Source organism: Macaca fascicularis, chromosome 17, assembly GCF_037993035.2.
Source record: "Macaca fascicularis isolate 582-1 chromosome 17, T2T-MFA8v1.1".
Taxonomy (NCBI): Eukaryota; Metazoa; Chordata; class Mammalia; order Primates; family Cercopithecidae; genus Macaca; species Macaca fascicularis.
Genome location: NC_088391.1, coordinates 76187183 through 76259271, shown reverse-complemented (window position 1 = coordinate 76259271; position 72089 = coordinate 76187183). Strand labels below are relative to the sequence as shown.

Sequence of the window (72089 nt, the reverse complement as noted above, 5' to 3'; positions counted from 1 at the left end):
CATGAAGTGGAAATAAATGAAAATAAGAATTTTTTATTTGATTTAAATCATTTTTATTTCTCAAATTGAAAAATAATTTTTTTTATTTTACTGCCCTGGGTCCAAAATCAACTCATTCAAATCTCTTCAATCTTTTTTTTTTTTTCCTTTAATGTTTTATCAAAGTCATTAGTTACCATACTGGCTGCATGGTAGGATTCAATGATGTCATAAAATCAACATGCTTTGTCAAATAGTATACCCCTTACAGTCTCCTCAGCAGCTAACTGATGAATGGCATTCCTTTGGTGGGCAGAGTATCTCTCTGCATACTTACATATTTATTCAAAAGCAGATAATTTGAGAGAACTTACATTAACTTAAAGGAGAAAATGATTTTCTAAAAGCATTATTTTGGGGTAATGTATACTATCTGTACATACAAAAATCTTCACATGCAATTATTTACTTTTTTACTACAACATTGATTTTTACAGTGGTTGTTCTGTGTATTACAATATGCATACTTTAATTATCAAAGTAGTATTATTATTATGCCACTTCCTGAAAAATTAAACTTACAATATTAAAATGTCTTTTACCAACCACCACCCTTTTTTGCAATTGTTATCATATAGTGGAATCTGCATAAGTAATGATTTTGAAAGTTGTTATTAACTATATTTACATTTATGTTTTTCTTTATTTCATTCTGAAGATTTGAGTTTCCATTTGGTGTCAGCTCCTTTTAGCCTAAAGAGGCTTCTTTAGCGATTTCTAATAGTGCAATTCTACTGGTGGCATATTTTCTCAGCATTTGGTTATCACAAAGTCTTTATTATAACCATTTTTAAAGAATATTCTCACTTTATCAGAAATTCTTTGTTTAAAGTTATGATGGTAGTTTCAGGAGTTTTGAAATTTATTTTACTGTCTACTCTGACCTCCATTATTCTTAACCAAGAATCAGTCATCTCTTACATCTTTCTAAGTAATTTATCTTTCCCTTTTTGGGTCTAATATTTTACTTTTTATATATATATATATATATTTTTTTTTTTTTTTTTTTTTGCCAGTTTGCCACTGCAATTTCTAGATATACTGTTACTTACATAAATTCTGAAGTTTTCTGATTTAGATGAATCTATATGTTGATGATCTAACTTTACACTAAATTGCTGAAATCCTAATTATTTATATTTTTTCAGAGACTTCAATTATACAACCAATATACCTATTAGTTTTTATCCAATAGGGCACTGGTCTGCTTATTTATTCTATTTATTTTTAAAACCTGCTTTTTTGTTTGTTCGTTTGTTTTTCACTCTATGTTCTTTAGTGTAAATTACTTACCTTGCTATCTCTTTAATGTCACTGACTACTTTTTGTGCTGTCTTTACTTTGTGTTAATGTTTATCCAGTGAAAATTTTACATTTTTAGTTCTTTAATTTACATTTGGTTTCTATTTCTCTGCCATGATTTTCCAAATGTTCTTTTTAGGTCAAGTTTTTGCTTTAGGATCATGAGTGTATTTACAATAGACATTTTAGTATTTTTATCGGCTGTTTCCAACATCTGGCTCATATTGAGTCTGTTGACACTTAAAAAATAGAGCTATGCATTATGTTATCCTCCTTCAGTGAATATCTAGTATTTTAAAATGCATATTGTATAATAGGGGTGATACATTGCAAGAAGCTAAATTATATTGTCTTCCTTTAGCACGTGATGAGATTTTATATCTCAGATAGTAAAATACTGACAGCTTTTTCAAGCATTGCAGACTAATTTATTTAGAATATAATTTTGATAGAAAGATGATGGTATGGAGTATACTATACCTACAAAGTACTGATTCTTATCAGCTACTCTCTTTTAAAAAATATTTCTTTCATCAAATCATATACTTTCCCAGCTATTTTTTTCATTCAAAATCTGCAGGTAATATTCATCAGATTGATATCAGAGTAAGAGAGAATATTGCTTTATTGCTATTGGTCCTATTGTTGGTTTAGTTTTCCTTTTTAATTATTGCTGCAGTTTTAATTCTATAAATAATGAGAAATTGATGTAAATCATTTTTAGATATGTGTTTATAAAATTATGATAACAAAGAATTTACACTCTAATCATATGCTTTATATGTTTAACAAATCTGAAAAATAAAAAAGAAAATCCTTTACTAAATTATTTTATGTTTTTACCTTGATAATGTGTTTAGAAAGTTGCTTTTTCAGAAGTATAAGATTTATTTTATCCTTTATTTTATTAGAAATAAATAAGAAATAAAAGCACTTATTGACAATGTGAAATTGCTTTTATCCTGTAGTTTTTTCTCTGTAGAACATATATTTAAAAAATGAATTTTATACTGCTGTCAATATTTCAATATCATGTAATAAACAATTATTTAAAATATACTCAATAATATTTTAACATGACTAAACTAAAAATATATTACTTCAAAAATATATTATGATACAAAATAAAATGTGTGTTCTGAATAAATTAAGAAGTCTCAGTAATGAATGTAAAAGCAGACAGGATTATACCCATATGTAAGAGACAGAAAAACGTTAAAGATGGAAATCCTTTTATTCTTCAAGAAGCTTTTGATTATAAAATCATATACTTAAAATAATTTCAGAGGTCTTAAATACCAATTGATTACAAGTAGCTTGATAGCTTATTTAATTTTCTATTTAAGGTCTCCATATTTATAATATGGTGTCTTAACCATTCGACTTAGTTTCCAGTTTGGCCTTGGTGTGTTTTAAGTCTTCCTAGATAAAACATAAGGGAAAACCAGTTTGTTCCTTCACTTAAATTTTCACAGATTATAAAAAATTTTTATAATAATGTATCATTTCTAGAAAAAACCTCATATGTGTAGTAAAATAAAATATATCTTCCAAATAAACTAGCCAAGTGCCTAGTTAAAATGTCCAGCCTAGAAGACTTGCATTCTCAAAGATAATTCTCTCTCTCTGTCAATGGAGTACATGCTATATACAATCTGGGTGCATCTGGGAATGCCATCTGGGCTTACCATGTATGCTGCCCCTATGGTTCTTGGGGAATAAGGGGAACTGATAACAATAGGAGGTGCGTGATATTCGCTGTGATGCGCTGCGATGATGTCCTTTGCTCTACCTCCAGGGTCTCTGTCTTATGCTAGCATCCATGAAACTGGGGCGTATTAACTTGTTAGGCTTCAAGCAACATAAAATCTGAGTCCTGTTTGATTTCTTGACAGTATCTATGAATCACTAGCTATGTAATCTGAAATATGCTATCTACTGTAGAATATTCTTTATGATTATCACAGTGAGTGATATCCACAGTGAAAAAGACCCATTAGCAAAATGTTGTTATTAATGTTGTGAACAAAGCAAGCAAAAATCAGAGACAGAAATAAAAACAATATGTAGGATTGAGAGGAGGCTTGGGATGGAGCTTATAAAGGATTGTCAGAAAATGACTCTAATTAACAGACTTTGAAGGTGAAAGGCCAATTTTAAGAAGAACCTTGTCACCAGAAGAATGGGTCAGAAAGTAACACGAGGAATCAACATGTGCACCGTATCTCAAATGACAACACTGATGTATGTTAGAGAAAGTTACATCTACTAGTATAGCTAGAATATATGGCGCGAGAAGAAGGAAATAGAAAATGGGTGTATGGTGTTAAAGAAAAAAAATATTCTGACGCTTCTTAAAATTGGCAAGAAGAACTTTGAGGGATTGGGCTCAATTCAAATTGAATGTAAAGTAAAGAGCGCTGGGGATCTGAAGCCAGGGAGCAATGTAGTGGGGTCAGTAGATGGAAAATTACTAAGAGGGGACATCAAGGGTAGGACAATTCTTACTAAACTGACCCAACAAAATTCTTGAGATAGGCAGGCCAAGGACATACACCTTAAGGGTGCGGTGAAGAAATTTGAGCAGATATCAAGGATGATCAGGTATCAAAGGTGGAAGGAGGAGTCTTACAAAAGAGACATAGAATGATTCTTGCTAAGACAAGGCTGTTGGTAGAAGACGGTGCTTGTGTCAACAGAAAAAGTGAGGATTATAAAACATTTTATAGGCCATAGAAAGTAGTTTACTTTCTAATTAAAATACGAAAGATAGCCATGAATACATTTTTATCAGAAGAGAAAGAAGATTGACTTTTTTCCCCAGGGGATAACTTCTGCTGCTATGTGAAGAGCCAGGACTTGAAATCAATGATATTTTGACCTAGTTATGAAAGTAGATTATCAAAACTTAATCAATTTTTATGATTTACATAGAAATTCTACTAAAATATCCTTTTCTACATTTTCCAACAGTTAAAATAGAAAGTGAAAAATCTATTACATATCTATGATCGAAGTTTTTCATATTTATACCTTTTCCTTGTGAGACTGAAATTGTTTCTTTTGATTTTATTTTTAAAGCTTTATTTCTTAATTGTATTATTTATGACACAAGTAATACATGCATATTTTTGAAAATCAATCAGTACAGATAAACAAAGGAAAAATTGTTATAAGTCATTTTTTATTACTATCCGAAAGAAAGCACTACCAAGATTTTGATGTATAATGTTCTAGACTTGTGTGTGTGTGTATTCATATATAGATACTTTTTTCCCTATTTTTGGGGGGTAATGGATGGTGTTTGGTTACCTGGTTAAGTACTTTAGTGATTATTTCTGAGATTTTGATGCACCCACTACCAAGCAGTGTACACTGTACCCAATGTGTAGGCTTTTCTCTCTTGCCCCCCTCCCACTCTTCCCACTGAGTCCTCAAAGTCCATTGTGTCATTCTTATGTCTGTGCATCCTCATAGCTTAGCTCCTATGTATAAGTGAGAATATACGATATTTGGTTTTCCATTACTGACTTACTTCAGTATGGTCTCCAGTTACATTCAGGTTGTCGCACATGCCATTACTTCATTCCTTTTTATGGCTGAGTGATATTCCCATGTGTGTTTGTGTGTTTGTGTGTCTGTGTGTGTGTATGTGTGTGCATAGATAGATAGATAGATAGATAGATAGATAGATAGATAGATGGATAGAGAGATAGAGATAGTTTCTATGGCATATATGTGTGTGTATATATATATATTTATTTATTTAGAGAGAGAGAGACAGAAGGAGAGAGATGTCATTTTCTTTATCTACTCGATTGACGGGCATTTGGGCTGACTCCATATTTTTGCAATTGCAAATTGTGCTGCTATAAAGATGCCTGTGAAAGTGTTTTTGTTGTTGTTGTTTGTATGACTCCTTTTCTTCTGGGTAGACAGCCAATAGTGGGAATGCTAATCAAATGGTAGGTCTACTTTTAGTTCTTTAAGGAATCTCCACATTGTTTCCTATACTGGTCGTACTAGTTTACATTCCCACCAGCGGTGTAAACATGTTCTCTTTTCACCATATCCATGCCACCATTTATTATTTTTTGATTTTTTAATTATGGTCATTCTTGCAGGAGTAAGGTGGTATCAAATTGTGGTTTTGATTTGTATATTTCTGATAATTAGTGATGCTGAGCATTTTTTCATGTGTTTGCCGGTCATTTGTGTATCTTTTGTGAATTGTCTATTCATGTCCCTAGCCCCCTTTTTGATGAGATTGTCAGTTTATTTCTTGCTGATTTGTTTGAGTTCCTTACAGACTCTGGATATTTGTTCTTTGTTGGATGCATAATTTGTGAATATTTTCTCCCACTCTGTGGGCTATTTACTTTGCTGATAATTTATTTTGCTGTGCAGAAGCTTTTTAGTTTAATTAAGTCCCATCTATTTATTTTTGTTTTTGCTATATTTGCTTTTGGTTTCTTGGCCATGAAATCTTTGCATAAGCCAGTGTCTAGAGGGGTTTCCCTGATGATACCTTCTAGAATTTTTATAGTTTCAAGTCTTAGATTTAGATATTTGATCCATCTGGAGTTGATTCTTATATATGGTGAGAGATGGGGATCCTGTTTCATTCTTCTGTATGTGGCTTGCCAATTATCCCAGCACCATTTGTTGAATAGGGTGTCTTTTTCCCACTTTATGTTTTTGTTTGTTTTGTCCAAGACCAATTGGCTGTAAGTATTTGGCTTTATTTCTGTGTTCTCTATTCCATTCCATTGGTCTATGTGCCTACATTTACACAAATATCATGCTGTTTTGGTGACCATAGCCTTGTAGTATAGTTTGAAGTCAAGTAATGTGATGCCTCCAGTTTTGTTCTTTTTGCTTAAGCTTGCTTTTCTTTTTTTTCTTCCATATGAATTTTAGGATTTTTTTTCTAGTTCTATGAATATTGATGATGATATTTTGATGGGAATTGCATTGAATTTGTAGATTGCTTTTGACAGTATAGTCATTTTCACAATATTGATTCTACCCATATATGAACATGGGATGTGTTTCCATTTGTTTATGTCATCTATGATTTCTTTCAGCAGTGTTTTCTAGTTTTCCTTGTAGAGGTCTCTCACCTCCTTGATTAAGTATATTCCCAAGTATTTTTTTTTATTATTATTATTGTAACTACTGTAGAGGAGTTGAGTTCTTGATTTGATTCTCGACTTGATCACTGTTGGTGTATAGCAGTGCTACTGATTTATGTACAACCATTTTGGATCCTGAAACTTTACTGAATTAATTTATCAGTTCTAGGAGCTTTTTGGACGAGTCTTTAGCATTTTCTAGGTATATAATCATGTATCATCAGTGAACAGTGACAGTTTGATTTCCTCTTTACGAGTTCAGATGTCCTTTATTTCTTTATCTTGTCTTATTGCTCTGGGTAGGACTTTCAGTACTATGTTGAACACAAGTGGTAAAAGTGAACATTCTTGTCCTGCTCCAGTATCAGGGGAAATGCTTTCAATTTTTCCCCATTCAGTATAATGTTGGCTATGGGATTATCATAGATGGCTTTTATTTCTTTATGATATGTCTCTTCTATGCCAATTTTGCTGAGGGTTTTAGTCATAAACAATGCTGGATTTTGTCAAATGCTTTTTCTGCATCTCTTGAGATGATCGTGTGATTTTTGTTTTAAATTCTGTTTATGTGGTGTATCATATTTATTGACTTGATATGTTAAAATATTCCTACATCCCTGGCATGAAACCCACTAGATTATGGTAAATTATCTTTTGGATATGCTGTTGAATTCAGTTAGCCAATATTTTGTTGAGGATTTTTGCATCTGTGTTCATCAAGGATATTTGTCTGTAGTTTTCTTTTCTGCTATGTCTTTTCCCAGTTTTGGTATTAAGGTGATACTGGCTTCATGGAACGATTAAGGAGGATTCTTTCTCTATTGTCAGAATCAGTGTCAATAGACTAGGTACCAATTCTTCTTTTAATGTCTGATAGAATTCAGTTGTAAATCCATCTGGTCTTGAACTTTCTTTTGTTGGCAATTTTAAAATTATTTCAATCTTCCTGCTTGTTATTGGTCTGTTCAGAGTTTCTATTTCTTCCTGGTTTAATCTAGGATGGTTTTATGTTTCCATTAATTTATTCAACTCCTCTAGGTTTTCTAGTTTGTATGTGCCAAGGTATTCATAGTAGCCTTGAATGATGTTTTGTACTTCAGTGGTATCAGTTGTAATATCTTCCATTTCATTTCTAATTAACTTATTCGTACCTTTCTCTTCTTTTCTTGGTTAATTTCACTAATGGTCTATCAATTTTGTCTATCTTTTCAAAAAAAAAACCCAGATTTTTGTTTATCTTTCATTTTTGTTTATTTGCTTGAATTTCATTTAGTTCTGCTCTGATCTATGTTATTTCTTTTCTTCTGCTGGGTTTAGGTTCGGTTTGTTCTTGTTTCTCTAGTTTCTTGAGGTATGACCTTAGATTGCCTACTTGTGCTCTTTCAGACTTTTTGATGCAGACATTTAATGCTATAAACTTTCCCTTAGCACCATTTTTGGTTTATCCCAGAGGTTTTGGTTTGTTGTGTCACTATCAATGTTCAGTCAAAGAATGTTTTTGAATTTCCATCTTGGTTTCATTAATGACACAACGATCATTTAGGAGCAGATTATTTAATTTGCATGTATTTGCATTGTTTTGGAGTTTATAATTTTATTTCACTGTGGACTGAGAGAGTATTTGATATAATTTCATTTATTTATTTATTTATTTATTTTTAAGACAGAATCTCACTCTGTCACCCAGTCTGGAGTGCAATGGCATGATCTTGGGTCACAGCAACATCCACCTCCCAGCTTCAAGCAAATCTCAGCCTCCTAAGAAGCTGAGATTACAGGTGCCCAGCTAATTTTTTGTATTTTTAGTAGAGATGGGATTTTGCTATGTTGGCCAGGCTGGTCTCAAACTCCTGATCTCAGGTGGTCCACAAGCTCAGCCTCCCAATGTGCTGGGATTACAGTCATGAGCCATTGTGCCCAGCCTCAATTTTATTAAATGAATTGAGATTTGTTTTGTGGCCTATCATCTGATCTATCTTGAAGAACGTTCCATGTGCTGATGAATAGAATGTATATTCTGCAGTTGTTAGGCAGAATATTCTGTAAATATCTGTCAAGTTTATTTGTTCTAGAGTGTAGTTTAAGTCCATTGTTTCTTTGTTGACTTTCTGTCTTGGTGAACTGTCTGGTGCTGTCAGTAGAGTATTGAGGTCCCCCACTATTATTGTGTTGCCATCCATCTCATTTCTTGGGTCTAGTAGTAATTGTTTTATAAATTTGGAAGCTCTAGTGATAGGTACCTATATATTTAGGATTGTGCTATTTTCCTGTTGGATTAGACAGGACAATTTATCATCATATAATGTCCCTCTTTGTCTTTCAACTGTTGTTGCTTTAAAGTCTGTTTTGTCTGGTATAAGAATAGCTACTCTTGCCCATTTTGATGTCCATTTGCATGAAATGCCTTTCTCTACCCCTTTAGTTTAAGTTTATATGATTCCTTATGTGTTAGGTAAGTCCCTTGAAGACAGCAGATTCTTGTTTGGTGAATTTTGTCAATTTTGCCATTCAGTATCTTTTAAGTGGAGCATTTAGGCCATTTACATTCAGCATTAGTATTGAGATGTGAGGTATTATTCTATTCATCATGATAGTTGTTACCTGAATACCTTGAGTTTTTTTTTCTTTTCATTGCGTTATTGTTTTATAGGTCCCATGAGATTTATGCTCTAAGACAGTTCTGTATTAGTATCTTTTGAAGTTTTTGTTTCAATAGTTAGAACTCCTTTTAGCAGTTCTTATAATGCTGGCTTGGTAGGTGCAAATTCTCTCAGCATTTGTCTGAAAAAGATTATATCTTTTCTTCATTTATGAAGCTTGATTTTTCTGAATGTAAATTTCTTGACAGATAATTGTTTTGATTAAGGAAGCTAAAGATAGGACTCTAATCCCTTCTAGCTCACAGGGTTTCTGCTGAGAAATCTGTTGCTAATCGGATAGGTTTTCTTTTATAGGTTACCTGATGCTTTTGCCTTACAGCTCTTAAGAATCTTTCCTTCATTTTGATTTTGGATAACATGATGACTATGTGCATAGGTGATTATCTTTTTGCAGTAGTTTCCTGGTATTTTTTGAATTTCTAATATTTGGATGTCTAGATCTCTAACAAAACTAAGGAAGTTTCCTCAATTACTCCCTCAAATATGTTTTTTAAATGTTTAGATTTCTCTTCTTCATTGGGATCACCAATTATTTTTAGGTCTGGTCATTTAACATAATCCCAGACTTCTTGGAGGCTTTGTTCATTGTTTAAAATTCTTTCTTCTTTGTCTTTATTGCATTGGGCTAATTTGAAAGCCTTGTCTTGAAGCTCTGAAGTTCTTCCTTCTACTTGTTTAATTGTATTGTTGAGACTTTCCAGTGTATTTTGCATTTCTCTAATTGTGTCTTTCATTTCCAGAAGTTGCAATTTTTTAATTTATGCTATTTATTTCTCTGTGTTTCCATCCATATTCTGTGACTTTTTAAAAATTTCTTTAAGTTTTTATTCACCTTTCTCTGCTGCCTCCTTGATGAGCTTACTAATCCGCCTTCTGAATTCTTTTTCTGGCAATTCAGAGATTTCTTCTTGGCTTGGATCCATTGCTGATGAGCTAGTGTGATCTTTTACGGGTGGTAAAGAACCTTGCTTTGTCATATTACCAGCATTGTTTATCTGGTTTCTTCTCATTTATAATAATTTTGACCGAGTGTAAGTTTTCCAGGGCAGAATCTGGGAGTGGGAAGTGAACAGGAAGTGCAGATTGGAGCACAGAAGCTGCAGTGGGGAGGCAGGAAGCCTGAGAGCCCTGCTTGCTTTCTCAGCAGGGAGGCTTGTGGCCTGCAGCAAACCATTTCTTTCAAAGGGTGTGTGCATTCTTCCTGTTTTCTTGTTATGTTCCTGCAGTAGCTCTTAGAGCAAAAGCTCACAATATGAATCTCCACACACAGTTCTGTCCATCTGAGTGGGAGATGCAAGTTAGTGTTGACTCCTATCTGCCATTGGATAGAGTACATCAGAGGAAAGATCTGGGGCTCAGGGGCTGCTGTTTAGACTCTTTTGTTCCACAGGGTACTCCCTTGATGTGGTGCTCTCCCTCTTCCCCTGGGGATGGGGCTTCCTGAGAACTGAACTGCAGTCATTGTTATTTCTCTTCTGGGTCCAGCCAACCCGCGGAGCTCTCAGGCTCCAAGGTGGTACTAGGGAGTGTCTACGAAGAGTCCTGTGATGTGATCTGTCTTCAGGTCTCTCAGCTATGGACACCAGCACATGCTGCCGTGGAGGGGAGCAGACTCTGTGTGGGACCTTAGTCATAATTTTGCTTAGTGTGCTGGTTTTGTCAGTTGCTGGTTGTGCTAGCAGTAAAATTGTTCCATGGACAGACTCAGGACCTCTGTTTAGTCAGGATGTTACAGGCAGTGGAGTTAACTGTTGTTTTCTTCTTTCTTGAGGCAGGGTTGTTCTTTTATTAGTTGCTGTAATGGTTTGTATTGGTTGGCCTCCAGCCAGGAGATGGTGCTGGTGCTTTCAAGAGAGGATCAGCTGCAGTAGTATAGGGAGGATACAAGCTTGCATTAGGGTTGCTTGGATAAGTCCTCAGGCTTTTCAGGCAGTGGGCAGGGCTATAGAGCTCCCAAGAGACTGTCTTTTGTCTTTGGCTACCAGGGCAGGTAGAGAAAGACCATCAGTTGGGGGCAGGGCTAGGTGTGTCTAAGCTCAGACTCTCCTTGGGCAGGGCTTGCTGTGGACACTGTGGAGGATGGGGGTGTGTTTCTCAGGCTGATAGAGTTATGTTCACAGGGGCATTATGGCTGCCTCTGCTGCATCATACAGGTCACCAGGGAAGTGGGGGAAAGCTGGCAGTGACAGGCCTTCCTCAGCTTCCATGCAGCCAGAAAGACCAGTCTCACTCCTGCTGTGCTCCCCCAGTAGCACCCAGTTTATATCCAGGAAGGTGGTGATGAGCTGGGATGGGAATGGGAACTTGCCCCAGGCCACAAGCCTCCCTGCTGAGAAAGCAAGCAGGGCTCTCAGGCTTCCTGCCTCCCCACTGCAGCTTCTGTGCTCCAATCTGCATTTCCTGTTCACTTCCCACTCCCAGATTCTGCCCTGGAAAATTTACACTCAGTCAAAATTATTACAAATTTCCTCTGGAAGTTTCCTTCTCCCTTTGGTCTTTCCCCAGTTTCACTGGCCACCCTCCCCAAGTCAGAAATCGGTTCCCTGGTTTTCCGTGGGGACTGGGAGTGCCTATAGGGCTCGTCCTGCTGTTTCTTCTACTTTTATATTTTGCATGGCTATCTAAATTCATTTCACCTCTAGGTAAGGTTAAATCCTTCTCCTGTGATCTAGATTTTTAGGCTCCCCAGCGAGGATGTGTGTTGGGAGGCAGACTTTCCCCGCCTCACACTTTGTGCACTCACCGTGTTTCGGCTGTTTCTCAGAGTTTGCAGCAGCAAACCATTTCTTTCAAAGGGTCTGTGCATTCTTCCTGTTTTCTTGTTATGTTCCTGCAGTAGCTTTTAGAGCAAAAGCTCACAATATGAATCTCCACATGCAGTTCTGTCCATCTGAGTGGGAGATGCAAGTTAGTGTTGACTCCTATCTGCCATTTTTCAGGATCCATATATCAGTTTCTTTTTATTTTAAACATTACAAAATGTAGCTACTTAGTGATTAATCTTACCATAACATTGAAATCAGGAAACACCAAATGCAACCCACGCAGTCTGTATTATTCAGTGAACTTGTATAGTAAAGTAAGCTCCCAGGTCAACCTATGTTCTGTCATTTTTGATAAGAGCAAAATGAATTAAGGTAATAGAGCTGGCCTGATTATATTACCTGATTAGCAAGATGAGGCAGGTTAAAATTCCTCAGTGACATATCGTGTATATAAATAGTGCTCTTGGCAGAGAGTAATAGAAGTAGCCATAATCCAGGTCAAACCAGGATCATGATCTCTTTTGATGGATAGATTTTAAGAATTTATAACATGATACTTTATAATAGTTCAATAACCACTACATCAATAGTGATATATACACGATATGTCACTGAAGAATTTTAACCTGCCTAATTTTGCTAATCAGGTAATATAGAGGGTTTGGTGACTAAGAAGAATGACAGTAATGTTACAACAGAGTTACAACCTGTGGAATGATAGTTTTAAGAATCAGAATTAGAAATCACAGTGAAATATTCTACTATGGTAAGGACAGATTAAAAACAAGCAAAAAAAAGAAAGGACACATGCTATTCTTTTTTCACATGTTTAAATTATATTTCTATACGGATTAAATATATTTCTTTCTAGATATTCTTTCACTCAGGAGACAAAAAACATTGTATTGGGCATAGTTTTAAAAAAATATTCTCACTATCCACGAACTCTTCCTGTTAGTGCTTATTTGGAATCACTCACCTTGAGACCTTGGAAAAAGATCTTATGGAAAAAACTTGGAAAATTTTGGCTCATGGTAGCAGCAAATGTGATCCCCTCAGAGAACTCTGCTAGAGAAATAGCTTCACCTGCAAATGTATAGAAACAGCAGCATGTATTTCTCAGAGTTCTGAAGGCTATGAAGTCCAAGATCAAGGTACTGGCTGGTTTTGTTTCTAGAGAGGATCCTCTTCCTACTCTACCATCTTGATGTATCTCTACATGGCAGAGAGAAAAGGGAAGCAAGCTCTCTCCTATCTCTTAGAAGGGAAACATCTTTATCATCTTATCACCCTCCAAAGGCTCTATCTTCAAATACTATCACCTTGGGGATGAGGGTTTAAACATATGAATTTTGGGATGACACAGACATTCAGTCTATAGCAGCAAGATTTCCTTTTTTAAGGCCAAAAAATATTCCACTGTATGTATATACAGCATTTTCTTTATCCATGCAGCTGTTGCTGGACATTTAAATTGTTTCTATATCTTGATTCATGTGAATAATGACTGAAACGAGCATAATAATGCAGACATCTCTTTGAGATCCTGTGAGTAGAGAGACAAAGAGAATTGTTATTCAATTGATATAAAATATCACTTATATAGAATCATTAAGTTCTGTAGATCTACTGTACAACATTATGCCTACAGTTAAGAGCACTATATTATATACTTTATAATTTATTGAGGGTAGATGTCATGTTTCCTTACCACAAAAAAAAAAACCTCTCTTAGTTTGCCCTTAAACTTCTCCAGGTCCCATTTAAACCACTAATGTACACAGTCTTACATACCAGCACACAAGACAGGGGTCATACGCATTTAAATTATAACTACATATTACTCATGGGAGAAGGAGACATATCTTGCTAATCCAATATTTCCTCTCTACTTTTTCCTGGTTCCTGATGTTGACATAACAACCCCAATCCTTTCATCATGAGCAATATGTGAATACGAGGAAGAGGTGAAACTGTGTGCCTTCACGGGATTACTAACTTCCTTCAGATTTAGAAAGTGCTGCTGATCACCTGAGAGTTAACCAGGTATATAAAAGCTGCATCAATCTCTGCCACTTTTAAGTTGCCACTTTTAAGAACCTCGCTATTGACAAGGCCACAGTCTTTTCTCAAAGATGTATCTGCCTGATACTTAGCAGCACATTCATCTATGCATTCAATTCATAAAACATTCATAGAGTGAATATTCTGTATTAGGTATCACTTTAAAACTGAGCATAGACTTATGAACCAGACAGTGAGGGTATTGCTCTTGTTAAGCATTCAGTTAAGAGAGAGTGAAGATGAGTGTCACATTGAATAATAAAATGAAACAATGTTGTATACAAAAGGTACATACTTACACTGGGTTACAAGAAGATACTTACTTTCTTTTTTTGTTATTATACTTTAATTTCTGGGATACATGTGCAGAACATGCAGCTTTGTTACATAGGTATACCCATGCCATGGCGGTTTGCTGCACCCATCAACCTGTCATCTACATTAGGTATTTCTCCTAACGCTCTCCCCCCGCAACCTCCCACCCCTCAACAGGCCCCAGGTGTGTGATGCTCCCCTCCCTGTGTCCATGAGTTCTCATTGTTCAGCTCCCACTTATGAGTGAGAACATGCAGTGTTTGGTTTTCTGTTCCTGTGTTAGTTTGCTGAGAATGATGGTTTCCAGCTTCATCCATGTCCCTGCAAAGGAAATGAACTCATCCTTTTTTTATGGCTGGATAGTATCCATGGTGTATATGTGCCACATTTTCTTTATCCAGTCTATCACTGATGGGCATTTGTGTTGGTTCCAAGTCTTTGCTATTGTGAACAGTGCTGCAAAAATCATACATGTGCATGTGCCTTTATGGTAGAATGATTTATAATCCTTTGGGTATAAACTCAGTAATGGGATTGCTGGGTCAAATGGTATTTCTGGTTCTAGATCCTTGAGGAATTGCCACACTGTCTTCCACAGTGGTTGAACTATTTACATTCCCAGCAACAGTGTAAAAGTGTTCCTATTGCTCCACATCCTCTCCAACATCTGTTGTTTCCTGACTTTTTAATTATTGCCATTCTAACTGGTGTGAGATATCTCATTGTGGTTTTGATTTGCATTTCTCTAATGACCAGTAATGATGAGGTTTTTTTTCATGTTTGTTGGCTGCATAAATGTCTTCGTTTGAGAAGTGTCTGTTTGTATCCTTAGCCCACTTTTTGATGGGGTTGTTTGTTTTTTCTTGCAAATTTGTTTAAGTTCCTTGTAGATTCTGGATATTAGCCCTTTGTCAGATGGGTAGATGGCAAAAATTTTCTCCCATTCTGTAGGTTGCCTGTTCACTCTGATGATAGTTTCTTTTGCTGTGCAGAAGCTCTTTAGTTTAATTAGATCCCATTTGTGAAGGACCTCTTCAAGGAGAACTACAAACCACTGTTAAAGGAAATAAGAGAGGACACAAACAAATGGAAAAACATTCCATGCTCATGAATAAGAAGAATCAATATCGTGAAAATGGTCATACTGCCCAAAGTAATTTATAGATTCAATGCTGTCCCCATCAAGCTACCACTGACTTTCTTCACAGAATTAGAAGAAACTACTTTAAATTTTATATGGAACCAAAAAAGAGCCCATATGGCCAAGACAATCCTAAGCAAAAATAACAAAGCTAGAGTCATCATGCTACCTGCTTCAAATTATACTAAAAGGCCACAGTAACCAAAACAGCATGGTACTGGTACCAAAACAGATATATAGACCAATGGAACAGAACAGAGGCCACAGAAATAACCCCACACACCTACAGCCATCTGATCTTTGACAAACCTGACAAAAGCAAGCAAAGGGGAAAGGATTCCCTATTTAATAAATGGTGTTGGGAAAACTGGCTAGCCATATGCAGAAAACTGAAACTGAACCCCTTCCTTACACCTTATACAAAAATTAACTCAAGGTGGATTAAAGACTTAAATGTAAGAACTAAAACCGTAAAAACCCTAGAAGTAAACCTAGGCAATATCATTCAGGACATAGGCATGGACAAATACTTCATGACCAAACACCGAAAGCAATGACAGAAAAAGTCTTTTATTTTATTTTTTTTTGAAATGGAGTCACTCTGTCACCCAGGCTGGAGTGCAGTGGCATGATCTTGGCTCACTGAAGCCTCCACCTCCCGAGTTCAAGCAATTTTCCTGCCTCAGCCTCCCAAGAAGGTGGGATTACAGGTGCCCACCACAACGCCTGGCTAATTTTTGTATCTTTAATAGAGACAAGGTTTCACCACGTCGGCCAGGTTGGACTTGAACTCCTGACCTCAAGTGATCCGCCTGCCTCAGCCTTCCAAAGTGCTGGGATTACAGGCATGAGCCACCACGTCCAGCCAAGAGGATACTTTCTGAAGCTGAAATCTGAGTACTAATAAACATCTATCCATCTAAAATTCAGGGGAAGAATTCAAGCACAAGGAACAGCCATTGCAAAGACCAAAACTTTGGAAGTAGCACACTACCATTATGGAAACTATAGATGTCCAGGATGGCTGGAACATGATAAGCATATGAAACCCCTCTATGCCTTTCTCTCATTTGTCCTCATGGCCCACTTTTAATACAGACATTGCTGTGAGAACCAGTTTTGCACAGGTTAAAACTTGTCTCTGCTCTCTGCCTTACTGCACCACCCTCTTGAGCTTTCTTCTCCAATTGTATAGGGATGACTTGGCATTGGACCCCTGGCAGAAACCTTGACCCACTGGCATGTGGAAGCAGGGGGTTGGGACACAGTGAATGGGGACCAAACATTGTATTAATTTCCTCTGTTTTCTTAAAGTAACAAACAAACACAAGGAACCTCTATACCTTTATCTACTTAGTGTCAACAAGCTTTATCTCATTCCAGGTATGGGGAAAAAAAGACATTTTGTGGTGCAAAACTATGTCTCAGTCCATTTACTTTTTCACTTAATTCTGTGTCCTCCAGATAACTGATTTAGAATCTGATGAATTTTTCCTGAACTTTCAAGTTTGGAGTATTGTACAGAAGAAAAAAGCAACAGGGCTTTAATATTTCAGGTTATCTGTCTGCCTTAGGTGAATAAGGTACATACCTTTCTGTCAGAATAAGGGAGCGATAGAACCCAAATGTCCATCAGTGACAGATTGGATTAAGAAAATGTGGCACATATACACCATGGAATACTATGCAGCCATCAAAAAGGATGAGTTTGCGTCCTTTGTAGGGACATGGATGCAGCTGGAAACCATCATTCTTAGCAAACTATCACAAGAACAGAAAACCAAACACCGCATGTTCTCACTCATAGGTGGGAACTGAACAATAAGATCACTTGGACTCAGGAAGGGGAACATCACACACAGGGGCCTATCATGGGGAGGGGGGAGAGGGGAGGGATTGCATTGGGAGTTATACCTGATGTAAATGATGAGTTGATGGGTGCAGCACACCAACATGGCACAAGTATACATATGTAACAAACCTGCACGTTATGCACATGTACCCTACAACTTAAAGTATAATAATAATAAATTAATTAAAAAAAAAAAAAAGAAAGACTACACCACAGTGAACAGGTAAATACAAATGATCCTGTCGCTGCCTTCTTTCTGTTTCTTTTGCCATCAGGCACTGGCACCACAGCACAGCAGATACTTGAGGAACAGGTGCTGGGGTGGAAGATGTCAGGAAGAGTATAGTTATGAAAGAATCTGGAGAATGGGAAGATCCTGTGAGACGATTAGTGGGAACATTTGGTGAGTAGTCTTTTGAAAATTTAGGAGATTTCTTGTTCTTTCCCTTTCTCTGGGAAACTCAGAATTCTTGGGATTCAACACTGATTTTGAATAATATCTATATATTTCAACCACTGTGTTAGACAGCCTATATACATGTTTTTATATATGTGTATATATACATACACACACATACACACACAAACACATATATATCTGTGTAGGAGATGTAAGATATATACATATTATATATATATTTACATATGTACTTATATATATGCTATATATGCTTTTGTATATATAAAGTAGGATATAGTTAGATAGATCAATAACATTTAAAAACATAGCAAGAGTCAGGCATAGATTTATAAAAAATAAAACTCAAACTCAGCAGGTATATAACAAAGTACTTTATTGCAAATATTTTTAACCTTAGATCACAATATTGGTTGACCAGCCATCTATCAGTAAACTAATATCATATAGGACTTCTTTGTGGTGATTCTGAAGAAAAATATAGAATTATAGTAAATGTGTTTATTAAAGTCATGAGTTTGTGATTATATAGAAAAATACAAAAAAACCCTAGAAATTGAAATTATAATTTTATGGTAGGATATGAGATTACAAAATTAAATTATTCAGTCTAGGTTTAGACAGACTTGTTCTAACATTGTGTCTTAACAGTATCAAATGCATGGTCCGTCACAAACATAAAGCTGGTATCCATTTGCAGGCAGACTCTGTGGGTGGCTCTGTTTTTACTCTTTATATTGGCCAATTTCAATGAGAGATCATTAGTTTTGCTTTTGTGAGCAAAACTATCAGAAAATTCACTTTTCCCAACAGGACTTAACCAAGACATTCTAATCATAATCCTTTATTTCAAGAAATGTCACTAACACGGCAAGCCAGACATCCATTGCTACCCTGGTAGATCTTTATGTGGATAAAACTTGCCTTTAAGCTGCAGACAGCTCTTTAATCTTATAATGGTTCAGAATTGTCCAACTGTATTCTGTTTTTAGACTTTTCACTGGAAGAGAAATCCACCCTGAGTCTCTTATTTTATTAACCTATTTGGCTGGATAGATCAAAGTTTTAAAAATAATAAGACCAGGATTTCTACGACTTTATATAATGATACAATTCTCCTACAGTTCGTGTGACTTTAGTACCTACAGAGATTAGAACATTTTTACTTTATATTTGGCATTGTGTAAATTTAAATCACAGAGTTGTTCCCATTATTGTATTTGAGATGCAAATTCTTAAAAACAAATGAAAATATACCTATAAATCTGACTTTTCTTTTAATACTGCAAGAAAATAACAGCTTCAATAAAATAACAGCTAAAAGGTCACATTTTTATGACAAAATATAAGCTTTTAGTGACTCCTTTTTTCTATATTACTATTTTTTACACCGCAAACATACTAGAATCTCACAATTGTGTCACTTCTCATGGCCCTTTACTTCATTATTTTATCTCCCCTTTTTCTTTTCCTTTTATTAAAGCAGCAGAGGTCTGTTTGGAGCCCCCCTGCTTGGCACTGCTGCAGGGATTTAAACTGCAGCAGGTTCAAAGAAACAAGAATTATAAGGAGAAACCTTGGATTTATATAGATTCTTTTGAAGAGTTCAAAGTATGAGAAACCTTGCGTGGTCAGGGTTAAGGTTACAAAGGGTAGACCATGCAATTGCTGTATTGCTGTCAGCCTCTCATCCTTCTATATGATTCCAAAAACACCTTATTGAAAATAGTAGGTACATTGTCAGTTAGAGTCCCATCAGGAAACACAATTCTACTCATATTTTTCAAGATTCTTTATGAAATATTTACAGAAGTAAGGGCCAGGTTAAGGGAAATAACAAAGGGCGTTGAGACATTCAGAGTCTAACATGTCTTTTCTGGTCTTACACTGGAAAAGATAACAGAAGGAAATCATGCTGCTGAAGCCCAGTGAGAGTTGGAGCCATGGGCGAAGGGCTGGCCAAGGGGTGCCATAGTGATCAGTGGATATGGGCACCATCTTAAAATGCTGCCCACAGCAAGAAGGGTGGATAAGAGTGATTCCTCCTCCTATCCTCTGATCTCTCTGTAGCTCCAGATTAGCTCACCTAACTGGAAGCAAATCTGTATGGAAGCCTGAGTGATGCAGTCTGTAGAGGTCCTTCTATTAGGACACAAAGAACAGAGAACGAATGTGGAACAAGGCAAAAAAAAAAAAAAAAAAAAAAAAAAGGCACAGTCATGACTTTTGCCATTTCATTTTTTTTTTTTCCTTTGCTCAAAGTGAGTAATTTGTATTCAGTAGAGGGAAGACAAGATTTTAATAAATTATAATATTACTGTGGGATGATATCAGTTAAGTCATCCTGCCACTAAAACATAAATTGTAACATTAGCCAGCTCCAGAACTCATCATATGAGGGACAGAAAACTGGGGGGAGAAAGAGTTTGAAATAGCCAAATAATAATAGGTAAAGGAAGTGCATAGTTGCGAAGATGTGAGGAAATATACAACACACAGAACATAAGAACACAGGTAGAAAAAGTATAAATAGGTAGAAATAGTCCTTTTATTTTGCTTAATTGTATTTTGTTCATGGTTCTTATAAAAATTTTCTATATTTAGGTACTTATTTCTTTGAAATTATATATCCCCCACATACCCAAAATAGTATGGTTACAGTGGTTGATCATGCTGCACACAATAGAAACATTTCAATGCATCATTCACCTAATCCTTCAGACTTATTCTTCAGTATTACAGGAATGGCATAGCCCTTCAACTTTATGACCATAGGCTAGTATTGAACACAGATTTCAATCAATTAATCAATCAATTCGTTCGATTCAAGAATTCATGTTAACATGAAATTACAATGCACAATTTGATAGATTCCACCCTGTTTAACTCTGTATTATCCTTATTCCTGTAACCCTTTTGGGATCCTTTTCCGCTAATACTCCCCCAACTCAACTGACACACTTAGAATGATTTCACTGTTCCTTTGGTATATATGTATGTTCTTTGGGAGCCAAATTCATTTTTTTTCCCTCTGGACTATGTTGGAGTTTAACTTTTGTTAAATTATCTGGACCTAGTGATTGTTCTTAAAGAACACAGGGTTCTCCTTGCAAATAAACTGACTGTGATAAAATCATGGCATGACCTTTATTGAAGGAAAGACTTGTTCCTCATGCAAGGAATGATGGGCCTGGAATCCAGGTGTTCAGATTCATGAACATCTGCCAAATCTCAACTCCTTGTACTTCAAGGCCCTTTTGTTTTCCACCTACTATTTGAGACCTAGCATTTAGCTGACCTGCTGGGCAGCCTGCATAATAAGATTTTTGTTTTTTAATGATATATTAGCGAAAAAATGCTTTAGATTTGAAATACTTATCAGAAAAGCCATATATCATAAAAAGTAGCAATGCAATTCTTAAACTAAATCATAAGGTAAAATAAAAGATGCATTTTTTTCTCATTGTGGTTTTGATTTGCATTTCTCTAATAACCAGGGATGATGGGTGTTTTTTCTTATGTTTGTTGACCGCATAAATTTCTTCTTTTGAGAAGTGTCTGTTCATAACGTTTGCCCACTTTTTGATGGTGCTGTTTGTTAATCCTGATAGGTTTATGTTAGGCTAGTAATAAAGCCTAATGGTGATTGAATGAGTTTTAAGAGAAGAAAAAATGCACTGGGCACTGAAGTAATATTATGTTATAATTCTATCGTTGGCATATAACTGTTATGCATATATATGCACATATATCTGATTGCAACAATTTATAATATAATAAAGATACAAACTTAATCTCAAGGATGTGATAATTCAGGAAAAGTTATAATTCAGTAAAAAGTAGAAGCAGCCCTCTTAACCTAGTTTTCTTAATAACAGAGCTGAGGTCAAAACTTAGGTGCTAATATTTTTATTGAGATGTGATAGTCTCAGAAAGACAAGAATAAGACAAAATGAAAAGTGTTTCAGTAAACTTGATCATAGCTCTGTAACACACGTATAGGACTGCTTGGCCATACTGGACATCTCAAAGACCATTTAAAACAAATGGATCTTGGTATGGTCCATATGGGTAAGGAAGGGTAAACAATGTATTTGCTTGCACCTCACATTTTTTGGTCTCTCATTTGTCAAATCTAACCATCCCCCTCCCCCACCAATACTCTCCAGCCTGAGGATGAAATATTCCCAGGACTCTATCTCTATAAAATCTGAGGCTTTAGTCACTGAAATTAGTTGCTAAAATTATGTTTTGTTTGTTTCGTTCTTTTAACACCTGAGAACAGAAATAGGAAGAAACGCCCAAGTGAATCCTCTTAGTTTTAGATATAATTTCCCATTCCTCATAAATATAAAGGCAACCTTTATCTTCTTCATAATCAGAATTATTTCAGCCAGCAGAATAAATGCACTTCATGCCCATTCCAATTTGTCCATCCATATAACTCTTCCTTAGGCTTATTTTATCAGCTCTTCCAGCATTTCTCTTTACTGGCTTCTAATAAAACAGGCCAAGCTATTTGTCAGTGCCCAACAGATAGTATATCTCTCTACTTCCAGATACTCCTCTCCTCATATTAAGTTGATGACAAATTGTACTACTCCTAGCTCTTTCCAGTGGAAAGATTTACCTTTACCACTGTTTTTTAGGACTCTCCATTGGTGGGGCTATAAAATGGCAGAAGCGTATCCTAGCAAATGCCAGCTTAGTGCACTAACCAATCTCTTAAACAAGGCGAAGACCTTTTCTCCTCTCTCAATTTTTCATAGGAAATACTTTAAGAGGCCAAGGACATGAACTAAAAGAGAAGAAAAGAGGAAAGTAACATGAGTTTCTGGCCCACTTATGTATATAAATTGCTAACTTCCGAATCTGTTTAAAGCTGGACTCTAGTGTACATTTTCTGTCACACAATTTGTAACTGGCCATGCACAATTTTACAAACTGATAGATATGCTATAGATAGGCTATGTGGTTCACTTTTCAATCACTTGTCTTCACTGGGGCAAATTAATGAAAACATGAGAAGATGTGTTTCAGAGAGAAAAATTCTTGGCTCTAAAATGTTCTAGAATTATAGAATTCCAAGCTGCGTCTGTCCTATCAGGCCTTTCCAGTGACTCTTTGTAACATCTTTATCCACTATACATACTTAAAGCACCATCAGATATGCCGAGCAATGGACTAAGCAACTTAGTCCACTAAGTGCTTTCTCACACATCTTTGATTGACCACAGAGCTTCTGAGTCTGTCTCAAAGCAAACACCTGCAGAGGTACCCAGTAAATAGGGCTCAGTTACACTCCTAAATGTGATATACAATGTCTCTAAAATCCAAAGACCTTCACCAAACACTGCTCCTCTTTCATTAATATAGGCTATGAAAGGTGCAAAAACTCATCCTTTATCATAGAAAGCATATCCCAGCACATTACAGACTATTTGAATTTTAAAGAAATCAATATTTTGAATAACCATTTAATCTCTGCTAATTGTATCTGCCCACCTCTGGCACACATTTCTTTCTATATCGTTTAGGATATTTGATACTCCATACTCACTGGATCCAATTATCATGATGTAATCAGTACATCGCACCTGTGGAATGTCTAATGAAATGTCAACATTACTAAAGTCCCTGCAGAATAAATTGTAAAGAGAATAAGAAAATTAACATAGCTCTCAGGCAAGACAATTAGTGTGTACTACTGCCTTTGTCAGGTAACATTTAATTGCTTTTGATTCTCTCTACTGATGGAATATCAAGATGTAATGATTCAGCACTCAATACCATGTTGTTCTGTCCCCAGTAAAAGATACCGTATTTGCAGTAGCAGTTGCAATTGGGGCTGGACTTTGGTTAAGTTCAGAGTTGTCCACCATCATCCATCTGGTATCCGCAGAGGGCAGACAGATAATTGAACAGAAGGTATGGAGAGGACAGCTACACCAGCAACCTCCAAGTCTTTATTACCATCACTAATCAGTGTACATCATCATGCAATGTGTTATTGCTTCTAAATTACTATGTTGGCAAAGTAGGGAGAAGTGTCTATGTTTTTATGTGGTCTTTCTGACCCTAATATGCTGTAACCTACAAATTAGTGATGAAAGGTTTGAGAATTTATTAATATATCAATCCCAAGTTATTAAATTTTGACCCAGAAGAAATAACCACGGTTATGTTGGTGGCCCCCTTCTGTTCAACTCTTAAAAAAAAAAAAAAGTAAAATTTTTAGCATGTGGCCTTAGTAACTCCAACTCTATCTGGAAAACCATGATGGCATTTTTTGTTGTGTGGTGTCAGTGTCAGAAAAGACAACTTCTTAAACATTTCTTACAAAGCCTTGACTTTTTTTTTTAAATTTTGCTGGTAAATGCATGCATGTCCTTTGGCATTACAGGGTTATTCCTCAAGGGGACCTGATCTCTACCTGTGGAAATGACCTATGGATTTCCGAATTAGAAATTGAGGGAAGAATCATACTTTTCCCCTTTTTCCATGTTTCCCAGCTTTATTGAAAGGTACAATTGGTATGCAAAAAACTGCATATAATTAATGTATACAATTTGGTGGGTTTGGACATATCTATACACTTGTGTTACCATTACCACAATCCAGATAATCAACATGTCCATTCTCTCCCAAAGTTTTCTTGTGTTTTTTGTGTGTGGGGTCGGGGTGTGTATGGTAAGGATATTTGTCATGAAGTCTATCCTCTTAAAAAATGCATACTCCTCAGTTCTTGAGCTTTTATGGATACAAATCAAGTCATACCATAGTTGGCTATCCATCTCTTTTCTAGGAACACCATGATCTAATTAGTCATTATCACAAAGCCCTGTGGATCAGGTTATCCTGATGGCCTCTCAGGTATTATTGCCCATTGATAGTAATGTTTTTCTCATTGATTCTGAAGGGTAAGTTTTGGCGTCTTGTTTTGGCCATGCCATAGTCCCACCATGTCTATTGATTATTAGGAGGTCCATGGTATTATCCTCCCACTGAAAACTCCACCATGCAGAGAATGATTACCATTGAAATTCTAAGAAATGTTGGAGTCCCCTGTATCAGTGAATTCCTTACTAACTTAGTCCTGTTCTTAGGAAACTCTAAGAACATAATCAGGTAGTAATTTGCCTGGTCTTATATAAATCCATTCTAGCATTTCCGCTTCTTTCTATTTTTGTTCCTTTTTCAACACTCTGGTTCTTTTTCACAGTTCTCAAAAACCTTTACTGAGGTTTTTCAATGAGGAAGTTCATTGAAAACTGGTATAGATACCACATAAGAATTTCCAAGACTAAAAGAAGAAATGAATTTTGTAATACAGTTGGTTCCATGAAAGTATCAGTAGTCTAGTATATTGTGTCCAACATTTTTTTGTGGCAAATTCAGCTTTTAATATCAAAGTGAAAAACTATTTTAAGAGATCTAGTTGAAGGAGTCAGACTTGGAAATGTGTTGAAGTTTTGGGAGTGTACACCAAGTTGGGTGGTATTGATTTGGTTCCAGGAAACAACTCCAGTTGAGACCCAGTAAGCTGTCTGTATGAAAAGGAGGAAGGAAAACATTGGCAAATAAGTTGTCAGAGAAAAAACTGACTAAATAAATTCTGATGTCAAGGCCCTAACCAAGTGAAAAGGGGTTTAAGGCAATTTTCCAAGCTATACAAAGACAGAGAGACAATCAGAAAAGCAAAGCCAAAGTTCATCATAAAAAATGAGGCAAACAAGCAGAGAAACGTGGATTTTTATTAGGAGTATCTCCAGTTGGCAATGGCTTGTAAATCTAATCTAGAGCAAAAATAAGAATAGTGTTTTTAGATTCTGCATATTCTTGATAATGAAAATTGTAAACCTTTTTTATGTCATACACAGAATTGGAAATTCTAAGGCAAGACTAACATATTTTGGCAGGTCTAAGAAGTAAGAAACTAAGAAAATAATTCCTGCTCCTTAGTTCTGCTTGTGCGTGTTTTTTTTTTTTTTTTTGAAACAAAATTAAGTGAAATTATTATAAAATTAGAACATCTTGCCAAAATTATATATATTTTTCTAGTAATTTCTTTGATGTTTAGATTGATATGTTATGCTAATATGTAAAATAACTTCTAAATAAATATCATCTCTACCATTTTCCAGGGCCTATGAAGAAAAAAATGTAATATTAACAATAATTTCCTGTTTTTAATAAATGGTTAGCTAAACATATACCAATCTGAAAATAAAATGTTTTTTACATAATTTAAAGGTTTCTGGAGGTTTTGAAGACATAAGATATCAAACTAATATGACAATATTTATATAATCATTATAAAATTAAAGAAAATGCTAATAAATGATTTCCAGAATTTTGGCTTGAAATATCTTGAGTTTTATGTTCAGATATTTTGAATCTTTCAATAAATAATTAAAATAATGATTTCTATCTTAAAGCAACAGAAAAACTTAAAGAAGCCTAGAATTTTATAATTAGAAACTATTAGTGTTTCAGAAAAGTATGGATCAATATGATCAATTTGGTTTCATCTTCAGGTAGGCAGAATATGTTAATTCTTATTCGGTGTTAGTGAAGATGTTATGAAGGCACATATGCTTCTGAATGTTTTCTCTTCTGTTGCTTACATTATAGCATTAGAGAATGCCAGGCCAAGTGTGTCATCCCCAGCAAAATTGAAAACCACGGTGTCTCAGGTCAGCCAGTATCACATACATAACTAAGGGATTGACAGATTTAACAAATGAGCTGAGACAGAGATGGACACTTTGAGAAAAACATATCATTCCACCTCTTCACTTTCCTGGGTTGCATGCACTCTAGCTTATTTCCTATGACTGCTCTTTTTAATAATTATTCAGCTCTGCCTAATTTCATGTTGAAACAATTCATAGAACTTTTAAATTCCAAAACAATGTTTTCCTTTCTATTAGTTCTCTTGGGCTCTTCTTCAAATATGAGTTTTAAATAGTCTCTGATACTTTGGTTGTTATTGAATGCTTTGTTAATATATTTTATCATTTTATAATCATTATTTAAAGGTCTTATCCAAGAAGAGCTCTATTTTGTAAAACGCTTGAAATGTTATTTCTCCTTTCAGTTGGATCTTCTGTCTTTTATTCATTGAACAACAGATTGTTCAATAAAACAAAGATTGGACAGTACCTGCTGATGGACTTGTGATTAAGTTTGAAGAGAGAATTGGCAGGAGCAAGCCAGGAGTGTTATGAGGTATGAGGGGCTGGGGAGAGAAAGATTTCAGAAACAGCTTCCTTGATCCTAGCCTGACTAAGTTTATAGGAAACAATGCCGTTTACTGAAACAGGGAAGAAGTGGGATTTAGGGCAGATGTAAAGAAAGGAAACAGACATTTCAATTTTTAAATACATTGTGATAGAAATCTAAGCTATTTTGTGTGCAGTTCTGAGTTCATAAGAATGTTTACCTTGAAGCTAGCTGTCGGACTATTTAATGGGTTATTTACTTGTAATCCTACAAATGAACCTCCACTAATTGAAGTAATTCACATATGTTTGCATTTTTTGCCACTAGAAGAAGCTAACTAATAAACTTATCAAATTTAGGAAATGACTATGTTTGGCCGTGGGTATAAAAGAGACAGTATTTTCATTTTTTTTCTTTTTTGGTGCACATTTCAGCAGAAAAAAAAAAAACCAGTCAAACGTAACTTTTAAAATATGTAGAATTCTTAAGAGTTAAGTTAAATTTGTGTTTAATTTGACACATTTTAACAGGCTGAGAGTAAATTTTAAGGATCAGAATTAGGATAACTGATGTAAGTAAAAGTCTATGAAAAACATTTAAAATAAAATTATAAAGATTAATCAGTCGATAGATATCCAGGAATGAAGAAATCTGTCTTCCCAATTATGAAGAAACCTCACTCTACCTAACCTAGATAGAACAGATTATGTTCTCTGCAACTGAATCCTAAAAGACAACACTCAAAGAGGAAATTAATGTGAAATAAAATGCTGAACTTCAAGAAATTGGTTGTGATGGAGGTCTATTCTGTCGTATTTATATAAGACCTATACGAAGTATTTGAAGCCAGAGGAAGTTTGCAAAGGTACATAGTGCCAGAGAAAAATCCCATCTGAATATATAAATTATGTATGAGTAAGTGTAAGAAATATTTTAAAAGTACAGTTTTATATGCCAAGGAAGAATGGTAGAGTGTTGTGAGAGATCATGTCAGCAACATCGTCTTAGATTAGAAAAAAATGCCAAATGGCGTGAGTTCTGGGGATATCAACCATGGTTTTACTATTTGAATGAGGCTCTGTTTTTGTGCAGAAGGACAGTGGGTAGCAGTGCAATTTTAAGCAAAGGGAGGTCTGTTTTTAGTGGAAATGAGTAAGCACCCTGCTATGTCTCCCAACCTTAAAACTTTTGACTTTGTGCCAGTATGTAGTTGAAAAGGTCCTTGAGGTGGAAGCTAGGAACAGCCAGGACAAAAAGTGGTGCATTTTGGGGAACCACGGAGAGAAAGGGAGAAGAGGTGGAGTCACAACTCTGTTAATTCACATTTACCGTTTTACAACATTTAACATTTTACAATATTTAACCATTTTCATTAAACAATATGATAATAAAGCACACACATATGTTCATACACTTTGGGATTACTGTTACAATTACTTATTTGTTAGATAAAAAGAATAATAAAGAACTAGAACTTTTGCATTATATAGATTAAAATATACACTACTATAGTCGACAAATTTTGTTCATGAATAGATTCATATTTGAAAACTTTTGGTTAGGGATAAGTTAGAATATATAACTCAGAAAATATAACATGATTTCTAAGTTTGAGTAAATTGTCAAAGCAATCAAATATATAGAATAGTGGTTAATGATTTATTTCTCAAATGTGCAATAAAATTACTAGGGCCATGAAACTTAACAATAACAGATAAAGACATTTCTTGACAACAAAATAAATGACTAACATACTTGAAAATGAAGCCATGCTCATACAATTTGCTCTAGATTTAGCTGCCGTTATATTCGGCAGGAAGTTGTCACAGAACAATGAACCTGCAGTACACACAGATGGCCCTACTCGTAGGAACAGATACCTGTACCCATCTGTGACAGCAGATCAACTCTTTATTCTTCTTATTTTCTCTAGAATGTCTGAGTTACTACTTTTCCATGTAGAAACAAAATATGCACTTATAATTGTCTAACTTTTGGAATTATATTAATTGAATTAGTTTGAATAATAATTATTCTATTGACAACATGAAATCTTTTCATAGTATTTAATTGATTTGATTCATACTTTAACCTATAAGATGGTTAGAAAAAGTTTTATTATAGCTGTATATGTGCATTAGGAAACTGACCCAGAAAAATCAACATTATTCAACTTCTAAATTCAAACCAAGAATCAATAAAATAAATCATTTGGTTACAGAATGGTGCTGCAGTATTTTGCTACAGGTGTTATTACTTGTAGAGACATGAATTTGTACTTAAAGATGACTAAAATTACCTTACTATTAGTTAAAATAAATCAACTTAGTACTTTTGTTTGCCAGGAATGATGGCTCACACCTGTAATCTCAGCACACCAAGGTGGAAGGATCCCTTGAGCCCAGGAATTTGAGACCAGAGTGGGCAACATAGTGAGACCTCACCTCTACAAAATTTTTAAAGTTAGCTGGGTATGGTAGCGCATGCCTGTGGTCGCAGCTACTTGGGGGGCTGAGGTGAGAGGGTCACTTGAGCTGGGGAAGTTGAGGACGCAGTAAGCTCTTTATCCTGCTACCATACTCCAGCCTGAGTGATAGAGTGAGACCCTGTCTCAAAAAATTAAAAAATAAAAAATTAAAAAATTAAAATTAATTAATTAAAAAACCACTTTCATTCAGTTTTACAGATCCAGTACAATATTTTTGTCTCACCATCACCTTGATGATTTGTGGATTTGCTTTTCTTTTTAAACTTTATATAATAAAAAGTAGAAGAAAAATTAGAGCAGCAAGAAAGCTAGAAGAGAAGAAATAATCACGACTTGCTTGTACCTTGTCCCTAAGACAGTTAAAGACTTCCCTTAGACTTTCCCGAAATTAGTTTGGAAATGTGATTATGTCCCATATGACTAGACACAAAAAAGTTCTAAGACTTCTGTCTAAAATATCTTGTCCTTATCTGACCCTTTTGAATTCCTCAAACCTTATTTCCAATCTCAGTTCATATTCTGAGAAATATTTTCTAATTCACTCCCCAAATTACCAGTGTGATAATCTTTCCGTCTTGATACACTTTTAGCATTCTTTACTTATCTCCTATAATGCACATTGTGGCTATAATTATTATTGCTTTATCATTTATATTCTGTGTCACTGTGTATCAGTGATGCAATTCTGAGTTCCAGGTGATTATGGCTCACCATTCTTCTTCTGTTTGCCAGTTTTGGGATGTGTAGGACAATATCACTTTGGCAGAGAAAAGAGGAAAAATATTATTCATCTTCGAATCATTGCTTCAATCAATCCTAAAGCTCATCTTATTAATATTTCTGTATTTGTCTTAGTTTTAATGGATTTGCGCTTATACTCAGGCTAAAGTGTCATAAAATGTAAACACAAGGTTCTAAAAGCTATTCTTAGAACTTATATGAACAATCTTAATCCATTAACTCACAATTTATGAAGTTGGTAATAATTACCCCCATTATTGGAATCAAGAAACTGAGGCCTAGAAAAGTTAAAAACATACCCAAGTACACCTACTAGTGAGTGGCAGAGCTAGCATTCCAATTCAGGCAGTTTGGTGTGATATCCAATCCTTGTAAACAACATGCCGTATTGCTTCCACTGGCTCACATCTCCCTCTATGTGTCTACCTTGGGCTTTAGTTCTCTGCAGTTAGCTTTTTTATTGGTATTTATTGGTCTATATATCTCCAGAATTCAGCATCATGCTTGCAACATAATCAATCAAATATACCATTATGGGCAATATGGGTTCTGTTCCTTCTGTAATATAAAAATTATTGGGTAGTAATCTACTCATCAATTGCTTCAGCAAAAAAGAAAAAAAAAATTAACTAGAGAAACTAAAAAACTACTGTCATTACTTTCATCTACCCCCTTCCCCAATGGCCTCTGTCCTAAATATTCTTCAATACTTGTTCCTGACATGTTTTGAAGATAGTATTTTAGTTTACAGAATAATAGCATTTGAATAACCTGGTAGTCAACTACTCATCTGACTTTATTATCTACTCTTTAATTCAAAAATTATTAAATACGTGCTAAGCATGTATTGAACCATGCTATGGAGTCAATAAAGTCCCTTTCAGTATTACGTCTTGATATTATGTATGAGGTTATTTTATTTATTTATTTATTTAGAGACAGAGTCTCCCTCTGTCACCCAGGCTGGAGTGCAATGGCATGATCTTGGCTCACTGCAACCTCCTCCTCCTGGGTTCAAGTGATTCTCCTGCCTCAGCCTCCCGAGTAGCTGGGATTACAGGCATGCACCACCATACCGGGGTAATTTTTGTATTTTTAGTAGAGACGGGGTTTCGCCATGTTGGCTAGGCTGATACAGAACTCTCAACTTCAGGTGATCCGCCCGCCTCGGCCTCCCAAAATTCTGAGATTACAGGCATGAGCCATTGTGCCCAGTCAGGAGGTAATTTTAGCAATTCTGTTAAATATCGGCTTGAGGAAATATGCCCATGGTGATCCCTTATTGTCATTTTCCAGTGTCTCAGAGAAGTCAGCTATAGTCAGGGGCTTTTGAGTTATTTTCCTATAAATAATATAAGAAACAACAGTCTTTAGTGGTTGGTTGGTTCAGTGGTTTGATTTTTAGTCTTGAGAAAGAATATGTAAGAGAGAGATGAGAAAAGAAAAATAATTTCAATATTCCAATAGGTATTTTGCTACAGCTACAATTATAGTTCTAAAATTTAGTTACTGTTTTTTATTGAAATTCATCTTTTCGTTGAAAGCAATATTATTTCTTCGAGTAGGATATCACTGTGAATCAAAGACTTAAAACAGTTATTAGCATAAATGTTTTGTTTTCTCCATTAACTCTTACCACACTAAATAGAATTCTTTTAATTGTTCATTACCTAGTAATTACCATGTGGATTTTTAGTGCTAACTTCTGTAATAAAAAGGAAATATATGAACACATTTAATTGAAAATTACAGTAATAAAAAGATGCATTTCACTTGTCTTACCTAGAATAATGATTTTCTTGTTTTCTATGTGAAAGTATGCTACTTTAAAGAAGACTTTTTAAAAATAAAATATGTATCTTATGGAGAAAACTAAATATATATGCTGCCTGCTTTATTTTATTTTTAAAAAAGTATTGAGATTTTTAAAACATTAATAAACTTTATTATTTATAGAAGTATTAGTTTTACAGGATAATGAGTGGTAGTACAGATAATTCCTATTTACCCTCTTATATTCCTGCATTTTCCCCCATTGTTAGGGTTCATTATTGTATTGTACGTTCTGTGAGTTCTGACAAATGTATAATATCATGTATTCACCATTATTGTATTATACAGAATAGTTACACTACACTAATATTCTTTTGTATTCTACCAATTTACCTCTCCCTCCCTCTTACTGAATCTCTGTCAACCACTGGACATTTTACTGTCCCTATAGTTTTACCTTTTCTGGAAAGTCATTTGGTTGGAATCATATAGTATGTAGTATTAAATATTTCCAGATTAGCTTCTTTCACTTTGCAGTATGGATTTATGGTGCTACTTGTCTTTTCATGGCTAGTATCTTATTTCTTTCTATTAGTGCGTAATAACCCATGGTAAAGATGTACCACAGCTTGTTTATTCATTCATCTATTGAAGGACACTGTATTACTCAGTGTTCTCCACAGAAACAATCAATAGGATGTATGTGTTTATCTGCCTGTCTGCCTATCTGCCTGTCTGTTGGTTTCTTTATTTACTAGACAGTCTACCAATTTAAATGTAAATCTCATCCAAAAACACCCTCACAAACACACCCAAATAATGTTTGACTAAATACCTGCAGAATCCATGACCCCATGATCCAGTCAATTTGACACAAAAAAAGTGACTCATCATAAACATCTTGGCTGCCTCCCAGTATGGAAATCAGAAATAAACTTTATGTAAACATTATATAACATTTTTTTGTGTGTGGCTGTAAGTTTCTAAATCATTTGAAAAAATACTAAGGAGTGTAATTGCTGGAACATATAGTGAGAGTATGTTTAGTTTCGTAAGAAAATATTAAACCATCTTCCAAAGTGAACGTACCATCTTGCGTTCCCAACAACAGATGAGAGTTCCTGTACTAGCATGTGCTGCTGTCAAGGTTTTGAATTTTAGCCAGTCTAATAAATGTGTAGTGACATTTCATTATTATATTTAATTTTTAATTCTCTAGTGACATATCATGTGGACCATAATTTGAATGCTTGATTGTCATCTGTATATCTTTTCTGGTGAGGTGTCTATTCAGATCTATTGTTCCCTTTTAAAATGGGCTGTTCATTTTCTTATTGTTGATTTCTAAATGTTCTTTCTATATTTTGGACACAAATCTTTCATATGACTTTCTCCCTGTCTGTTATTTGTAATTTCATTTTTTAAAAAGAGTAATGGTTTTGAATATTAATGAATTTCTATTTATCCAGTTTTTCTTTCATGTGTCCTGTTTTTATTGTACCTAAAAAGTCATTATTAAGCCCAAAGTCACCTGGATTTTCTCATACACTATCTTCTAGGATTTTTATATTTCCATTTTACATTTACATATGAGCTCTATGTCTAGATTATTAATTTTTGCAGGTTCATTAGTTAAAAATATTATCCTTTTTTAATTAAATTGCCTTCAGTTGCTCGTCAAAGATCAGTAGATTATATTTTTCTATTGCTGGGTTCTCTATTTTGTTCTGTTGATTTATTTATCTATTACTTTGTCAGTATCAATGGCACTGATTATTATAGGTGTATAGTAAGCCTTGAACTATAGCAGTGACAGCCCTCAACTGTCTTTGTTCTACTCCTTTAATATCTTTGGTTATTCTGTGTCTTTTGCCTTTCCCCACAAACTTAGAATCAGGTTGTTCATATCCACAAAAAGCATTCCGGGATTTTGATTGGGATTATATTGAATCTGTAGATCAGAAGAATCCTACATCTTGACAATATTGAGACTTCCCACCCACATATGCAGAATATCTCTCTATTTATTTAGATTTCTTTAATCAGTGCTTTTGTAGTTTCCTCATGGAGATCTTATACACATTTTGTTAAATATATAAGTATTTACTTTTTTGGAAATATAAATGGTATTATATATTTAATTTTCAAATTCCACTGTTCATTGATGGTATATAAGAAAGCAATTGGCTATTATATATTAACCTTGTATCTTATTACTTTGCCATAATTGCATATTCCAGATTTTTTTGTTTTTATCATTGTTGTTAATTGTTTGGGATTTTCTACATAAATAATAATGTTATCTGTGAGCAAATACAGTTTCATTTCTTTGTATATCTATCTATCTATGTGTCTATCTATCTATCTATCATTTTATTTTCCTGACTAATGGCATTAGCTGGAACATCATATGATATTGAAAACAAACAAACATTGTTCCTGCTGCAACAACAAAGAGCTATGTGGACTATAGCTGTGACATAGATCTCTTGCTGCTTATTTCTCTCTACAGTTGAAGATCAAATAGCTTGAAAAGTAACTACATTAGAAAATCTTCTAAGTATATTTTAATTTTGGAACAAAATAAAATAAAACTAGACAGTTTGCCTAAATTTGTGAGATAAATACTAGTTTAACAATTAGAGGATGCATGTCATAGGAAAGAATACAATATTAATCTAAGATATTATATACAATGTGTTATATATTTATATGAAAGAAACCCTTTCTTAATACAATTTTCATACTAATTGTGTCATTTCATTCATTACCTAATGTACAATTGGAAAGTTTGAAAAAACTAGTTTATATTCAAAACAAAACAAAAACTTGAGATTGACTTGACCTTAGGAATTCATTATGCATTATCAGTTATATTGGTAAAATTAACTAAAAAAGCTGGGTCCTTCTATTGAAAAATCATCTCACACTTGATAGTCTACTGCATATTCTCTACACTGAGTAAACAACATACTACGTATTAATAAGACTCCACTTAATCTGGGATATTTTGAAAGGCCTTAATGTGTCAGATAAATGGTAGATATAATGAAAAATGTCTTTTAGTGGAATTAATAGTAAAAGATTTATGCCTAGCTAGCCTAAAGAAAAAAAAAAACAGTGCTTTTGTGATATAGCTAATTAATGCTTACTAGGAAAGCATTATAATATTAGGATCAGAAGAAAACATTGGCTTCAAACAGTAAACATACAACTTTATACAGATATAGCTACTTTTCTCCCAGTAAAAATTTTATATAAGTGTTATATCATTCTGTATTTGCATTTACCTCATAAGAAGTTTTATCTACAGTAATTTGACAATTATATACAGTGGGACCCCCGTAACCTTGGGTTCTACATCTGTGGATTCAATCAACCTCAAATACAAAATGTTTGGGAAAAAAATGGATAGTTGTGTCCATACCGAACATATATTCACTTTTTTCTTATCATTATTCCTTAAACAATTAAATACAACAAATATTTATATAACATTTACATCATATTAGGTAGCATAAGTAATCTAGAGATGATTTAAAGTAGCCAGCAGTGTGTATGGGTTATGTGCAAATGCACCATTTTATATAAGGGACTTGAGTGTCTGTGCATTGCAATGTCTGGAAGGGGTCTCACTGCAACCAATCTGCCACAGATACCAAGAGATGACTGTACAGACTTTGCAGAGCAGTTTCTTTTCCAGGTATCGGTGTGACTTCAATTTGCTGTGAAATTTGAAAAAAGAATAATATACACTTTTTTACATGAAGGGTACTAACCTTTTTCGTATCCTACTAACACATCCTCTAATCAAAATAAATAGAAATATGTGAATTGGTTGAAGTCAGACACCCCTGTAAAGTTTCTTATACATATTTTTGCATAATGAACAGCATTGCTATCACATGGTGTTCAATCTATTTGTCTTACGTAATCTCATCAATTCCTTTTGCATATTTTGTTACTAAGCCTGTCGTGAATGTATTACTTATTATTTTTCTTGTTTCTCACCCACATTTTCTCCATAGGCTTTTATAAACAGATGACAGCCACAAACATATTCTAACGTTCTCATTCTATCACTATTTTGTAGTATTGATATACCCATGCCACTACCGCAGTTTATTCTATATGTGAACTAAAACAAACTTTTTTTTTAAGTTCACACATTTTCAGGTGGCTCTGTTAATGTTTGAGAGCTGGTGAATATCCTAAAAATTATATAAGAAATTCTTCCTGATAAAATATTAACACCTACATATTCTCTTGATCACTCAACATAATTAGTCCTCAAAAGGTCAATAATAATAATACATTGTTTATATTATCAACAATTACAACAATATTTACTGAATGCTTAATGGCCTTGTGTATCTAATTATATCATTAAACCAATGGGGCAGACATTACTATTATCCACTTTTAAGAGATGGAGAAATTGAAGTGTGTAGATAAATATCTTGCTCAGGATTTACAAAGCAGGTTGGTGATGCAAAGAATTTTTAATTCAGAGATTCTGATTTTTAAAAAAGTTTAATCATTGCACTGCTCTAGTTTCTTTATTTTTGAACACTTCACAATTATTTCCTTTTTTTTTTTTTGCTGTTTTCATTGAATAGTAGAAATCAAGAAGTAATTTATTTACTTATATTACTATAAACCTTTTAAGTTTACAGAATCTTCAATAGCTATACAACAATTTCAAGCCAAAGAAAAGTGATCTTTCATGAGCAGCAAAATGTATCACATTTATCTGATAGCATGCAACAAAGTCTCGCCACCATAGCTACCACCCTCACCGCCACCGTCACCACCATCCTCACCACACCACTTCTTAGGCTGAAAGCTGCTTAAAAATGGAGCTCATGAAATTTATCATGAGTGTTTAAATTGATCCTTCACAGTGTACTTAGTATACTATACACATTCATTAAGATTTTTGCATACCTATTTTGTTGGAAAGAAAATAGGTTGCCTCAGATAGACAATACAATTTTTATCCTCAAATTTCAAAGGAGAGTTTGATATTTTTCATCATTGTCACTTGACTCTAAGAGACATTTTAGAAATGTATATTCAATTTTTCTTTTCTTTTTTTTTTTTTTTTTGAGATTTGGGAAAAAGAAACCAGACTATGGTGGTCATTTTCCCTATAATAGAAATAATTCTTTATTTTTACAGCTCAACATTATTGGAAATAATCAATATTGGAAAGAAATCTTACCATGACAATTCTATATAGATGGGTAAACCTATATGGCTAATAATAACTTACTACCTCAGAGTTTAAATGCACATCATTGAACAAGTTTTATGTTCATAATTAAAAATTGCAACTTTATTTTACATTCTCACACTTCTTTTAAGTAGTAAATAGAGACAGAAGTGGTAAATAGAAGTAATTACATAAATAGTATGGTCCAGTGATTTCTACTTGGATTGCAGCTCTGTTTGAGTTTTCTGATGCTCTTTCCAGCATCTCAGATGGCTTCAGGTTGTCAGATGGCTTCAGGTTGCTGGTCTTGGAATAGATTTTGCTATTTAGTGCACAGGTGATCAGGTGTGACACAGCTCTGTAGAAAACCTTTCTTCACACTTGATAGATATGTGGCACTTTGTAGAGTATAAATGGTGTCTGGTGAAGAAGTGTTGCTGTGGAAGGTGCCTTGCAACAAATGACATGGCGTAGGTATTAAAGCAGTTACAGTTGTAATGATATGAGTTCTTGTTCAGGCATTCTATAGACTCTAAGAGGTTATTTTGCACACAGTGAAGGCTTCGTTACTAGTCACTGAAATTAATATCAGTAATATCTGGTTGCTCTGGGTAGTATCCTATAATTAACAAAGTAATTAGTTAAGCATAATAATTTGGAAAAAATGTATAAGCAAGGTTCAGAATATGAGATAATAGATGCTCATTAAATATTAGATCCCCATTTTTTTTTCTGGAAATGCATAGCTACGATAACAACAAATACAAATTTACAGAGTATCATATTTTTTCCTGGAAGTTGGTTCATAAAAGCATGAAAGGTATTTAAAGACATAAGGCATAATCATGAATATGAAAGTTTTAAAATTTAATGGGGCATGCAAAATAACTATATCACCAATATTTTATTGTATATAATTAGTACTAGGGAATAGCCTTTACCTACATGTCTTTGGGTGTTTAAATTGTCAGATTATGTGCAGATTCAATGAATAGTCCAAAATTTTCTTTTTAAAAATTAAACCTCATCTCTTATTTTGAGAAATCTTTTGGTGAAACTATTTATATTAAGTTATATTGTAAAGATAATGCCTCATTTCAAAGAATCTTGGGGCCCATCAAGTTTTGCAGGGCATGTGTAAGGAATGCATAGTTTTCCTCATACCCATACTAGAATGTGTAGCATAATCTCCATTTGAGATGAATTAACAAAAACATCTTGATGTTATGATTATGGACATCTGCCTTTGTTTACATTCATCTCAGCTTAATGCAGAAAATGTCAAATAAAGAATGTGGGGGTGAAAATTGTGTATCTTTCGGTTTTACTTTCATTGCTTAGCACAAAGGATGAAAAGGCATTGTGCTTCTTGTGTGGTAAGCGTTTAGCTAATGGATGCAGAAAGCAAACAAAGCTGAAAGGAAATGTTTTATTGCCCCATTCTGGACCATATGGATTTTGCTGCTTTTGTTATTGTTGTTTTTGTTGTTGTTGTTTAAATGATTTGAAATGTCTGGAACTTCACCAAAAACTGGATCTGTACCAACACAGAACTTTGTCTTAAAACATCTTACAATTTTGCTTATTCTCTTGCCAAGCAAAAGAAGGCACACATGTTTGGATAGAATGGAGAAGCCAGAGAACCGAAAATAAAAAGAACAATATTTTCGTTAAAGTAGTTTAATTTTTTGTCCCATTACCATAAAGACAAATGGAAAATAGAAAATGCTTTGATGAAAAACATAACACTTTGATGAAAATACTTCGATGAAAATCACGAAGTAATCTGACTCTATTCAAATGAAACCATAAATGTCCTCAGTTGATATATATTTATATATTATATACATATTTTAATATATTTTTTAATTGAGGATATTTGTAATATTGAAGTATGTCCTTTTATTATCAGTACAAATGGATATCAACACTCACATTTTGTTTTATACATGTATAATTGTCTTTTATTTATATATAATTGTCATATACAATTGTCTTCTTCATATATATGTTTGCAAAATCAGCTTGCATTTCGACCGACTCTTATTTTTCAGATAAATCTGAAATTCAGAACATTTTTGTACTAGTGTACATTATCTTAATTCAATCTAGAAGATGCAAGTAAATTCCACTTTGAAACATGTATGCATACTAACTTGCAATTCTTTCTTTCTCATATATTTTAATGCTGTAAACTTTCATAAATTCTTCTGTTTAATTAATGTCTAATGAAAAAATGAGAGGTAATTTATGAATTCTTACACTGAAACTCAATTATTTGTTCAAGATGACTGTGTTAACATTTCATACAATAATTGGTCTTAATATCAAGAGATATTATTTTCTATTTTAGAAATAATTTACTGATGTTTTCCTGTGCTAAAAAATATAGTAGCATTCTTACCATTCCCCCCACCAAGCATGTCCTTTTCCTCTATCTAGCTTACCAATACTATTTGCTACAGAGTTCAGTTAAGTCAATATTTGGTGTTTACATTTCTGTGTTTATTTATGAACATCTGGTTAACTGCAGAGACATGTTGATTAGTGCTAAAGGCAGGATGGCAGCATCAGCCTCACCTGGCAGCTTTTTAGTTGAAGTAGTAGGTCTGGGAGACACTCCTAGAATTTAAATTGGAATCTACACATTAGCAAGATTTCCCAGGTATGCTTTTGAAGATTCTGATTTACTATGATTTGAGATAAAATCATCTAACTATCTCCAAAAATATCTTAAATGATACCAGTACTCTGGTTCTCCAAATACCCTTTGTAGTAAGAATGCAGGAAACCGTGATTACCTTTTCTCTTTGTATAACATTTTCTAACAACCATATTAAAATTCTCTTTTTTTCTATCTATTTTTTAAATATGTATCTGTCACAACCATATTAAAACTGTCTTTTTTTCTATCTATTTTTTAAATATGTATCTGTCAATAATGAAGGCCTCTATTTTCTGACAGAACTCAATATAGTCAAATGCACCAAGTTATAGATCTTTCTTCTTTTTCCCCCTTCCCTTTGGGAAAAAGACCCTTGCAATTTTACATTGGCCCTTCTATTCTGATTTAGAAAGTTTGAGCTTCACATCAGACTCAGCTGTAGTCCTAGGTCACTATTAACTAGTATCAGACCCTGGACAGCCATGGAATTTGTGGGACTTGGTGAGTATATGAAAACTCTCTTTCAAAAAGCAAGAAAAAAGTGTCAAAAATGGAACTAAAATATAAAACTTCCATTGTTTTTTCTGTAGTTTCCTCTCTCTCTGTCTCTCTTTCTGTCTCTCTCTCGTTGTCATGGTATCTTTTTAAGTGTTTGGTTTTTTTTTTTGTCATTCTAAGTTTAAAAAATGAGATAATTAACATAAATTTTTACTGTTCATCTTTACATTATGCAATGCCTATTTTAAATACATTCATAATAGCTTGTAACTCACATGAAGGATCACCAAAATAAATTTTATTGTATCATTGGTAAACTCACATGAATCTCATTCTTAGGAGAACTGTGAAAGCACTACACAGAACTATCTAATGTATTCTTATTTCACTTGATAAACTCATTCTACCAACGCTCTATACCACTGGTTTACTGATGAGTAAGAAAAGGAGCTGTGAATACCTGACATTTCCTTTTCCTTCTTTGTCATCATTTTTTTATTGCATGTGATTTACTTTTTATTATTATTATTATTATTTTTTTATTATTATACTTTAAGTTGTAGGGTACATGTGCATAACGTGCAGGTTTGTTACATATGTATACTTGTGCCATGTTGGTGTGCTGCAGCACAGCATGTGATTTACTAATACAGGGAAGTAACATGAAAAATAAAGAATATGATAGAGTTCCTCGGTCATTCTTATTTCTTAGAACGTGATTAACTTTTTATACTTTTTTTTCTGGGGGGTTGGGGGGTGTATGGAGATCGTGTCCCCACTGTATTGTCCAGGTTAGTCTCAGACTCCTGGCCTTAAGGAATCCTCTTGCCTCATTGTCCCAAAGTGCTGGTAGGACAGGTGTGAGCCGCCACGCATGGCATTTTGTGTGCTTTCAAAGCAAGTTCTGGTTCAAAAGGGATGTGTTGCTTCTCAGGCTGCCAGTGCCTCAGTTAGTCATATATGCAACACGATTACCTTGAACCAGCTTGGGGTCTTGCTAAACTCCAAGGTATCTTGTGACCTCCAGAATTGTGCATGCCTGAGGCATGTAGAATGCTATATACAAAAGGAATGTTACAGAGTTGCAAACATATATTGCACATATATTTTCTCCTTATGTACATGTGACATTCATTGCCCTATAGGGTGTCACTTACAAAAGGTCAAATATAGAAGTATTAAGAATTTCAAAGGCAGTCAGCAGGGCATTAAACCGAGTCCAGGGTTTCTGGTCCATGCTACTGCCCTGGTGGGACATCCTTCAGCTGGCCCGGACTAGCAAACAGAGCATTGGCTTTTACTCTTATGTAATATCACTTGCTTCCGTGAGCCCAAGTCTTTTTCTTTATTGAAGAATGTCTTTATAGGGCAATTTTCTCTCTTTTACAATAGGATCAAAAAATGATTGCAAGTAGTCTGTGATCTGTGTAGGAAAACATGGCTTATGTAATGTGATTCAGTATGCGGATTTTTACTTATTCCATTTTTGTTAAGACAATTCACGGGCATTCCAATTCCTACCTGGCACTATTGGGTATAGAGCCTCTTTTGTTTTCTGTCTCAAACATGATCTTCCTATATTCTGTTTAGGCAAAGAAAGTAAGCAGCTGACTGTGAAATCTGAGGGAAAGAATTTATCCTTACATACATTACATCAAATGCACATATTTTCAATGTGTCCTATACTCTGGGCTTTGGGTAACTCGTGCCAAAATTGCTGAGCCTTTCTGGATTCTTATCTTTACAACTGGCACATTCTCATTAGTGCCCACCATTAAACACGTAGATATGTTTATGCTTTGGTGTCAGCTCTAATTTAACAAAAGCTTTACATCTTCTACTGTGTTGCTGACATCTCTTATTTGTTTATAATCTTTCCTTCACACTTCTCAAATAGTATTGATTGTTTTAATAAAATTAACTCGTATTTTAAAATTATAATTATTATCTCGACATAGGAGTTTTTGTTGGTTTTGTTTTTATTTTTGCAATATGTTTTCTGAAAATTTTCTGGAAATCAAAATGTGCATACATAGAGGATATTGAAAAACCAAATGGTTTTTAGGTTTATGTTTTGATGTTGCAGATGATCAATGATGCTTTCTCACTGTAGAAATGTATTAGTGGCTTTCCTTTTTGCATTAGAAGACAAAGCAGGCCAGGCATAGTGGCTCACGCCTGTAATCCCAGCACTTTGGGAGGCCGAGGCAGGCGGATCACCTAAGGTCAGGAGTTCGAGACCAGCCTGGCCAACATGGTGAAACCCTGTCTCTACTAAAAGTACAAAAATTAGCCAAGTGTGGTGGTGAGCACCTGTAGTCCCAGCTACTTGGGAGGCTGAGGCAGGAGAATTGCTTGAACCCGGGAGACAGAGGTTGCACTGAGCCAAGATCACACCATTGCACTCTAGCCTGGGTGACAAGAGGGAGACTTCGTCTCAAAAAAAAAAAAAAAGTCGACAAAGCAAACGAAAAATCAAACAACAAAGATTATCAGTTTGAATATCTTAAAGGGGAATTTCCAGAGGCACTCAGACTTGAACATTTTTCTTGGCAGTGACACTATGATATTATCTACTGCAAATTTACATTCTTTAGAATTCCTTGTAGTGAATATTACTTCTTTAAGCTCATCATCTTATAAAGATTTAATAATCGGGATACATAGCAATCTGAATTTAGAAAATGAATTTATATAATATATAAGTAAAAATAATTCTTAATAATCATATAAACATTTTATCATTCATATATAGTCGGGTATGGTTCAAAATATACAAAATATAATGAAAAAAATTATTGTAATTTTTTTTTTTTGGAGGAGTCTTTCTCTGTCCCCAGGCTGGAGTGCAGTGGTGTGATCTCAGTTCACTGCAACCTCTGCCTCCTGGGTTCAAGCGATTCTCCTGCCTCAGCCTCCCAAGTAGCTGGGACTACAGGTGCAAGCCACCATGCCCAGCTAATTTTTGTATTTTTGGTAGAGACGGGGTTTCACCATGTTGGCCAGGATGGTCTCAATCTCTTGACCTCGTGATCTACCTGCCTTGGCCTCCCAAAGTGTTGGGATTACAGGCGTGAGTCACTGCACCGGGTCTGTAATGAAACTTTTAAATGAACAAAGGCAGACATAGTCAACGCTATACTTCTACTTCTAATAGAGCAATATTCTTCCTCTCATTATAGTCATTAATAATGTATGATCATTGTTTTTCCAAATTTATTATAATGTTCAAAAAGTATTCAGTATTTTTCAATAAATCATTTGAAATGATCAATCAACCACTTCATAATCTTGACTACATAGAAGCAATAGGGAAATACTTGAAATATTTAACAACATTTCGCCCAACCAGGACAGGCACTGATTTTAATAAGTTTTAAGATGGAGCCGGTATATACAGGTTCAGCATCATCCGTAGATCCAGCATTTAAGGGGTCAGGCAGAATACTAGTTTAGGAATAATGCAGATTACTTTCAGGAAAAAAGTGTCCTTGGACCAATCAAATATATGCATTAATAAAGAGTCTAAGAGACTAAAGTGACAGACTCTGGTTTGCAGGTTTTTGGAAAATCATATAATTTCACTGTGAATGTGGTCCATATTTCTTCTTTATACCTTAAACATGAGACATTAAATATTAATTTGCTTATGGAAGGTATAATTTTAATACATGTTTATAGAGAAAAGAAAATATTAATCAAATACAACTAAATGACAGAATAAAATGAACACTTTCTTTTTTCTTTAATTTTTTTATTCTGTTAAGAAAATTTGTAACTCTTTGTTTCCTTACTTGTGGAAAAAATAAAAGTTGTAAATCTAACTTACATAACCACAAAAAAACTAAATACATTATTTTGCTCATTTTAGTTATTTACACTGTTTACATAAAGTGAATAACAAATTTCCAAATGGCTAAAAGTTTTTACTCAATTATGCTTTGATCAAACTTAATAAATAAAAAAATCATCTAATTCTATGAACATAATATGTTATTTCTTCAGTCCTGTTTCATTTAACATTATATATTTATCTGCTCCCCAGTTAAAGCAGTTATATAAGACTATCATATCAAATACGTTACTATCATTATTGCAAATGATTCCTCAATTTAACCTTTTTTAAGAGCTTTGTGTAACAAAGAAATACATTTAATTGTGTTTGGGCCAGGAGAGGTGACTCATGCTTGTAATCCCAGCACTTTGGGAAGCTGAGGCAGTTGGATCACCTGAGGTCAGGAGTTCAAGACCAGTCTGACCAACATGGAGAAACCCCATCTCTACTAAAAATACAAAATTAGCCAGGCGTGATGGCACATGCCTGTAATACCAGCTACTTGGGAGGCTGAGGCAGAAGAATCACTTGACCCAGGAGGTGGGAGTTGGAATGAGCTGAGATCACACCATTGCACTCCAGCCTGGGTGACAAAGTGAGAGAAGGGAAGGGAAGGGAAGAGAAGGGAAGGGAAGGGAAGGGGAGGGGAGGGGAGGGAGGAGGGGAGGGGACGGGAGGGGAGGGGAGGGAAGGGGAGGGGAGGGGACGGGAGGGGAGGGGAGGGAAGGGGAGGGGAGGGGAGGGAAGGGGAGGGGAGGGGAGGGGAGGGAAGGGAAGGGAAGGGAAAAGAAAAGAAAGAAAAGGAAAGGAAAAGAAAAGAAGAGAAAAGAAAAGAAAAAAAGAAAAGAAAAGAGAGGGGAGGGAAGGGGAGGGGAGGAGAAGAGAAGATTCAGTGGGTTTTAGTAAAACAAACACCCATCAACATTGTATACCTTCCCTTAGGGATAATAAGCTGTTGCAGTTTGTTGTTTAGTAACTAAGTTACCTGGCATGGCATGAACAAACATATTTGAGACTTCATGTTTTTTCCTGCAATGACTTTTATGAATTACCACTCTCTATTTAAAATTCATGCTAATATTCTATATATAATAGGACTTATGTATCTTAAATGAATTCTTGGCACACAGAAATAAATACGTTTCACTTTATGGCAGCTGCTGAATAGTCCAGTACTTCCTCTACATAGTTTTCACTTGATGCATAACCTCACAAGAGTTTTTCTGACAAAATCTTATCATCAATGGTAATTGTAATTAATAGTATAGATCTGTTATGCCACATGAATGGAATTAAATTGCAAAAAGAAAGCTAATTTTTTGAAATTTTGATAATTTGACAATAGTTTGCAAATAAACACTTGGTGAAAGACAGCTATGGAAATGTTCTACTCTAGGTTTCATTCTGTTTCACAATCATGTCAAATATATTGCAGCAATATGTGGCACAGCTAGTAGCAGAAAGAATCCAATTTAACTTGGAAATACGTTCACAGAACATTGTTAGTATTCACAACACATATGTCCAACCCATAAAGAGGAAATACATAAACAAAATTAAACACTGAACCAAAACCTAGCAGTAAATGATGCAATAGAATTTAACAAGTCCTTAAATTAGTACAAAGCTTAAAAGTAATTAGACGTTCCATTGTTTTTATTTTTAGTGTTGTTTGAGGCAAATTTCTCAGCATGACTATTTTTTTCAAAAGATATAAATTAAAACACCTGCTCAGTTGCCTTCTGATACCAGTGGATTATTCAAGGCAAGGAGAACATAGGTTCACAGGATAGCCCCAAATAAGCAAATACTTGAGATCTATGTTGCCCTGTGAGTTTGGGTGGCAAGGGCATCTGATGGACATATGATGAAGCCTGTGATTTTTACTGTGCTAGGGTAGTAAATTTATTTGTACCTGATAGAGGAGTTTCATGCCTTTTGCAAACATCAATTTATTAAATGGTACTGGCTACCTTGTTAATTTCTTTATATCATTAATTAATGCTATCATTAATGAAATGATATATGCATGTATTTACTTCCATATCATTTTGTGCTTGCTAAGTGCAACTCCACATGAGATATTGTTTTTAATGTTTTTAACAGCTTAGTATTAAGAGTTTTGTTTTCTTTTAGGAACTCATTTTGTTCTCTCTGTTAGAAATAATAAATAATCATGTCCCAACTTTTTCATTTTCCTTTGGTGGCCAGGAAAACTTTCAGCCTGATGTTTGTTATTTGTTTTAATTTGCATATTCCCATTTTTTTGGCCTTAAACAAAGCAAGACATAATCAAACAAACAAATAAATAAATAATATCACGTTGCTATCATCAACTGAGATTGGTGGATACTTCACTCTGGTGAATTCCTCACTTACCCTACTCTCAGAATCTTGAAAAATGTAAAAATTGGCCAATGTTAGTGACTTTATTTTTGACAAATCTTTTCTTGGGAAGATATAGAACTTTGTATAATACTTTGAGCTATAAATATACAACTTTAATACTGGATGTTAAATGTGCAACCACATTAAGGTACCTAAATAAAACTGAAATTTATAAAGGAAACTTCCTATAAAATGATTATGATCTACGGAATTAATGGCCATAATTTAGGTAGCTCCAATTATGTGACCCTTTGTTTTCATAGGCAGTTTACACCACTTGGCAAGCTCTTACCCTGATATACCGAGTTGGACTTCATATATTCAGGTCACAGCCTTATAGCCCATGATTTGGGGAAGGCCTTTGCTGCTTGTAACTATTATAACTATTAACTTTCTAAAAGTCTATTTGTTTCGAAAATTCTTTTTGCTTTGAAGATCCTTTAAGGTATCTAGATTGGGTTCAAGAATCTATTAATGGTTATAGAAGAAAAACTGATGCATGCTTTATCTATTAATTATTTCAAAGTGATCCTCTAGGACTGATGAGAGCAGAGAGATCTAATCACAAATCAGGATTCCATTTAAATAGATTCTGCAACTACCAGCACCTACTAGGAAGCAAAGTGAAAAACATAAAAACATGGTTTCTGGTATCAAACTGCTGGGTTTCTAACTCTATCGCTCTCTCGTGCTTACATGAGTAGCTTTGGGGACATTTCTAACCTTGATGAGACTTCATTTTTCTCGACACAAAACTGAAATAATAATAGTTAATCAGCAGGACTTCTTTGTGTTACTAGTCACGATAACATGAAATTCACAGCATAAAAAGAGCACTTGACAGAATAATTTTCCCAGAATGTTTAAGACATGTTAAAAACTATAAAGTATAGACTGTCCTCCATAGTTTGCAGAGTTATCAGATATTTTTTGTATGATTTAATCCATGTTTTTGAAGTCATGGGTAATTGTGTTAACATGTCAGCTTATAGCAGATAGATGTATTTCTGAACGTTAAATAAATCTGAATTCAAATTCCATTATGTTTCCCAATCGGGCTTCTGTGATAACACTTCTGACACGTATTTGAGTATTGTATTAGTCCCTTTTCACACCGCTGTGAAGACATCCCCAAGACTGGGTAATTTATAAAGGAAATACTTTATTTTTATTTTATTTTATTTTATTATTTGTGAGTGTGTGTGAGAGAGAGAGAGAGAGACACAGAGTCTCGCTCTGTCACCCAGGCTGAAGTTCAGTGGCCTGATCTTAGCTCACTGCAAGCTCTGCTTCCCAGGTTCAAGCGATTCTCTAGCCTCAGCCTCCATCATAGCGGAGATTACAGGTGAGCACCACCACGCCTGGCTAATTTTTATGTTTTTAGTAGAAACGGTGTTTCAGCATGTTGGCCAGACTGGTCTTTTTTTTTTTTTTTTTTTTTTTTTTTTTTTTTTTTTGAGACAGAGTCTCGCTTAGTCGCCCACGCGCGATCTCGGCTCACTGCAAGCTCCGCCTCCCGGGTTCACGCCATTCTCCTGCCTCAGCCTCCCGAGTAGCTGGGGCTACAGGCGCCCGCCGCCTCGCCTGGCTAATTTTTTGCATTTTTAGTAGAGACGGGGTTTCACAGTGTTAGCCAGGATGGTCTCGATCTCCTGACCTTGTGATCCGCCCGCCTCGGCCTCCCAAAGTGCTGGGATTACAGGCGTGAGCCACCGCGCCCGGCCCAGACTGGTCTTAAACTCCTGACCTCGGGTGATCCTCCTGCCTCGGTCTTCCAAACTACTGGGATTACAGGCGTGAGCCACCCCATCTGGCTGGAAAGAGGTTTAATTGACTCATAGATCCACATGGCTGTGGAGGCACTGGGAAACTTACAATCATGGTAGAAGGTAAAGGGAAGCAAGTGCCTTTTTCACAAGGTGGCAGGAGACAGAGGAATGAGGAGGAACTTCCAAACACTTATAAAACCATGAGATTCCGTGAGAACTCACTTAGTATTATGAGAATAGCCTGAGGGAAACTGGCCTGATGATCCAGTCACCTCCTTCCCTCTACACATGGGGATTACAATTTGAAATGAGTTTTGGGCGGGACACAGAGCCAAAACATATCATTCTGCCTTGGCCCCTCTCAAATCTCACCTCTTTTCACAATTCAAACCAATCATGCCTTTCTAGTAGTCCCCCAGACTTTTAACTCAATCCAGCATTAACTCAAAAACCCAAGTCTGAAGTCTCATCTGAGACAAGGCAAGTCCCTTTCAGCTATGAGCCTATACAATAAAGACAAGTTAGTTACTTTCAAGCTACAATAGAGGTTCAGGCACTGGGTAAATGTTCCCATTCCAGATGGGTGAAATTGACCAAAACCAAGTGGTCACAGGCCTCATGCAAGTCGAAAATCCAGTGGAGCAGTCATTAAAACTTAAAGCTCCAAAACGATATCCTTTGACTCCATGTCTCACATGCGGGGCACACTGATGCAAGGGGTGGGCTCCCAAAGCCTTGGGTAGCTCCTTCATGGATTGGCCATGAGTGCCTGTGGCTTTTCCAGATGCACCGTTCAAGCTGTTGATGGATCTATTATTCTGGGATATGGAGGACAGTGGGCCTCTTCTTACAGCTCCACTAGGCAGTGCCCCACTGGGGACGCTGTGTGGGGTTTCCAACCCCACATTTCCCTTCTGCACAGTCCTAGCAGTCTGGACATCTGGGCATTTCCATACATCCTCTGAAACTACACAGATGTTCCCGAACCTCAATTCTTGACTTCTGTGCACCCACAGGCCCAACACCATGTGGAAGCCACCAAGACTTGGGGTTTGCACCTTCTGAAGCAATAGCCTGAGCTGTACCTTGGCCCATTTTAGCCATGGCTGGAGCTGAAACAGCTGGGATGCAGGACACCAAGTCTTAAGGATACACAGAGCAGCAGGACCCTGGACCCAGCACAGGAAACCATATTTTTCTCCTAGGCTTCTGGGCCTATGATGGGAGGGGCAGCCCTGAAGGTTTCTGACATGCCCTGGAGAACTTTTTCCCTTTGTCTTGCATTGTCTTGGCTATTAACATTCAGTTAATACCATAGCTTCATTACATATGCAAATTTGCATAACCTTGTTATTTATGAAAATTTCTGTCACTGGCTTGAATTTCTCCCCACAAAATGGGTTGCTTCTTTTTTTTTTTTTTTTTTTTTTTTTTTTTTTTTTTACTATCACACGGTCAGGCTGCAAATTTTCTAAACTTTTATGCTCTGTCTCCCTTTTAAACATAAGTTCCAATTTCAGACCATCTCTCTCAAGTTCAAAGTTCCACAGATCTCTGGAGCAGGGGCAAAATGCCACCAGTCTGTTCGTTAAAGCATAGCAAGAGTGACCTTTTCTCTAGTTTCCAAAGTTTCTCATCTCCATCAGTGACCACCTCAACCAGGACCTTATCGTCCACACCATTTTCAGCATTTTGGTCAAAACCATTCAACATGTCTCTAGGAAGTTCCAAACTCCCTCATCTTCCTCTCTTCTTCTGAGCCTTCCAAACCGTTCCAACCTCTGCCTGTTACCCAGTTCTAAAGTCACTTCCACATTTTCAGGTTATCTTTATAGCAGTACCCCACTCTCTGCAGTACCAATTTGCTGTATTAGTCTGTTTTCACACTGCTATAAAGATACACCCAAGACTGGGTAAATTTACAAAAGAAAGAGGTTGAATTGACTCACCGTTCCACATGGCTGCGGAGGCCTCAGGAAACTTATGTCATGGCAGAAGGGGAAGCAGGCACGTCTTACATGGGGGCAGGTGAGAGAGACAGAGCAAGGGAAGGAGGAACTGTTAAACACAAAACCATCAGATCTTGTCAGAACTCATTTTGTCAAATTGCAACTATTTTTACTACTACTAATAATAGTATTATAAAGGAGTTTATTTTATTTTATTTTGTTATTATTATTACTTTTGTGTGTGAGAGACAGAGTCTCGCTCTGTCACCCAGGCTGGAGTGCAGTGGCCTGATCTCAGCTCATTGCAAGCTCTGCCTCCCAGGTTCAAGCGATTCTCTAGCCTCAGCCTCCCTCATAGCTGAGATTACAGGTGCCCACCACAATGCCCAGCTATTATTAATACTATTAATAATAATAGTATTAGTAGTAGTAATGATTATTTAGTTTACTGTAAGGCACTTAAAATATGCTGGGACAAACACACTACAGTATGCCCCATCTATGAAGAGGATGGCAAAATTAAAATATGTAATCTGTCCTGATTCTGATTTTTGCTATTTTTTTCTTTTTAACTCCAGTAGTTATATTGCTAAGGTGTCCTGATTATTAAGAATGACACAGTAAAGGCTAAATGTGTGTTAGTTTTTCTAATGACAAAATGAGATTATCTGAAAGCTGTTCTAATAATTAGTTAATTATTATTCATGACAATGGTCATAGAGGTGCAGATTAATTTTGGAGATGAGTAGGTCTTAATGTATACTGATTCCATCAAGCAGATTAGTTCCACTTAATAATAATTCATGTGCCATTTTCCAAAATCTTGTCCTAGTTTACTGCTTTGATGTTATTTCCAAACACCTACAATATTATTTTTGTAAATATTAAGTATAATTAAATTTTTAATTTTAGATTGGAATGGTTTTCATCATTTATATAAATATCATATACCATTTATTAAACTATTGTTTCTCTGTTCTGAATCAACTGTTTCTTACTCTGCTTTGTGATGCAGAGCCTAAAACTCTGCAAAACACGTTTCTGCTTTGCCAGCTAGCACCCAGCTAGGTACTGCTAACCAGGACCACTGGAGAGAGACTACAGGGCTGGATAAAAAAGAAGGAAATTGTACCTTTCTGTCTGCCTACTGCTGCATTCTGCTGCCATTACTATTGCTATATAATAAATTATCCCAAACTAGAGTGACATAAAACATTCCTTTTCTTTTAGAACACAAATTTGCAGGTCAGGGACACAGTGTGGGCTTGACTGGGCAGTGCTCATTTGGGTTCCCCTGTGCAGTTGCAGTCAGATGTTGGCTAAGGCTGCAATCATGCAGTCATCTCTTGGCATAATTAGACTGTCACCCAGGATGGCTCATTCCCATTGCTAGCATAGCTGCTGGCTGTTAACTCGGAGATCAACTGAACTACCCACAGAAGTGCATACAAGTGGCCTCTTCAGCATGGCGGTGTAGAGTGGACAGACTTTTTACAGGGCAAGTGATTTCCCCAGCAAAAAGTGTTCTAAAGACCCAAAGGAAAGCCGAATTTCAGAAATTAAACAGCATGACTTGTAAGGCATCCTGTTGGCAAGGGGTCTAATAATGATTCAAAGGAAGAACACATAGATCTCACCTCTCTACAGAAGGAACATCCAAAAGTCTGGGTGCCAGACTCATGAAGCCCCTTTTAGAAAAGACACAGAGCTTCAGGGATCTTACTTTCAGTTCTTCAAGTCTCCTCTGCCAAGATTCAAAATTTTAATCATCTTAACCTTTGCGTTTTGTTTCCTAAGGAACACCTTAGTCTTTTAAAAATTTACCCTTTCAGCTATCTAACTAACTTAATATCTAGTTAAAAACTCTCAATACTAATTTTTCTAGGTAAAAATAAATATAATTTCTGCCTCTTCGCATATGATGACTCACATAGAAAAAAGTGACAAATGAAAACTATGTTAAATGTTAGGCAAAAATCGGAATGACGTATTTCAAGTAACTGCTTCTTAAGAGTTTAATCAAATCTTGGTATGTTAATATTTTGTATTATATAAATTATAGCAATTTGATCAAAGACCACCTACCACCTGGGTTTTGCTATGTTCACGTTCCCTTAAGATATCTTGATCTTAGACATTTTTACATCAAAGTTTAATGTAGACTATTATAGTAGCTAGACTATAAATAGAGAAGTTGAATAACATTGGCAGTGTAAGATAAGAACAAATTCCAATTATATATTGACAGAACTGAAAATAACCTTAGTATTTAAATACATTCTTACAATATATGTTTAATAGATTGAGTCCCAAAGAGGTCAAATTTCTTTCACACAATTACAAACCAAATGGGAGAATATACCTTAGAATTGTTGTATTCAATTTTGGATCCTCCTTTAGTGCTATTTCTATGAAACCATTAAGTCCCTCAGGTGGCCAGTTACAATTCTTTTTAAGATTAAGGCTTGTTGTAAATTACAGCAGAATATCATTTTCAGGGACATTTCATAAAGCCAACTTCAAAGCTATGAATTTTTTACTATTTCCTGAAATGGTACGCTCTAATTTAAAATCTCCAAACTCTAAAGTATGTATGAAAAGCTATACATTAGAATGCCTCATGATTTGAACTATTTAATAAAAAATTGATCATTTGAAAGTTTGAGTCAGTACTTTGTTACTGAAATAACATTAAATTTTAGATGTGCTTAATAAAATATAGGAACTTTTCACTGTGATTAGAGAGAGAGCTTGCAAATTTATTTTTTTTTATCTACCTATCTATTTTATTAAACATAATCATAGGCTTAAACATTCAAGGAAAATCCCTGTAAACTATCATGAATTACTTTGTAAGAGAAAATAATAAGGCTCATGGCTACTGACCAGCTTACAATAGTCCATTTTTAAAGCAAAACTTCATTCAATTGACAAAATATTTGATGCTTGTGTCTTCATGCTGTATTTAGCAGTGAACATAGATAATTGATGCCAATTCTTGCCTATTGCAGGGAAGTCTGTCAGAAATCACCATATAAAAGTTCAGAATTTCCAACATATAATTAGGTAATAATTTTTGATTTTTTAAAACTTTTTACTGAATTTCACAACAGACTGGCAGTTCCTGTCCACAGAAAATAGAATGTTGAGTGCACTCTCTGCCCTCTAACGGGGTAATAGTCGTGCATAAGCTGCAGAAACTTTGCTTTGAGAGAACAGGCAAACTCAAATTACCAAATAATCAGCACTACTGCTGTGCAGGAGCATCCAAGTAATTGCGAATTCGCACATACTGGCAGAATACTGGAAACAACATAAATAGTACTTTAATAAGAACTATGAACACTTAGGTTGGTTCCTCATCCATTTCTAGAAATTTCATCCCTTTTTTTTCATCAATTTTTTTTTCTTTTTTTTCTTTCTTTTTTTTTTTTTTTTTTGAGACAGAGTCTCATTCTGTCTCCAAGCTGGAGTGCAGTGGAGAAATCTTGGCTCACTGCAACCTTCGCCTCCCGGGTGCAAGCGATTCTCCTGCCTCAGCCTCCTGAGTAACTGGGACTACAGCCATGTGCCACCACACCCAGCTAATTTTTGTATTTTTAGTAGAGACAGGGTTTCACCATATTGGCCAGGATGGTCTCGATCTCTTGACCTCGTGATCCACCCACCTCGGCCTTCCAAAGTGCTGGGATTACAGGCATTGTGAGCCACCGTGGCTGGCCCACATTTTTACTTAAAAGAATCACAATGGAGTCTACTCTAGAAAGATCTTACAACACTTCCTGCAAAACTAGAAGGAAAAACTAGTTTTGAAACTAGCTTAAAAACTAGAAGGAAAAAAATGTGTGTGTGTATATACCCACATGCATATGATACATACACACATGCATACATACTATACATATATAAAGCTATTAAAAAATAACTGATTGGGCTTTGTAATAAAAATATATAAATACTACTCAATCACAAGTTCAAGAGAGTGGATAACTGGAATGGTAGACTTATTATTAAAGAATCTTATTGATAACTAGTAAACAAAAAAAACACATTTTATTTCTGGTTACATTCTTATGCTCTCCTCCTACAGGTACCAAAATAAAGTGTATCCTAGAGTTTTTTAGCTTCTTTACATTCAGGGCCAGAATCTCAAAAAAAAAATGCAGATTCTTCATTTTGGGTCTTCTGAATCACTTACTCAATCTCATATACACAGGAAGAATTTATAGAAAACAGATTAGCTTAGCGTTGACAGCTTCAATATTTCAAAGAAAATTACAAAGAGAATGAGGAGTTGAAGGATTTAAGGAAAGAAAAATTTATCTTGATATGTGTAAATTGGCATGGAATGCAGAGAAGATATTCACTGTTTATTAGACATGGACATAAGTAGATTGGAAAGAATATTAGGGAGATGATTAGACAAACTGTTCGCTTACCTTCACTCTACTTAATTCCATTATTCACAATGAAATTGCTTGTAAACTAAGAGCCTAACCCTTTTCATAATTCTGTTCTCTTTCCTTACTTAACCCTGATATATTTTCAGTTTCTGCTCTTTACTTACAGGATGATGGACCACCTCTAGATAAAAGCCTTGGAGCGTTTCTTTTCCCAGCATTTCATAACTTAGAAGATGTAGATGATTCAACAAAAGGATAGTTAAAAGAAAGAGCCAGCTAAGTAAAAGGAAAAACAAAAAAAATAGTAAAAGAATCAAAAAATGAGTCCTTCAAGACTTAGCGGTTGATCAACTAAACACAATGAAGGCGAGGGTCATATAAACTGAGCACTGAAAAATTAACATGAATGGTGGGAACAATAGCTTCATTTGACTGTGGAAGAGACAAAGTAGATCAGTGAGCTGAAAATACTCTTTTGATTACATTTGCTAAAGTGGGAAAAAGAAATTGCCATTAATTAGAGAGTGATGTCAAATGGAAGTTTCTTCTTCTTTTAAAGTGTAATTTTTACAACATCTTACTTTGCTTAAGGAATTGTACTGAAAAGATAGGCATTTTTTAATCAGGAAGAGAAAAAGGAGCTTGAAAGACACTTGAGAAACATGCCTACTTAAGAAAGGCAAGAAATGACAAAGTCTTGTACACAGGGAGAGTGGATAGTCTCAGATAGGAAACAGTTTGTTACGCAAAAGAGGCCCTAAATGAAATCAAAGTAGATTTATTGTCGTAGGATTAGGAGATTCCGCTCTCATCTTTTTCCTAGTTTTTCTTTTTCCTCCAGTAAAATAAGAAACTCATGAGAGTGAGAAGATGTATATGTTTGAAGAAAAGGGACATGTAAAAAATACAACTGAAAGAAAAAGATCATAAATCAGAGATATATAGTAGATTTCTAGATGCAGCTGAGGACTCATTTGATATTTGTGATCAAGCATCTAAACTTACCAAAATCTACCCCTACTATGGGCTTTTCCCTCTCCATAGTCAAGAATCCTGTTCAGAGTAAAGAAAAGGTGGCAATTTGCATTCAACTAGGGTGAAATCAGAGAAAGATAAATTGTGTGTGAAAATTGAAGTGATTACTAAAATAATTTGCAGTGGGCTGACTGAAAATAAATGAAATAAACTGCATATGAATAAATATTAACTTTTTGATATTCATCATGAAGTGAATAACATCTTTTCAAATGAAGCAGTTTCAACAGAGAGGGTGGGAGGTGGGCAGAAATAAATAAATAAATTATGGAAGAAAAATTCCTGAATAAATATAGACAGATATTGCCACATTATAAGGCCCACTGAGATACACAGAATAATAAATAATAAATTTTAAAAGGCATAGTAGCAAAGTGTTGTGAAATTTCACGATGTCCAAGTACAACAATTTCGAGTGTGGATAAAAAGAAGTGATCTAAGGAAAATTATAACCAGGGGCCAATCAAACGGTGTGATCAGCAAACCAGTTGATGGAGACAGCAAAGCAAATAAAGTGGAAAGGGATGAACATGGAGGGTTGTAAAGATAAGACAACCGAGTATATTATTATATTATCAATATATTATTATTAATTTAAAAAATGTTTATGGAAAAATTGAGCAGAGCCTATATTTGATATATTATTGTTAACCAAATTCTATAGTTTATTCAGATTTCCTTAGTTTGTATCTAATTTTCTTATTCAGTTCAAGGATACTATCTAGGATACCACATCACATTTATTTACAAAGTTGCCTTCATCTCTTACCTGGATTACAGTAACAGCTTCACATCAAATCTCTGCTTTCTCAACTTCTGTCACTGCTTCCATATTCTCATGCTTTTTGCATATTATTTAGTCTTTATCCACTAGTAGATAAGTGTTATGACCACAGGTATATTTTGCTCATCAACATATCCCAAGCATTTGAAATATTGCGTGACGTTTAGTGGGCATTCAACAAATTGTAGTATAAACGTTTTCAGTACTAATCATCTTTTTTAAAAATTTTATTGTATATCAGCAAATTATAACTATATATACGTATTGGGTACAAAACAATGTTACAATATATGCATACACGTAGAATAATTAAATCAAGCTAATTAATGTATCCACCTCAAATAGTAAATTTTTTGTGGTGAGAAAATTTCAATTTTACTCTTAGCAATTTTGAAATATCCAATACATTATTATTAGCTGCATTCACCATGTTATGCAAATGATCTCAAAAGATTTATCCCTTTTGTGCCACTGAAACTTTGTACCCTTATAACCAACATTTTCCCATTTCCCTAACTCCGCAGCCTCTAGAAACCACTATTCTACTCTGTCGCTGTAAGTTCATTTGTTTCATATTCCAATATTTTGAACTTTTTCTCAAATCCATGGTGTTTGTCATGCAATTTGACACAGTGGCTCTAAAAACTTAAGGCGATAGGATAGCTTACTGTGAATCACATCTACTTAGCCTGTTTTTGTTATCTTCAATCTCCTACAAACTTCCATTACCATTAAAGCCCCTCTGCATGTACTCTTACTCTCTCTGTTTATCCTGGTCATCATTAAGACTTATCTGCAGGTTTACATTCAGTCAAGCTTTTCCCCCTGATTAAAAATAATTCACTCTTCTCTCCTACTTTTAGTCAACTCAGCCTAGCCAAAATTTTTTTTAGGTCTTCAGATACTGGTCCCTAATCATTAAAAACAAATTAAGTCAGACACTGGTACTTTGATAAAGCTCTGCTTATGAATTTATTTTATTGTTTACATTTAAAATGTAAACACTTTAAAATCATGGGTCCTTCTGATTTTTCATGAGTCTTGCTGATGCATGCATTTTGAAAACTAGTGTCAGAATTGAACAAAACAGTAGATGTCTTAGACCATGAGAACTAATTGAGATGGTTTTTACTTGATGAATTTAAAGGCCATTCAGTAAAGGATAATTCTAATATAATAAATCCCTATGCATTATTTTCTTGGTATACAATATGCCATCCTACTGTGTAAAATTGCTACAGTTAATGGCCCACATTTCTGGCATGTTCACACCTGCTAAGGCCGATAGACACTCCAGTGGTGTGCGTGAACTGCAGCCTCAGCATGTCTCTCACTTACAGTGAAACTTTTGAAAATAATAGTAACTATTTTTGACAGGGCACAATGAAGCACAAAATGGGCAGATGCCATGAATTGTATCATCAGTAGAAGGAAGATTCTAGTTAGCATTCATAGTAACTAAGACAAACCAAGGAGTATTTAGTGATTAATGTAATGACAATCTCAAGCCATCTGTTGCAAAAGCCTGCAATACAAGGACCTGCTGCTGACCCACACACATTTGAAAAAGACATTTAGAGAGTTAATAGATTATACTTTAAAGAAAAGAAATAATTACTGATTGATGTGGTTTGAATTTGTGTCCCTGCCCAAATCTCATGTCGAGGTGTATTCCCCAGTGTTGGAAGGGGGGCCTGGTGGGAGGTGATTAGATCATGGGAGTGGATCTCCCTTCCTGTTCCTGTGATAGAACTGAGTTCTCATGAGCCCTGGTTGTTTCAAAGTGTGCAGCACTTTTCCCTTAGCTCTCTTTCTTCTTCTCAGCCATGAGAAGATGTGCTGCATCCCCTTTGACTTCCTTCATGATCATAAGTTTCCTGAGGCCTCCTGAGCCAAGTGTCCTGTACAGCCTGGAGAACTGTGAATCAATTAAACCTCTGTTCTTTATAAATTACCCAGTCCCAGGTAGTTCTTTATAGCAATATGTGAACAGACTAATATACTGATAAACTGCATCAAATTTATTTTTTAATTTGACAGAATAGGAGACATTACAATGCAGCAACAGATATCAAGTTTCAAAGCATTCGGTTGAATGATTTATGTGTCAGTTGTTCAATTGACTTTAGGAGGATGATTTTTCATGTGTTTAAAAATTGCACATTATTCCCTCATAAATTTATATTATCAAATTAAACTTTCTACTTTTAATATAGTATGCTTTAAATACTCAACAGGTAGCATATTTAAGAAATAGTATTAATATTACAGTTTATAAAGCCAACATATTTTTACTGTGGTGGTTATTCTTGGTTTTCTTATTTTCATATTTTTAAAATCATTTACATATACTGACTAATATATGTAAGAAGTATCTAATATAACTTTCTTTTATCAAATTCTAGCAAAGAAAATTTCTCACAAATAGTCAATGTTCTGTGTGATTCCAAAATTTAAATTTAAAATGTAAAAATGTTGTGTGCAAAGATCAAAGCCTTTGAGAGGATACATTGATTTTCAAACTAAACTGCCTGTATCAGTTTCCTAGGACTGCTATAATAATCTCAAACTTGGTGCCTTATAATAACAGACATGTATTATCTGAAAGGTGTTAGCAAGGCTAGCCTCCTTCTAAAGGCACCAGGGAAGGAACTCTCCCATGCCTCTCTTCCAGTTTTTAGTGGCATTAGGCATCCCTTTGCTTGTAGGTGCATCACTTTAATCCTTGGTCTTCACATAATACTCCTTGTATGTCTTCACACCATCTTCTTTTCATATGTGTTTGTGTTCAAATGTCCCTATTTTAAAAGGACACCAGTCATATTGGTTTAGGACTCACTCGAATGAATTCATCTTAATCTTGTTAAATCTGCAAAGACCCTATTTTCAAACAAGTTACTTTCTGAGGGACTAGTGTTAGGACTTTAACCCATATTTTTCTGGAGGACACAATTCAGCTGGTCGTATTGCCCATGTTGGGACATCTTTTCTGCCACTTAACATTTCTGTAGCCTTAGGCAAGTTACACAGTCTCTCTGAGCCTCCATTTCTGAGCTGTTATGAGACATAAAGAATCTAATACAGGCATATGAAAAGCACTTAGAAATATTGGCTATTCTTAGTCTCACCCAACTACAATGTCTGTTCTTATTCCAAGGGCTTTTTACAATTTAGTTTTTTAAATCAATATTTTACTCTTTGATGGTAGACAGAAATTTATGTTCACAATTTTCACCTGGGTTAGAAAATCTAAGTTACAATGGCTTGTCAGGAAGTGCCAACAACAATGGCACAGTATATCCTGACCCAGTCCTCCATCAAATCAGCATAGATCCTGACATTACAACCAGGTCAGTCACCACTTCAGATTACTTCCTATCCTTTTAGTGTATATGGCCTTTGTCAGGTCACCCTAATGTTCTCATAAGAATGAGATGAAAAGACTAGAAATCTAGGTCATGTGTGCCTTTCTGTAGTAGTCTTTTCTCACATTGCTATAAAGAACTACCTGAGACTGGGTAACAGTTGTTTCTTGTGGATGAGAAAGAAATAAGCATTTTTTAGAAATGAAGTATTTTTAAATTGAAGTGTGTACACTTTTAATGTAGACATAATTATACTGCACACTCAGTAACTATAGTACAGTGTAAACTTAACTTTTATATGCAATGGGATACCAAAAATATTGTAGGACTAGTTTTATTGTCCTATTGGCTTTATTGTAGTGGTCTGGAACTGAACCCACATTATCTCTGAGGTATGCCTGGATGAGCACTGATTTTTCAAAGTGATGAGCTCTATCAATTCTCCATAGTCAACCAATTTTTATAATGGACGTACTTATGTTAGTGGAGCAAACACTGTGGTGGGTTCAATTGGGTTCCTCAGAAAGGTATGCTGAAGTCCTACTCACTAGTGCCTGTTAAGGTGACCTTATTTAGAATAGTGCCTTTTGAGATATAACTAGATGTAAGTTAAAATGGGGTCATACTTGAGTAGGGTATGTCTTTCATCCAGCATGACTGGTGTCCTTGTAAGAAGAGGAGAAGAGATACACAAACAGAAATGCAGAAAAGAGAACCACATATGAAAACAAATAACACAGATGGAAGATGGCCATGTGACTATGGAAACAGATTGGAATTATGCAGCTGCAAACCAAGGAATGCCAAAGATTACTGACAACCTATAGAACTTGATGACAGTGCATAGCCATACATCTTGATTTCAGACTTCTAGCCTCTAGAAATTTCTAAAAAATGCTAATGATCATGTGAGCCCTCAGCAAGTCATAATATTTTTGCTGGTGGAGGGTCTTGCCTTTCTGTTAATGGCTGCTGATTCATGAGAATGTTGGTTGCTAAAGGTTGAGGTGGCTACGACAATTTCTTAAAATAAGTTAACAATGAAATTTGCCTCATCAATGGACTTCTTCTTTCATAAAAGTTTTCTCTGTAGCCTGTGATGCTGTCTGGTAGCATTTCACCCACAGTAGAATTTCTTTCAAAATTAGAGATAATCTCTCAAATTCTCTTGCTATTTACCAACTAAGTTTATATAGTATTCTAAATCCTTTGTTGTCATTTCCACAACGTTCACAGGATCTTCAGCAGGAGTAGATTCCATCTGAAGAAAACACTTTCTTTCTCATCCATAAGAAACAACTCTTATCCTTCAAATTTTTACCAGAAGATTACAGTAGTTCATATCTTCAAGTTTCACTTCTAATTCTAGTTCTCTTGCTATTATCACTACATCCGAAGTGAGTTCTTCCACTGAATTCTTGAACCCTTCAAAATCATCTGTGATAGTTGGAGTTAACTTCTTCTGTACTCCTGTTAATGTTGGTATTTTGACCTTGCCACAAATTATAAATACTCTTAATTGCATCTAGAATGGGAAATTCTTTCCAAAAGGTTCTCAATTTACCTTGTCAAAATCCATCAGAGTAATCTAAGTCTAGAGCAGGTATAGCCTTAGAAAATGCATTTCTTAGATAATAAGACCTGAAAGTCTAAATTACTGCTTGATCCATGGGTTAGAGAGTGGATGTTGTGTTAGCAAGCATAAAAACAGCATTAATCTTGTACATCTCCAGCACAGCTTTTGGGTGAGGAGGTTTATTTTCAATGAACAGTAATATTTTGAAAGGATTCTATTTTTCTGAGCAGTAAGTCTCAACAGTGGGCTTAAAATATTCAATAACTATGTTTGAAACAGATGTGCTGTCATCCAGGCTTTATTGTTCCATTTTTAGAGCACAGGAAGAGGAGATTTGGCACAATTCTTAAAGACCTTTCATAAGGGTAAACTAGCACTGGCTTCAGCTGAAAGGCATCAGCTGCATTAGCCACTAACAAGAGAGCCAGCCTGTCCTTCGAAGTTTTGAAGCCAGGCATTAACTCCTCCTTTCTAGCTATGAAAATCTTAGATGGCATCTTCTTCCAGTACAAGATTGTTTCATGTACAATAAAAATTTGTTATTTAGTGTAACCAACTCCATCAATTATTTTAGCTAAATCTTCTGAATAACTTGTTGCAGCTTCTACATCACCACTCGTTGATTCATCTTACACTTTTATGTTTTGGGAACAACTGGTTTTTTAAAAACTCATGAACTAACCTCTGCTCACTTCAGACTATTCTTCTGCAGCTTCTTCACCCCTCTCAGCATTCATAGAATTGAAGAGAGTTAGTGTCTTGCACTGGATTAGATTTGGGCTTAAGGGAATATTATGGCTGGTTTTATTTTCTAAACAGAGAACTAAAACTTTCTCCATATGAGCAATAAGGCTGTTTCGCCTTCTTATCATATGTGTGCTTACAGAAATTACACTTTCAATTTCCTTCAAGAAATTTTCCTTTGGGCTAACTGGCACGAGAGGCCTAGCTTTTGGCCTAGATCAGTTGTTGACATGCCTTCCTCATTCAGCTTAATCATTTCTAGATTTGTATTTATAGTGACAGACATGTGACTCCTCCTTTCATTTGAACACTAGAAGGGTTGATAATTGGCCTAATGTCAACAAAGTTGTATCTCAGAAAATCAGGGAGACCCAAGGAGGGAAAGAGTGATGAGGACAGCCCATCTGAGGAACAGCCAGAACAAACACAATTGGAGATGAAGTTCATCCTCTTATACAGGCGCGGTTCCTGGTACTTTCAAACAATTACAATAGTAACCTCAAAAATCACTGATCATGTATCACCATTAACAGATATAATAAAAGTTTAAAATATTGCAAGAATTACCAAAATGTGACACACATACACAAGTTGAGCAATGGGAAAATGGCACTGATAGGCTTGCTCAACGTGGGGTTGCCACAAACCTTGAATTTGTCAAAAAAACAAAATTCGCACTATGCTAAATGCAATACAGCAAAGCACAATAAAATGAGGCATACCTGTAACTTTTTTTGTTGTTCTTTTGTTTTTGTTTTTGTTTTTGAGGTGGAGTCTCACTCTGTTGCCAGACTGGAGTGCAGTGGCGTGATCTCAGCTCCCTACAACCTCTGCCTCCCAGGTTCAGGCGATTCCCCTGCCTCAGCCTCCCGAGTAGCTGCAGGTGCCCGCCACCACGCCCAGCTAATTTTTTTTTTTTATATTTTCAGTAGAGATGGGGTTTCATCATGTTGGCCAGGATGGTCTCAATCTCTTGACCTTGTGATCTGCCCACCTCAGCCTCTCAAAATGCTGGGACTACAGGCATGAGCCACAGCACCTGGCTGTAATTTTTTTTTTTTTTTTAATTAGTCTTGCTCTGTCACCCAGGCTCAAGTGCAGTGGGGCAATCTTGGGTCACTGCAGCCTCCACCTCCCAGGTTGAAGTGGTTCTCCTGCCTCAGCCTCCTGAGTAGCTGGAATTACAGACACCCACCACTATGCCCAGATAATTATTGTGTTTTTAGTAGAGATAGGATTTCATCACGGTGGCCAGGCTGGTGTTGAACTCTTGGCCTCAAGTGATAGGCCAGCCTTGGCTTCTCCAGGTGTTAGGAGTACAAGCATGAGTCACCGCACCCAGCTCTAATATAAGTAATTGAATGGTAAAAGCTAGTTTAAACTTTAAGCTATATTAATACAAAGAAATTCCATCCTTGCTCTACTTTTGCTGCCTCTATTGTATATAGTAGAGTGTAGCAATGCAAATAAAAAGTTATATATGCATTAAGGTAAAAATAAATTAGGGTAAAAATCTCCCTTTGAAATGCTTTATTCTAAATGGCGTGCCATCTTATAAATATTCAATGGTATAGGACTTAGAAGCTTAGTCACTGTGAAAAAAACTTACTTAGATCTAACATTTGGGCCTACTTCTGTTTCTTTCCTCCATATTCCGAAGCTTGAGATTTGTGCAGGTCTTTAAATGTAGAGAATGAAGTACGTGAATTTTTACTGTGCATTTCCTTTGATGAGACAGAAAATATCAGAGACTAAATCAATAGAAAACTTGCATCATAAATACTTAAGGAATATTTTTAAAATAAGTTCTAAACCTGAGATTATATTGGCTAGGAAATAAGAAACTAAACCCTTACATTGATTTCATGTTTCTCTCTGAACCTGTAACTGAAAAGTGATAGGAGTTTACTATTATTTCTTATGAAGGCCCTGTTTTCACTCTTTACCTCAAATTAAGCACTAAACTATAATTACAAATAGCTTTTGTTTTTAAATAAAGAGTTAATGTTACTGGTCAAGCATCATGACAGAGATTGCACACTAGATTTTCTGAGTTGTTTCATACACAAAGTCTTAATTGATAACATCTAATCTCTTTTTACTTTAGTATCATCAATGTTATTCATATAGTCATGGCAATTAGATGCTAAATATGTGATTAAAGCAGTCAGTGCATTTTATCAAATTTAGAAGAAAATTCCTTAAATCCCCCATGAGGTGTATGTAAGTACGTCTGTTTGTATATATGTGTATCTATTTTCTTTACTACTGTCAATATAGCCAGACTTATTCTTTATTTATTGGGTTGTGCATTAGGTAAAGTAAATGATATTAAATCCATGTTGCATGAAAATTGCATGTCCGAATTAATGCCAAACTCACAGGCAATTTGTCAAGATGCCCAATTTAGAAGAAGGTTATAGGAAAAAATATTGTCAAAGCAATTGCAACATTTATGTTTCCATTGACTAAAGGTCAAACAGCCATTGAAATGTTTGGGACACAGATTAATGATTATTTAAATATTTCCTCCTCTCCAGCTCTGCATTTTTAGTATACATGTAATTACACATTTATATTTAAAATATTAAAATATGTTATTAAATATAATATTTTACACTATAAAATATTTTAAATTATAAAATAAAATGTTATTAAAATATAACATTATATATAAATATATATAAAATATAATAACATTATATATGAAGAAACACAAGCACGGACATGCACAACCAAAGTTAAACATGTAAAATATATGTCAAATGAAATAGAGAAAATAAACCACTGAGTTTTAGTCCACTTCTGCTGGCTATATGTCATCTTCTTAATCTGTTATGCCCAGCATTGTGGAATGCAGTGATCGTTTATAGAAATTAAAGTTTGAAGTTACCTAATATTACGTGTAGATATTAGGTGTAAAATAGAAATATAAAATCATACACAAAATATATTTTGTAAAGGCTGCTATATTAGCATGAGCTTTTAGAATTTAAAACGTACTATATGTCCTATGGATACTTGATTATGCAGAGTCTATATATCTAATATCTGTACAAATTAGCATAAAAGCCAAAAAACTCAACTATGTTTTAATCTAATATAACCTTTCCCTAATTCATAATTCAACTGCACAACTGAATATAGTATTGAATTTCATATTATCTGTGCTACTTTTATTATATAACCTAAAGTTAAATTAGACACATGTTACATAATTGAAAATATTTAATGAAATAAGTATTTAAATAAGACTTATGAATTAAATCCAGCTTTTGGAAATTTCCTCAAACTCCTTCACTAAAATAATGGTCCTGGAAGAACAACAAACCCCTATGGGAAGTTTTCTTTATTGTGCTCATGTATATTGGGATGATGATACCAGTTTAACGTAAATGAATGATCATTTTAATTATCATTGAAATGTATCTCACTTTAAATATATCTGATATTTATCATTTTATTAAAGACAAAAATTATGATGACATCTCAATTCTTTAACTTAGTATTTCTCTTCTATTATTGAATTCAGAAATCTTTGTAATCTGTCAAGGAAGATAGTGCTTGACTGAGACACATTTTTATGTCCAGGTAGAACGTATTTCTCTCCTTGTCCTAGAAAACATTGCTCTTACTTGACAACATCAAAACATTGCAAAGGCTTCGGAAAAAAAACATACCCAGATAGCAATATAAGTCTGGCTTACAGAATTATGCATTCATTTTTTACATATTTAAGCCTATTACTGCACTGCTTATATATAAGTAAACTGCAATGAAACCACAAGCAAATCTCATGCTGAATTTCTTTATCAATATTGAACATTTACTTTGTTGACTCTTCAAATTAAAGAAAGTAGACTTTTGAAAATTACAAAGGTAACGAATAAATATTTTTTTAGAATTCAATCAACATTAAAGCATGTATGATAAATGTGAAATCAAAGGTTACCTGACCAGGCTGGGCACAGTGGCTCACTGCTGTAATCCCAGCACTTTGGGAGGCCAAGGCAGGTCGATCATTTGAGGCCAGTAGTTCGAGATGAGCCTGGCCAACATGGCGAAACCTCGAAACTCTATTTCTACTAAAAATACACATAAACATTTAGTCGGGTGTGATGGCGGGCACCTGTAATCCCAGCTACTTGGGAGGCTGAGGCAGGAGAACCACTTGAATCCAGGAGGCGGAGGTTGCAGTGAGCCAAGATTGAGCTACTGCCCTCCAGCCTGAGCAGCAGAGCGAGACTCCATCTCAAAAACAACAACAACAACAACAACAAAAAACCCCACAAAGTTTACCCAACCATATTCATATGATCTCTCTTCTTCAATATTAATGATTACTCACAATTTGGAAAAAAATCGTTAGAGCTATTTATATCCAGACAATTACATAATTGTTTGAGAGGTAACTAGATAATAACGTTTTCATTCATCAGCTTCCTAGAAGTTCCTTGTGCGTCAGGCACTCTACAGATTTTGGTAATGCAGTAGAAGACATAACAGAAAATTTCCTAAAGGAGCTTACGTGGGAATTGTAAAGGAAAGATACAGAGGTACTAAGTGAACTAAACAAATACGAAGCTGATGAGCAGTGCAAAATAAACCAAGAAAAAGGAATTGCCCATATGTATGTTCTCAAAACAATTCGCAAGTTTGTGGTTATTGTGATGGCTGATTGTTCCTCCTATATTTTGATCATTTATATATTTTTACTCATCTTTTCATGTTCTTTACTGAAATAAGTAGTCTGATTCCATTTTTGTTTTTTATACTGCTGCTAGCTTTCAAGCCCAACCACCTTCCCTTTCACTCTGTCACACATCCGCGTGAGATCATAAGAAAGATAAAGTGTTCCCTTATATGCATGGGAACTCCAACTAACACAAGCCCCACCCATTACCTACCATAAACCCCAAAGTAGCCACCCGTCCTGCTCTCCAGGGAAACTCATCTGCAGACCTGCAGGACAGCCTGCCTATTCACCCCAGAAAGCCTCAGCATGTGAATCTAAATTTGTTCTTACACTCTTGGTATATATGTGGTATCCATTAGTCTCAACACCAGAACCACATTTTGTTGGGGGTGGTAGGTCCAGTTCACCTCTTTGAAGTGACCACAAACTTACCCTCTTTTACAAAGGGGTTCTATTATGCTATCTAAATACAAACTCAACATTCTGAGATCTATTTCCATCTGTATTTTATTCTCGCTTTGGAAGATATCCTGCTTTGCCTTACATCCACATAGTATAATGAATGATATTACTTTACTGTTATTTGAAAATCATTAATGTGCCATATCACATCCATTCTCCACCCCGTTCTGTGCTCTGGCAGATTCACCTGTCTGGACAATGTCAGGTGACCTTAGCCTTAGACTTCCATTAGATTTTAGTTAATAGAAGACACTTGCATGAGATGTCATGTTGGAGAGAACATTCAGGATATTAATGATTTTAACTTTTATTTTAGATTTAGGGGCACATGTGCAGGCTTGTCATATGGGTAAAGTCATGTCACAGGGGTTTGTTGTACAGATCATTTCATCACCCAGGTGTTAAGCTTAGTACCGATTATTTTTCCTGATTCTCTCCCTCCTCCCACCTTCCATCCTCTGGTAGTCTGTTGTTCCAGTCTATGTGTCCATATATTCTCATCATTTAGATCCTATTTATAAGTGAGAACATTCAGTATTTGGTTTTCTGTTCCTGCATTAGTTTGCTAAGGATAACAGCCTCTGGCTCCATCCATCTCCCTGTAAAAGACATGATCTCATTTATATTTATGGCTGCATATTGTTTCATAGTATATATGTACCAGATTTTCTTAATCCAACCTATCATTGATGAGCATTTAGGTTGATTCCATGTCTTTGCTATTATTAATAGTGCTGTAATGAACATACACATGCATGTGTCCTTATGATACAACAATCTATATTCCTTTGGGTATATCCAGTAATAGTATTGCTGGGTCAAATGGTAGTTCTGTTTTTAGCTATCTGAGGAATCATCACACTGCTTCCCACAATGGTTGAACTAATTTACACTCCATCCAACAGTGTACAAGTATTTTTTTTCCTCCACAACCTCTCTAGCACCTGTTATTTTTTGACTTTTTAATAATTGCCATTCTGACTAGTGTGAGATGGTATCTCATTGTGGTTTTGATTTATATTTCTCTAATGATCAGTGATGTTGAGCTGTTATTCATATGTCTTTTGGCTGTATATATGTCTACCTTGTTCACTCATTGCAGAATACCAGTGGGTGACTGCAACCTGTGTCAATGTCAGAGTTCCTTCTGTGGACCCTCTCAATATAGCTACTCTCTGTGAGTTACCTACCACTCCCTTTCTTTCTGGTCTGGGTAATTCTATGTATCACTTAAAGTTTTTCTATTCCCCAAATTTATGCTCATCTTTTGTAATTAGTCCTTTATTAGTCCATTTTCGTACTACTATGAAGAAATACCTGAGAGTGAATAATTTATAAAGAAAAAGAGGCTTAACTAACTCACAGTTCCACATGCCTGGGGAGGCCTCACAATCATGGCAGAAGGTAAACAAGGAGCAAAGGCACTTCCTACATGGCAGCAGGCAACAGAGTGTGTGCAGGGGAACTGCCCTTTATAAAACCATCAGGTTTCATGCGACTTGTTCACTATCATGAGATAAGCATATCATGAGCATGGGAAAACCTGCCCATTATTCAATTGCCTCCCACCCAGTGCCTCCCACAACACATGGGGATTATGGGAGCTACAATTCAAGATGAGATTTGGGTGGAGACACAGCCACACCATATCAAGTTCCTTTATTAAACTTCCATTAAAATCCAGTCTAAGTGAATAATTTGTTTCCTGCTGGGTTCTGATATGTAAGCTCCAAATATTTAGTTCAGTCTTCAATTAAACATAATTCCTATACCATCTGGATTGGCTCCTTTTTGCATAAACAATACTAATGCATGTTATTTATTTATTTATTTATTTTGTTTTATTTTTATGTTTTTGAGATGGAGTCTCGCTCTGTCGCCCAGGTTGGAGTGCAGTGGCACGATCTCAGTTCACTGCAACCTCTGCCTCCTGGGTTGAAGCAATTCTCCTGCCTCAGCCTCCTGAGTAGCTGGGATTACAGGCATGCATCACCTCGCCTGGCTAATTTTTGTATTTTTAGTAGAGACAGGGTTTCACAATGTTGGTCACGCTGGTCTTGAACTCCTGACCTCGTGATCCCCCCTTTCAGCAAGGTATAGTCCAACTTTAGTTACAAGGATGTGTAACTAATTTGACTTAATTTTACCACTTATTCATTTAATTATAACCATATTTTAACTATTTGTGTTCTCCAGTGTTCTCTGAACTGCCTCATTTCATTCTTTGTGATATTTTTGTCCAGTGTTGAGTTTTGCAGATTTTCTAGCACTGAAGCCAAAATTTGTTTTGTTCTAAATAAGAAATTATATTGGAATACTTAAAATGTTTTATTTATGACTTAGAATTTATGTCCTAATATATGGGAATATTTCCAAAATATTCCAAAATAGCATTATCATAAGTCTCAGAATTTTAACCCTATGTTCATTATTACTATTGTTAAGTTCTTTTCTATTAAATATATGAGGTAGATTGTTTAGAATGTTTTATTTGGCACTCCACATTCTTCACACAGGCCCAATCCAACATTCTTTCCTGATATTTGGAATAGATTTTGGATATACTGCTCAACTTTTACAATAACATTGACAGGGTTAATTTTTTTTTCTTTCCAGCTGCATCTTATTTTTACTTTGGAAGATGTCCTGTTTTTTTTTTTTTTTCCCTTTTATCCAAACAGTATATTAATGTGGTCATATGAGAAACTTCACCAATTAAACTCACAAAAACACAATTTTATGTTATGTGTCCATTAAAGTCTAGTGTATTATGAAGATACTGTCTTAGTTTTATCTCTTTGCAAACGAATGTGAAACAGATCAAACGGTTCTAGACTCAATACTATGGGTAATTCTCAAATGGCATTTAAAATCTTAAAACTTACGGTATTCTGTTTAGTAAATAAAGTGATATATAACACTTTTAATTCTAAGAAAAAAATCAGAAATAAAAAATTATAATCAAACAACTGGTACAAAAGGAAAGGCGTAGTGGCATATGTCTGTTACAGAAAGTTAAAAGTAAGAATGAGAGGAATTTGATATTACAATATTGTGTTGCTAAAAATATGAAAGACCAGATGGGGTGCATCAGAGGGATTACAAAGTAATTGGCAGTAGAAATCTTATACTTGAACCACTAACAGCATTTGACAAAGTCTACCAAGTAAGTGATATGTCCAATAACTGTAACACAGTTATGTGATTCTGGTAGTAGGAAGAAAACGAGAGTATGATTAGCAATTATAAAACTGTCAATCATGAATGCTATCTCAGATTAAGATGAAAAACACACAAGAAATGATCCATGATCTTCTCATGCTGATTTAGCCTAACAATGCCTAACTAGATGAAGGGGGCATAATGTTTGACAACTGTTTTTGAATCTTTAATGCACAGTTGGTGACAGACACACCAGATAGTTCTCTCTTGACACAGAAAGAAAGACAAGGCTAATTGTTCTTCATGAGGAAACATAATAGAGATTTGTTTATAGATAAGCCATCTTTAGAGAGAATATTAAGTTTCTTACCTCTTGAAGAGTAATTAAAGAAGCTATGATTGCCTCTAAAGTCAAATGCCAAAAGTGGTAATCTACTCAGAGGATATGTTACTACAGCTACTTTGAACATCTAAACTATTAACTGTGAACTCTAAAACTGTAGTTTGTCCTAAATAAAAAATAGAGGTAACTCTTAACACTTACAGGTTATGATATTAACTACAGGAATGTTGTTAATCCATTCATGCCTATAAGAAATATTCAAACACTGAAAGAATTTATGTAGCTACTAGTTTACTAATACTCTCAGTGACCATAATGCTTGACAGGCTACAGCTTCCAGCTGGGTTGACATTGCCAATTATTCTCCATTTCAGTGTAATGAAGGGATGCCTGATAAAGATATGATATTTTTATGCTGTAGTAGAAACCTAAGAAGGCAATGATAATCTACTACTTCAATATTTGAAGCCACTATGTCTGTCACCTAAAGACATAGTGACTTCACATATTAGAATTTTACATTGTTATCTCCCAGTAAAACATGCTATAACTGAAGGTTTTTACTCAATGTAATACATTCCATGCTTTAGGTCTATTCCATACATTAGTTACATGATGTACATATTCCATACATTTGGCAAATAATGACTTTATTTGCTGCACTGAGGTTCAAACCCAGGGTTTTTTGGGTTTTTTTTTTTTTTTTTCCTGTTTTTAAAGATGGGGGATGGGCTGTCTTGCTATGTTGTCCAGGATGGTCTCAAACTCCTGGGCTCAGGCAATTATCCTGCGTAGGCCTCCATGGTGCTAGAATTACAGGCATGAGCCACCACACGCAGTGATATTTTTCGATTATTCTCACAATCTCATAATCTTTTACTTGTACATTTTTCATTAAGAAATTTTTCTTTTATCCAAATCATATGTTAAAGTTTATTTTCTTTATAATATTATCCCTACTTCTTTGATTCTGTTGTTAAAAAATTTGCTTTTCAACATTTTACCTCTATACTTCTTACCAAAGCCTTATAAATAAAACCAACTTGTTGGACAATAAATTCAATGAAATAATTTTATTTTTCTTGACTGCTGTCTTCAGTTATGTTTTTTCCAACTTCCATTACAGCAACATAGGTATATCCCATTGGTTACTATCCACTTGTATATATAAAGCAGAGTGATCAAATTTTATTTTATCTTAAATTTCAATTTTGTACGTTATCAACATCCCAGTGGTAGACAGTCTTGACATTAATGACTAGGCATGGAGAGGAAGTATATC

The 72089-nt window shown here is 35.1% G+C and overlaps 1 long non-coding RNA gene across 1 annotated transcript; it reads left to right on the top strand.

Moving 5' to 3' along the window:
• The first annotated feature begins 24101 nt into the window (after positions 1–24101).
• LOC135968033 (uncharacterized) lies at positions 24102–70197 on the top strand. The gene is made up of 4 exons (XR_010582458.1): positions 24102–24215; positions 26792–26922; positions 68405–68479; positions 69919–70197. It is a non-coding gene; the product is annotated as an uncharacterized lncRNA (long non-coding RNA).
• Positions 70198–72089: the final 1892 nt, after the last annotated feature.